General features: G+C 34.2%; 2 protein-coding genes across 3 annotated transcripts; one reads left to right on the top strand and one right to left on the bottom strand.

Moving 5' to 3' along the window:
* Positions 1-23695: 23695 nt before the first annotated feature.
* LOC107630895 (uncharacterized) lies at positions 23696-25238 on the top strand. The gene is made up of 3 exons (XM_016334176.3): positions 23696-24069; positions 24164-24293; positions 24376-25238. The coding sequence occupies exons 1-3, from the start codon at positions 23937-23939 to the stop codon at positions 25016-25018; spliced, it is 906 nt and encodes a 301-aa protein (XP_016189662.1). The 5' UTR covers positions 23696-23936; the 3' UTR covers positions 25019-25238.
* A 3118-nt stretch (positions 25239-28356) lies between these two features.
* LOC107630894 (RING/U-box superfamily protein) lies at positions 28357-33961 on the bottom strand. 2 transcript variants are annotated; one of them, XM_016334174.3, is made up of 11 exons: positions 33612-33961; positions 32053-32579; positions 31844-31930; positions 31498-31597; positions 31219-31326; positions 30880-30980; positions 29420-29485; positions 29237-29324; positions 29001-29061; positions 28805-28868; positions 28357-28674 (listed from the first exon to the last, which is right to left on the bottom strand). In XM_016334174.3, exons 1-11 carry the CDS (start codon positions 33670-33672, stop codon positions 28543-28545), a joined length of 1395 nt encoding a protein of 464 aa, XP_016189660.1. In that variant the 5' UTR covers positions 33673-33961; the 3' UTR covers positions 28357-28542. The 2 variants fall into 2 exon arrangements, with proteins under 2 accessions (XP_016189660.1, XP_088363649.1); XM_088507523.1 differs by lacking the exon at positions 29001-29061 and having other exon boundaries at positions 33612-33931.
* Between the last annotated feature and the right edge of the window lie 21265 nt (positions 33962-55226).

Below are 55226 nucleotides of genomic sequence, written 5' to 3'. Positions count from 1 at the left end.
TATTGGTTATGAAGATTGTAGATTGGGGTTTTGAAGATGAGGAACAAGTAATTTAAATGGCAAGTGAAATAAATAAATAACTGTAAAATAAACTTTGGCAAGGTATGGGAAATTAGAAGTCCTATCCTAGTTATCCTTATCAATGATGATGAAGATTGAATCTTAATTCCACTTAGTTAGCCTTTACTTAAAGTAAAGAAAGGTCAAGTGACTAATTAGTTTGATCTTCAAATCCTAGTTAATCCCTAAGGAAAGATTGGAATTATTGAAGTTCAATTCAATTAGCAGAGATAACAATTATCAATCATGTTGAGTTTGATAACTCCTGAGTTACTGATTTCTTAACCAAGACCAAAAGGGAAAAAGTAAATCTACTTGAATAAAAATGTCTTCAGATTGGAAGCAACAGTAATATAAATAAAAGAAAGCAATCATAAACTGAAATACCTCAAATAACATTAATTCAAAGAATAATCTGTAATATAGAAGAATTCATAAATTAAATTGAGAAAATAAGTAAAAAGGAATATTGAACCTGATAAAAAGAGATAATCCTGAAAGCAAAAGAAATCCTAATTCTAAATCCTAAAAGAGAGAGGAGAGAACCTCTCCCTAAAAACTACATCTAAATCATGAAAAGTAACTAATTAGAGACTCCCCATGAATGGATGCATTCCTCCACTTCATAACCTCTTATCTGTGCCTTCTGGACTTGGATTTGGGCCAAAAAGGGCTTCAGAAATCACTGGGAGCATTTTCTGTAATTTCTGGTGCGTGGCCTTTGTCACGCGTCCACGTGGGTCACGCAGTCGCGTCATCTGGAGTTTTCCTTATCACGCGGTCGCTTCAGTCATGTGTCCGCGTCATATGCGTTTCGCTTAAGGCGCGCGATCGCGTCAATCACGCGGTCGCATCACTGCCAGTTTCTCCAAAAACTCCGTTTTATGCTTTCCTTCCATTTTTGTATGTTTCCTTTCCATCCTTTAAGTCATTCCTGCCTTAGAAGATCTGAAACTACTCAACACACGAATCACGGCATCGAATGGAAATAAAGGGTAATTAAAATAATTACTTTTAAAGCATAGGAAACATGTTTTTCACATACATCACATAATAAGGAAGGGAAAGTAAAACCATGCAATTAACATGAATAAGTGAGTGAAGGATTGAATAAATCACTTAAATTAGGCACAAAATATATCATAAAATATGGGTTTATCAACCTCCCCACACTTAAACAATAGCATGTCCTCATGCTAAATCCAAGATAAAGAGTAAGGTAAGGTTGAAGTGGTGGAATCTCATGCAATGCAATCTATTCTAAATGCAACTACCTAAATGAATCATGCAATTCTAAATTTTATTCACTTGTATATAAAGCTTACATGTAGTTAAATTAATTTACATTCTCAAGGAATCATATATGCATAGCCAAACCTTAGATAATGATAAAGCACTTTTACAATTGAGATGGGAAAGAAAAATATTTTACAAACTTGCAAGACAATTAGCAATTTAAGCAGAGATATATGTTGATGAGCTATTGAACCCTCACTGGATTTTGTGTTTACTCTCTAGTCACTCAGTGTTTATTGGGTTAATCACTCTATTCTTATTTTTATCCTTACTTTCCATGACTTTGTTCTTCATCTAACCAATCAACAATTATAGAATATAGGCATACAAAAATCATGAGGTCTTTAATTAAGGTTGTAATGGGGCCAAGGTAAAGGTAAGGGTATATGTATAAGGTTAAGTGAGCTAATAAGTGAATCCTTGATTAGTCTAAGATCTTACCTAACATACATACTTTGTAAAGCAAGAATTTCTTTACCTATTCACCCAAATTTTCCCACTTTTGATGTTACATGCTCATGCATTAGTTTTAATTTTGTCCCATGTGCATTGCTTATTTTGCATTTGGGGAATTCTTTTGTATCCCCTTTATTCAAAAATTTTTTTTTAATGCTCATGGTAATTCAATTATTTTGATTTCACATGAGCATGCTTCCCAAAATTTTTATTTTGAATTATTTTATTCTTTTTAACTTTCTACCCTTTGTTTTTATTATCCATGTTCCCAATAGGTTTCCCACACTTAAACAATACACACTTTCTATCTTAAGCTAACCAAGGATTCAACTTGGAATTTTTATTTTATTTTTCTGCTTAAGGCTAGTATTGTGATTTATAGAATAAGAGGGGATTTAAAGGCTCAAAGGGGCTAACAAGAGTGATGTAAAAGGTAGGTTAATTTAGGATAAGTGAGCTAGAATCAAACAATGGCCTCAATCACTTTCTTGGTATGTATCTATATTCTATAATCGGACATATAGATTAAAACAAAGTAAAGAACACCAGAATAAAAAAGAAGGGCGGAACACACAGGAATAAAAATTATGGTTTGAATGTAACCATACAATTAAGCTCAAAACTCACAGGCTGTGTGTTCTCCAACTCAAAAATCATATATTAGTTATATATGTCATGCAAGTAAAAATTAAGAATTCCCATTATTCTCAATGTAAATCTTAAGGTGGCTTTAAAGTTTTAGTGTTTCTCCTTGAGGAAATGTTGTTAACTAACTAACATGTAATGCTATATACAAGGTGTGTGGATTATTTTTATTATGTTAAAGTCTCTAGTTTACTTCCTTTTTATATTTTCAATTTAAACTAAGCTATCTTATGCTAAAAAGGGTAAACTATACTAATTAATCCATATTTTCTATAACTAATAAGTTAGAATTGCAACTAAACTAAATGGCTAAAATATGAACTAAAGTGCAACATGCAGAAATATAGTAAAAATACATGAAAATAGCAATGTATAAATACTGAGAAAATAAAAGATAAAAAGAAAAATACAGAAAAGTAGCAAAATAAAGTAAAAGAGTCTGTAGTGGTTCACCAAAAAAAATACGCCAGAGATGGCGACCTCCCCACACTTAAAATGAAGCATCGTCCCTGATGCTCACTCAAGCAGGGTGTGAAGGGGTGTCACCACTGGAAGGATGGGCAGCCGGAGTCTGTGTGGTGGTGGTCTGAGGATCTGCCTGCTGCAGAGGAGGTGCTGACTGAATAGGGATCTCTGGGTCTACAGCCTGAATCTGAGGCGGGGCCTCCTACTGTGATGCAGCCTGCTCCGTGCCTGCCTGCGCAGCCTCTCTCTGTGGATGGGTCTCCGCCTCGTGATCATCCGCCTCTTCCTCAAATGGCTCTGATGGCGTGTCGGGCTCGGAGGGAATGTCGCCGTCAGATCGTATCATCAGCTTCAGGTGCTCATAGCGTCGCTTGCTGCAACACTCAGATCTCTCATATCGGCGCCGGTTGCGGCGCTCCATCTGGTCTAGCTGATGGAACAGGTGGTGTACTAAGTGATAAACTGGTTTTGAGGCAGGTGGAGGTGCAGTGGTGGTAGCAGGGGTAGCTGGGGTAGCTGTAAAGGAAGATGGGCCAGCAGACGGTGTGGCTGTCTCACCAGGAGCTGTGAGGAATGGAGGTCTGTAGCCCAAAGCCAGAAAGTTTCTACTGTGAGGGATAATCTTCTTGCATTCTGCAGCAGGTGGCCTCTCATTAGCATCCTCCCAAGGCACGTCAGCTCGACGGCCTAGCTGTGTAATCAGATATGGAAAGGGGAGAGTGCCTCGGACGTGGACCCTGGCCATGTAGTACCGGATGAAGCGTGGCAGGTACAGGTCCTTACCCTCCATCACACACCATAGGAGGGTGATCATAGCGGCAGGTAGCTCCGTCTCATGGGTACTCGGCATAACAAAGTTGCTCAAGATCTGATGCCATAGCCGAGCCTCATCATTTAAGTAAATCCGCTTGATTCCCTTAGGCATGGTGGTGTTCTGACCCATGACCCATGGAACAGTCGGGTCAAGGGCTATCCTTGTCTTGACGGCATCCCAGTCAAACTTCATGAAGCGCATGTCCTCCTCAGCCTTTTGATAACCATCTGGCTGATCAGATTAAGGCAGAAGCTTCAGAATATCCTCAATGGCCTCTTCAGTGACCAGTATATGCTTTCCTCTTAGGTTCACTGCATCTAGGGAAGTTTTGAAGTAATTACAGTAAAACTCTCTTACCCAAGATGCATTGACCTCAGTCAGGTTTCTCTCCAGGAAGAACCAGCCTCTTTGTTTGATCTGATCAGAGGTGTATTGCTGGAGTTCTTCCGGAATTTTCAGAGTTCGCTCCAGGTACAGGTTCCTGGAGGTTGCAAACACCGGATACTTTAATTCACAGTATTTGTTTGCAAACTTGATGGGATCAGTAGCAGGGAGTAGCTGGTCAGCCTTCTCCTGCGGGGTGAAGTGTTTCTCCCTCCAGGAGCAATCATGCATGATGTCCAGGATGGACATAGAGGATTCTCCTCTTTTTCATTTGCCAGTTGTTGCCTTTCCTTTTCCTTTTCTTTGGGTGTCAGACATTCTGAAAAACAGAAATCAAGGATATAATAAAAACAGAAAAACAAGTAGGCAAATAACAAAAGAAGCACATAATGGCAAAGGAGCAGTAGAATGATGAAAATGAGTTAAGTAAATGTGCATTAAGGATTGTATAGGAGTTAAAAGTCCGAGAAGAAAAATTCACAATCCAAAATGTATTAGAATTCATGTTAATTAGGAAAAATTATTATCATGCCTTGGTCAGAAGGTTAAAGAGAATAGTGAAAAACCAGAAGAGATGTTTTGAAAAGTAAGTAGGTTAGGAATGAAAAAGAGGTAAGGAAGTTTGAAATCAGTGAGGTAGGAAAAAGAAAGTCAGAGTAAGTGGCATGATGATTATTTTCTAAGTAACAAGCATTCACAATTAGAAGCTACAGTTAACTTATATCCAAACAAGGAAATCAGGTTGATGATGATTCAGATAGATATAGAAATAGCAAAAATTAGAATCTAAACATCAAAAATACAGATTATGAGCTAGGAAATCAAAAAGAATAAGAAAGCTTGCACTGGTATTCATGAATTGGTTTGGTAGAAGCAGAGAAAAGCAGAGTTCAAAGTGCCAAAACCAAGACATGAATGGAAACAAAACAGTTTACAGAAAATTGGGCAGCATTCCGGCTAAAATTGGATGTTCCCGGAAAATAAACAGCAACAGAATAGTTCATATAAAATAAAACAAACTGCAAATAGATATAAATAAAATGAACATGAAGGAACATTCGCAGTAGCATCATGCATAGTAAGAACAGCATATGAACAATACGTAGAGCACAGCAACAACAGAATTGTGAAAAGTATAAAGCAAGTAGCATGAACAGCGCAATTAATTAGGCCTAAATCCACTAACCACATCCTAGACTACCTAACCACCAAGAATCCACTACAACATGCATATCTAACTAGCCTAATTATGAATATAAACAGAAAAATATGTAATTAACTAGGAATTGAAAGAAGGGTGGCGTTCGGCGGAACCTGGTAGGCGTATGAATGAAGTGGGGCAGAAAGATGGCTGGGGGATGGTGGTGGTGGCGGCTGACGCGGCGGTTGAGGGTGGTTGGCACGGTGGTGGTTGTTCGGAGGCAGGGGGTGTTCGGGTAGGTTAATGGGGTACGGGTTAAAGGGGGGGAAAGGGAAGGGGGCGTGGGTGGTGGGTGGTGGGTGCGGCGGTGTGGTGGGGGTGGTGGTCGCGGAGGGGGGCAGTAGTGGTGGGGGGAGAAGAGCAGAGAAGAAGAAGAAAGAGAGAGAAAGGAAAAGGGGGGTGGCATTGCGGTGGTGTCTGGGTGGTGCGGTGGCGTAGGGTGGCGCGGGTGGTGGAGGAGCATCAAGGGTTGCAGAGAAGAGGAAGAAGAAAGGGTTAATCTTGTGCATAATTTATTGCTTTTATATCATTCACATTAGTATAACTCAAATTTGACTTTTTTTATTTATGGATAAATTTTTTTTTTCAAAGATAAGATTTTTATTCATTTCAACCAAGAGAAAATGGATACAAAGTTTATAGAAAAAGGGACTCCCAATGCTCATACATGTGAGCTATCAAATAAACTTTATTAAAAGGAAAAAGGAAAAATTAAAAGACAAAGGAACAAAAACCAATTCAAGGAAACCGAATCATTAACTAGGAATTTTAGGAGCGTAGTATGTTCGAATTTTTCACGCCCTAATTCCTAATCCATTTTGTTGCAACTACGTCAACTTCCATCGCTGTTCTATTTACTTGCTCGAAAATAAGTTCATTTTTGGCTCGCCATATACACCAGTAATAGATACTCAGTGCCACCATTTTCTTCGTATCTCCGACGTTCATGACTAGGTATGCACATTTTTCATTCCAGCACTGATAGAACTTCTCCTTATCTTTCCATATGGTGAAATCATTGAATGAACTTCTCAACCAGACTTGCTTTGCTTTTTCACAGGTGAAGAGGCAGTGAATAATGGATTCTGGGTGTTGGTTGTAGCATGGGCAAGTCTCTGATCTGTAGGAGATGCAACGGTGAAGCTGTTTTAGAATTGGGAGGCATTCCATTAGAGCACGCCAGAAGAAGAAATGGACTTTGGGCGGAAGCTTCAATTTCCAGAAAAGATTCCAGAGACTCCGACGAACAAGCATCTCAGGGTAGAACTCAATTGGAGGGTGGGTGAACTAGAAAGCAACTCGATATCTAGAAGAGACCTCGTATCTATCTGATTTATTTAGGCTCTAGGTAAGTTTATCCTCACCCCTCCAATTTTAATTGTTAGAATTTGTTGTCTGATATCATCTATGAAATTAGCTTGAATAATTTGCTGGTTCCATTCATTATCGATAGTAATAAGACCACTGACTTTATGTAGCATCTAGTTACTGTTTAGTGTATTTAGTTTGATAGGTGGTTGTGATGGTTGTTGAGGGGGGAATCCATGGGTCCTTGTATATACAGACATTAGCACCTGATCCTACCTGCCACATCAATCCTTTCTCAATAACTTTACACCCCTTAAAGATGCTCCTCAAGTCCCAAGATGGTGAATTATCTATCTTCGCATCGAAAATATCACTATAATGAAAATATTTATCCTTCACTATTCTAGCTAATAGAGTATTTGGCTGCGTGATGATCCTCTAAAACAAATTTTCTAGGAGAGCCAAGTTTTGGACCTTAAGGTCCTTGAACCCCAAGCCCCATTCTTTCGTGGGTCTTAACATCCTATCCCAACTTACCCAAGCAATTTTCCTTTTATCTCTCCACTGATCCCACCAGAACTTGGATAGAATACTGTGGATTTTGTGAATAAGAGTGTCAGGGAGCTTGAAGCATGATAGCGTATAGATCGGGATTGCTTCGCCAACTGCCTTGATTTGTACATGTCTTCCACCCGAAGAGAGGAGCTTTCTCTTCCAACCTTCTACCCTTTTCTGAATTTTGTCCTTGATGGTGCCAAAAGTAAATTTCTTTGATTTCTAAACAATAGCGGGCAACCCGAGCTATTTTCCTTGAGCACCTATATGGCTGATATTTAAGATTCCGACCAGCTCCAGTCTAGTTTCTTGAGAGGTGTTATTACTGAAGAACACATCTGACTTGTTAAGGTTGACCTTCTACCTACTAAATCTTTTATAACATTCCAATAGATTTAGAATATTGGCACAACTAGTCTCAGAGACTTTGCAAAAGATATTTGAGTCATTTGCAAAGAGTAGATGATTGATCATTGAACATCTCCTATTAATTTAAATACATTTGATCTGCCTGTTTTGCTCTTCTTGGTGTAGCAAGAAGGAGAGACCTTACACGCAAAATAGAAAGACATATGGAGGGAGAGGATCACTCTGACGAATGCCTCTCGATGGTTTGAAAAAATCATATGGTTGACCTTCGACCACCACAGAGTAAGAAATAGTGGTAACCATCTCACGTATCCAATCTACCCATCTAGCATCAAACCCAATCTTTTCTAGCATAAACCACAAAAATTCTCATTCTACCTTGTCATAAGCTTTTCTCATATCAAGTTTAAGGGCCATTTCAACCTCCAAACATGTCTTTCTAGTCTTCAAGTAGTGCATACACTCATGGACTACTAGGACATTATCTGAAATTAGTCTTCCTTTCAGAAAGGCACTCTGAGTATGGCTAATGAGCTTATTCATAATTTCTTGAAGTCTGTGAACTAGTACTTTGGAGATAATCTTACAAACCACAAAGAACATGCTAATTGATCTCACTTGAGTCATATCTCTGGCATTTGGGATTTTTGGGATTAAGCATAATTGGGTGAAGCTCCTAGGCATTCTGCCTCCCATAAAGTAACTCTTTCTACGTTATAGACATCTCCCCTCACTATGTTCTAATAAAAATAAAAAAACTTAGCAGTGAAACCGTCATCCCCAGGCGCACACTGTAAGTGCACACTAAATATGACTCTCTTCACCTCTTCTAAGAAAATAGGCCTGGTCAGTTTTTTACTCATGACTGGGGTAACTTTTACTTCAAATTTGTCAAACTCCATACTCAGGTTAGCGATAGAGGAAGCCGAGAAGATTCCTTGGAAATAAGATTCAGCTACATTAGCAATTCCTTCATTAGTGTAGGCAATAGTACCATCATCCGCAACCAGGTTCCATATATTGTTTCTCCTACATCGGACTCAGGCAAACTGATGGAAGATTTAATATTACGGTCCCCCGCCTGAAGCCACTTGATTTTGGATTTATCTCTCCAGTATCTCTCCTCTTGATTGTAGGCATTTCAAGTTTCTTCTCTAATTCAGTTACCTCATCGCTTCCTTGTACCCCCGTTTCTCTGAGATCTTCTAGTTTCCTTTGGAATTCTTCAATGATTTTTTTAGAATTATTTCGGGTTGTTTGCTGCCACTGAACAATAACATGTCTACATCTTTTCAATTTATGTGCAAGGATAAACATAGCCGAGCCCTCAATGTCTGAACTCCATACATTTTCTTCTATTCTTTTCATCTCTTCAACTCCATACCATCTCTGTTAGAACTTGAACCTTCTTTTAGATCTCTCCCTGGGGGGAGGGGGAGGGGGAGGGAGGTTAGTGTCCAATAGATCAGAGCATGGTCTGAGCCCTCTTCATTTAGTCTAAAGATTGCTGCAAAGGGGTAAATACTAGACTACTCTGCTGCTGCCATCATACAGTCGAGGTGCTCCTGGATCAGCTCTTGACTTCTTCTTCTATTAGACCATGTAAACGGCCTACCCACTATCCCAGATCTAACAAATTGTTGCTATCAATAAATCCATTAAATTCTGCCATAGAAGAACCCGAGCTAATAGTGCCTCCTACCTTTTCTTGTGAACTTGCAATCGCATTGAAATCCCTTAAAATAAGGCTTTTACCTTGAAATTGTTGTATAATCTGTGTTACTTCTTTGAACTGTTTAGCCCTTATTTGCTCCAAACAACTGTGATGTGTAACACTCTTACTACCAGAATATCACGCTTCTGGCTGCACCACTCTGATAGTGAGGAGTGTTACGACGACCTCCATATACTTAATAATAAAATAGGAGCATTTATAAAACTCGAAACTGGAAAAACTATTCTTTTTAAAATCGAAAATATTTTTGTTTGAAAACACATATACATACATATAAATCAATCACAACCACTTAAATATATTTACACACAATAACTAAGTTTTTTATACAATAACTTACAAACATAATCATCACGACTCCTAATCCTCTTTGCAAGATACAATATTAATGGCAAGGGAAAAATAAATAATAACTAAATTAATATAACAATATCGCATAAACAAAATGCAATTAAACTCTTTATAAACTTCTTCATTTGATTCCTGAAAAGATAAAACTATAGGGGGTGAGAACCTAACCATATGGTCTCACCATGAATTTTTAGAATTGTCATAAGGAGATATTTAAAAAGAAAACTGTTTTCAAGCACAGTGATCATCGCTTATCTTACGAATCTTTTAAAAAAAAACAATGGTTTAACATAAAAAAAAATCCAAAACCTTTTTAATCAAAATCAATTAATTATCTAAAATCCAAAACCTTTCTTTTCTTATAAGAAGATCTTAAAAGTTTCCTAGACTGTATGAATGACCAACCTGCTCCAAGCATAGGTTCATTAAGTCTATCCTGAACCAGCTTGATTTTTCATACTTAACTAAACCTCAATCAAAAACCAATCACGGCCTCCCGCCCATCACACAATCAATCAACATTATCATCAACTCATCACCAATGCTCAATCTCAAAAGTACCACACCAGAATAACCCTCAGTGCCTCCTTCACCCGCCAGAGGGATCTCTCAGAAACAAACACAGGCAAAACAGACAAGAAAAACACATGTATAGATAGCAGTTACAGCAAATAGCTCAGATAGTAATTAATAACAGTTAATTAATTAAGCAAACCAAAAAAAATTCAAAATCAAACAAAGTATACAAATGCATATGATGCATGTCTGCCCTATGGCTGATCATATCATCTGTCAGTTATACAGCCAAACCCAACATATCCGGTAGCTAATCTTGGATAGAAACACCAAACACAGAACAAGTGGGACCAAACCGCAACCCCTACATCTTTTTCGCGTTCCCAGAGCAAGGGGGACAACCTCACCCCTTGCCTCTTACCCAGGCGGTGTTAGAATTCTCAACCTGGAGCAAGAGTGACAAAACTCAACCCTTGCCTCTTATTCGGTGTCTCGAACTTTTATCCGGAGCAAGTGGACAATGCCACTGCATCTTACTCGGGTCTCATATCTCAATCAAATTCAACTTCATTTTCAAATCCATTCTCAATATCATTCAATTCATTTAAAAATAATACTTTAAAATCAATCATCGTCATCCTTCATTCAAAATCAATCATCATCATTCCTCATTATCACACTCCTTCTCATCACACCTCCCATTCCGTTCATCAATAATCCAAACTGAAAACATAATTTATTCTTTTCTAAATAAATCAAACTCAAAATGTAATCATTTTCTTGATAACTCAAAAGTAAAACATATAACCCTTAAATCCAAATCTTTCTAAATAACCACTTCAAACGAGACCTCTAATTATTATAAAAATTTTGGCAACATTCCTCTAAAACTCGGACTTTGCCACCCTTATTTTCCAAACCATTCTCAACCATTTTCAATATCAAACAATTATCAAATATCAAATCCTTTCCATTTTTTAAACCAATTCTGATATTAAATTAGGCTCAATATCAAACCACTTTCAATTTAAACTATTTTCAATATAAATTTATTTTTTAATATCAATTCAACTCCAAAACCAAGAAAACTAATTTTCATCATACTCAATCGAATAAACTTTTCAAATTTATTTTTATCAACAATCACACACCACTTAAGCAACCAATAATTCCATCAAGCAAACAATCACATTCATAAAACTCACATAATCACAGAAATATGTTTTTTTACATCAAATCTATTTATAACAATTATGTAATAGAAAATAAGTTTTAAGAAAACTGCTACCTCGAATAGTTGAAACCCAAAAGTTATAAAACGTGTAAAACACCTTCTTACCGGCCCACAACAGCAGCAGAGAGCTCTGGCGGTAACGCAGCAACTTGGTGTCGCATGCAACAACCATTAAACTCAGCATGCAAGACCTGGAACTCTACCCTACGTTACTGACGAACGGATTTTTGCTAGTAAAGAATTTTCAATAAATTCTCGTTGCTAGTATAGTTTCTAAACCAACAAAGAATCCTTTCATACAAAAATTTGGTTGTCACTAAAATAAACCCAATAAAAATAATAACCGAAGTATTCAAATATCGGGTCGTCTCTCAAAGGAATTGCAGGGAGGTGTAATTATTATTGGTTATGGGATTTTATCTTTTTGGGTTTTTTTGAAATAAGGAACAAGAAAAGTAAATTGCAAGAATTAAATCAATAACTAGGAAAGCTCTTGGCAAGGTATGAGAACTGGATGTCCTATCCTAGTTATCCTTATCAATTGTAATGAGAATTGTTCATTGCTCCCACTTAGTTAACCTCTAACTATGAAGGAAAGTCAAGTGGACAAATCATTTGATTCCTCAAGTCCTAGTCAACTCCTAAGGAAAGACTAGCTTTAGAAGGATCCAAATCAACCAGCAACTTTCAATTATCAATCAACAAAGGAGTTTGATAACTCAAGAGTCTCCAATTACTCTACCAAAACCAAGAATATAAAAATCTAACTTAGCACCCTCCCAAGTATTTTATCAAACACTTGGAAGGCATAACATAAAGACATAGGAAACTAGCAAGAAATATTAAATCTAAACAACTAATTTACAAGCATCAATGATAACAAATAAAGGAAGAAGCAATAAACCTGAAATACCTCAAATTGCATTAAATATAAAATTAAATCTAACATGAAAGGTTCATAAACCAAATTGGGAAAATAAATAAACCAATAAGAGAAATAGATAAACTAAAGTGCTAGAACTAATAAGAGTAGAAGAGAAACTAATTAAAGCAAAGTATAAATCTAAGATGGACAATAACTAAACCTAAGAATCCTAAAACCTAGAGAGAGGAGAGAGCCTCTCTCTCTAAGAAAACTACATCTAAAACCTAAAATTGTGGATGAATGATTGAATGAATCAATGATTCTCCCATTCTGTAGCCTCTATTCTGTGTTCCCGGGCTTAGAATTGGGCCAAAAAGGAGCCCAGAAATCGCTCCGAGCGCTTTCTGCAATTTCTTCACATGGCGCATGTCATGCGTGCGCATCGTTTGGCGATATTCCTTGTCACGCGTATGCGTCAGTCATGCATACGCGTCGCTTGTCTTCTGCACTAGGCACGCGTACGCGTCGCCCATGCGTGCGCGTCGCTGCCAGCTTCTCAAAACTTCATTTTCTTGTGTTCCTTCCAATTTTGCATGTTTCCTTTCCATTCTCTAAGCCATTCCTGCCCTATAAAGCCTGAAAATACTCAACACACAGATCACAACATCGAATGGTAATAAAGAATAATTAAAATTGACAGTTTAAGGGCCCAGGAAACATGTTTTTAACTATATCATAGAATTGGGAAGGAATTATAAAATCATGCAAATTATATGAATAAGTGAGCAAAGAAGTGATAAAAACCACTCAAATAAGCACAAGATAAACCATAAAATAGTGGTTTATCAGTTACCAATATCTTAGAACATTTAATAACTTATAACAGAATACCGATTACAATGGTTTCGGAAAGGAAAAATGCTTACCAAGACAGGGACTCCAGCGGCAATTTCCGACGGCCACAGCCACGGCGGCGCAGCCCAAAACGGCGACGGTGCATGGCGAACGGCATTCTTCTCCTCCATCGCGTTCTTCTCCTCCATCGCGTCCTTCTCTTATCTTCTCTCTCTCTCTCTCTCTCTCTCTCTCTCTCTCTGGTGCTCAAGGACGACGGCGAGGATGGCTTCAATGGCAGTGATCTCAACTGCGATGGTTGCGGCTTGCAGCGGCAGGGACGCTTCCTTGCGACGGCAATGACAGCACTGGTGTAGACTCCACGAATGGCAAGATTGCAACTGATGCGACAGATCTGACACTGACTTTGGCTGGTGGTATGCGAAATTGCTACTCTGGTTGTGAATTGTTGTTCGAAATTGATTCCCTGGCAATGGCACCAAAAACGGATGCGCAGGACCATGGTCTAAACATATCTTCACAACTTCGCATAACTAACCAGCAAGTGCACTGGGTCGTCCAAGTAATACCTTACGTGAGTAAGGGTCGAATCCCACGGAGATTGTCGGTATGAAGCAAGCTATGGTCACCTTGTAAATCTCAGTCAGGTGGATATAAAACAGTAATGGAGCTTTCGAAAAATGAATAATAGAATAGGGATAGAGGTACTTATGTAAATCATTGGTAGGAATTTCAGATAAGCGAATGGAGATGCTTTTCGTTCCTCTGAACCTCTGCTTTCCTGCTATCGTCATCCGATCAGTCTTACTCCTTTCCATGGCTGGCTTTATGTGATACATCACCACTGTCAATGGCTACTTTCGGTCATCTCTCGGGAAAATGATCCAATGCCCTGTCACGGCACGGCTAATCGTCTGGAGGCATCACCCTTGTCAATGGCTTCATCTTATCCTCTCAGTGAAAATGGTCAACGCACCCTGTCACGGCACGGCTATTCATCTGTCGGTTCTCGATCATGCTGGAATAGGATTTACTATCCTTTTGTGTCTGTCACTAACGCCCTGCAATCGCGAGTTAGGAGCTCGTCACAGTCATTCATTCATTGAATCCTACTCGGAATACCACAGACAAGGTTTAGACTTTCCGGATTCTCTTGAATGCCACCATCATTCTAGCTTACACCACGAAGATTCTGGTTAGGAGATCTAAGAGATACTCATTCAGTCGAAGGTAGAACGGAAGTGGTTGTCAGGCACGCGTTCATAGGGAATGATGATGATTGTCACGTTCATCACATTCAGATTGAAGTACGAATGAATATCTTGGAAGTGAAACAAGATGAATTGAATAGAAAACAGTAGTACTTTGCATTAATCTTTGAGGAACAGCAGAGCTCCACACCTTAATCTATGGAGTGTAGAAATTCTACCGTTAAAAATACATAAGTGAAAGTCCAGGCATGGCCGAGAGGCCAGCCCTCAAACGTGATCTAAGATAGCATACAACTGATCAAAGATGGTCAAAAAGACGTCTAATACACTAGTAAAAGGTCCTATTTATAATAAACTAGTCACTAGGGTTTACATGAGTAAGTAATTGATGCATAAATTCACTTCTGGGGCCCACTTGGTGTATGCTTGGGCTGAGCTTGAGTGTTGCACGTGTAGAGGTCCTCCTTGGAGTTGAACGCCAGCTTTTGTGCCAGTTTGGGCGTTCAACTCTGGTTTTGGCTCCTTTTCTGGCGCTGGACGCCAGATTTGGGCAGAAAACTGGTGTTGAACGCCAGTTTACGTCATCTATTCTTGGCCAAAGTATAGACTATTACATATTGCTGGAAAGCCCTGGATGTCTACTTTCCAACGCAATTGGAAGCGCGCCATTTAGAGTTCTGTAGCTCCAGAAAATCCACTTTGAGTGCAGAGAGGTCAGAATCCAACAGCATCAGCAGTCCTTCTTCAACCTCTGAATCTGCTTTTTGCTCAAGTCCCTCAATTTCAGTCAGAAAATACCTAAAATCACAGAAAAACACACAAACTCATAGTAAAGTCCAGAAATGTAAATTTAACATAAAAACTAATGAAAACATCCCTAAAAGTAACTAGATCCTACTAAAAACATACTAAAAACAATGTCAAAAAGCGTATAAATTATCCGCTCATCAGCTGGCTCTAACAACGACGACAGTTTGCAATGAGGACGATAACGGCGGCAAGGCACAGTGGTGGCGATGAAGATCCCTCCAGCAACGGTGACTGCTCCTCCTCGCACACAGCGTCACTCTCTCTCTGATTCGACAACGATGACGGCGATGCCGGCACCAGCCCCATCGGTGCCGTCACCTCCCGCTCTTATTCTCCCCTTCCCATGCTCCCTCACTTGAACTCTCGCTCTCTTCTTTCTTTCTTCTGTTCTCTGCTGCTGCTGTGTATTGTGTTTTGTGTGTTAGTTTAGGAAGAAAGGGAAAGGGGGTGGCAGTTAAGTTCAGGGAAAATATTAGGGTTTGGGTTTTATGTAGTTTAGGTAATTTTTAATGAAAATTAAAGGATAGAGTAATAATTTAAAACCAAATTTAACCTAATATAATTTTTCTTTGAAAATACTAATTATTCTTCAACTTATAAATTATTTTCAATTGAGTACTCTAATTTAAAAATTAGAGATAATCAAATTAACTTTCCTTTATTCTTAAAATAAGGTTCAAAATCAATATATTCAAATTGAAGCATATACAATTCTCATTATTTTTTAATTACTAAAGCTTTAAATTATAAATAAGAAGGTACCCAGTTAATATAAAAATATCTGAAAATATAATCTTAAATAAATATAATAAATCATAAATAACTTATTATTAAATTTCTAAAAATCCAGAGACTTACAAGATGCACCCCTATCAACCCCCATTTCTCCTACTTGTTTAGATCTCTAACCCTCGCTGCACAAAGTAGTCACCTGAATTAATAACCCTCAAGTCAATACCCTCTTTCCAAGCCAAAGCAATACCTCTTGCAATATCAACTAGATTAAAAGAAACCAATCATGAAAATCACACTGTCTCAGCTTTGTTTTCACCCGGCGAGGCTAGTTTTTGGTTTCACATAAAAAACCAACCTCGAAGGAGTGGGATTGGCAGATCTCTTTGAGGTTATGGACTGTTAGAGATCTTCCCAAATTTTGACAGTTCCACGCTGATACTTTCATGGCTCTGTGGGTGCCATTTGCCAGTTGGTGCCCTCTACTTCAGTTTTCTCTACTTGATCTTTATGCTGACAGATTTTCTTTTACTTTTCCAAGCTCTCCTTGTCATCATTATTTCTTTTCACTCCATAGACAACCTTGTAGTCATTTGCCTTTCGACGCACTAGTTGCTTGAGGTTAGCCATTTCTCCATTTGGATCACTAGTTTTACCTCCCTTTAGGCCTTTGTCCATGTTCACAGCAACAATCGAATCCTCCCCCACCCTCCTATTGTTGGCATTAATCCCTGGTTCACAATGTTTCTCTGAGTCTCCTGTTGTTTCTTTTAGTGCAGATTGCTTTGATTTAGTTCTTAACTCTTCTAAATCTATTTTATTCTCTGTGAGTGATAGACTTGAAAAGCTATTAAGTAGCCAAACTGGGATTGGTTTCTTCATGGATTTATTCCTCTGCTGCTATTGTTCAGAATGATTACCCGAGTTGCCGTTTTTCTCAGTCTCCACTCTTTTGCCTATCTAATCTGCCTAAGCCAATCACCAATCTTATTCTATCTCACCCTATTCTCTGCAGTGTTTTTCATTAGTATATTGCAAACTCTCGGTTGATGTCCCAAATGAGCACAATATGTGTAGAATTTGCCACATCTTTCATACCGTATGCCTATTTCCATGATTTTTCATTTTGGAATAACAAGCCTCACTATATCCTTAACCCTTTAATCCGCCTTGATTTTAACTTTTGCCTTGACAATTCTAGATTCCACACCCCTGATTTCAAAAAAGCCTACATCCAACACCTCACCTATATTGCATCCAAATTTTCTTGCAACCTCCAGTGTCTTGAAGCTCTCCAGAACTCCCCAAAGTTGAATTCAAGTTGGGAAGGATTAGATTTTGTTCTTGTTCTCCTAGTCAGCCTCACACCATCTTCTTACATAAAGGACATAGTCCTTGAAGAGTCATGGGAACTGTTTTCCACCCTCATTATGTCCGTTTCAGAATTGAAGAAAAATTAGAATTGGTTCTTTAGTCTTTCCACCACTCGAAATTCATCGGGATTCTCCCAGATCGCTTTCATGGCACTTTCCATTGTACCAACTAAAAATTTTCTCTCTGAAGATATTCTACCAACAAGACTGTTAGTACAGACTTCCTTTCCTTTCTTAATGTCCTCTTTCTCCAAAAGAACAACGCTATCAATTTCTTCATCACTATCATCATCCTCTTCCCTTACGTTATCTTCCTGATCCTTCATCAGCCTACCACCAACAGCTCCAAAAATAGAGATATGACTAAAGGTTATGAGAGCAAAATTCATAGAAGCGATAGGTGAAACATAGGAAGGGTTGTATGGAGAGAAGAAACAATATTGAAAGGTTTGATAGGGTAAATGTTGATTTAGACGACACAAAAATTCTATTATAAAAAAATCCTAGCAGAACAATTTTGACCTAATGGCAAGCGCCTTCACTTCCTAATTGCTATAATTTATGGATAAATTCTTATTAGAATTTGGAAGTCATAATTCATGGAATCATTTATAATAAGGTATTTTTTTTAAAGATAAGCAAACCTGCGACCTTTTAAGTGAGTATGGAAAAACTATGTCATTTGAATTATAACTCATTGGCTTTAATAAGGTATTTTATTATGCCAAAATTGGAGGCATGAATCATGATGCTCTATTTATACTCTTGAAATAGGACGATTCATCATATATATAGTCGACGTGGTACTCCATCACACACACATATTTAAAAATATGAGATAAAGTATATTATTAGATTATTAAATTAAAAAATTAAATTAATAACTAAATGATGATAAAAAAAAATAATAAATTCTGGTAGTTCTTAATATTTTTCATATATATATATATATTGAACTTGATACTAGTCTAACGAAAAAGTACAAACTTGGTTAGTTTATTGCTAACATCGAACTAATAATAACGAGACGCAACACGAGTTTCTTTGCACATAACAATTACTGTACAATACAGTTAAGTGGATGTAATTCAACCTTAAAAATTTTCAGAGGACTATATCAAGATTTACAACGACATGTGAAATTTGAATACATCACACACCCTTAAAATTTGATGGATTCCTAAATATATATCGGATGGTCCTACTACAGTCATAAAGTATACTTTTGATATATATCAAAGTTGAATAGACCTTAATTTTTAAAAAAATATAGTTCATATAAAAGGTTATCTAGGGCTTACAAATATGATTGAAACTAGTTTTAGAGCTATGTTTTTATTTAGATCAGTTAAGAAGTTACAATTTTTTTCTGATCAAGTTCATAGTTAGCATTATTACTAGCCACTTAAGCCTTTCCGAAATTAAATTTGTTAGAGAACGATGGGCCTTGGAGTTATTTAATTTCAATCCATTGGTGTGGGAAGTGGAGAACACAGTTGAAGCCCAGATCAAGGCTCATTAATTGCCGTTGGATCCAGTGCAGTGTGTGGGTGTTTGTTTGTCCCAATTCCAAACCCTAAAGAGCTGAATGCCACCAATTCTATGCCGCTACATGAATGCATGTCACCGAAAAAAAAAAAAAAATCCCTGCAAATGTCACATCTTGTTTTTATTTAAAAAAAAAAGACTTAAGCGAACGGCAATTTTATTAGGATAGATTTTGACAGTTTTTACTCTTGTAATTTCAATTAATGGAGCTTAGCGGTTGAGCCTAATTTGTTAGAGCATTGCAATTCTTTGGAATTATTTGAATTTTGAGTAAAAATTGTTGGTAATGTATGGGGAAAAAAAGGTATTTATCATTGGTTTATGTGACCGGTCCAATAGGTGATGACTATTCAAACTAAAGGCATTTTTATTTTATATAAAATTCATAGTTAAAGATTATTAGATAATTTAATATATTTAGTTAAATTATTTGACTATTTTAGTATAAAATTAAAAAGATGATGTGAGTAACTAACCACCTATAAAAGAAAGGAGAGAAAGAAAAGTTATACTGATATACATTTCTGATAAAATAATATGAAAAAAAAAAGAGTTGACACAAATTCATTTCTTTGAAGAGAGGAGGGTTGAAGGGTTTGAACTTTGAATGAATGGACTAGACGACTAGTCTACTTGCGCTTGTAAGAAGGAGCTAAGGACCGTGTAGTTAATGTAAATTATTGGCCTCTTGATATGAGACGACCGCACACCTTTTTCTTTTCTTTTTCTTGTCTTATATAATTAAACTTCAAGGACAGATATATGTAGGCAAGGACCAAGTGAATTTTAGGGCAGGTAATTGTATAGCCTTGAAATTTTGAGACATCACCATCACTTACACGTAAGCCTCTATCTTCCAGATTGGATACAATTATATACACTATCCACAAATTAAATATACGAGTTTCCTTCTCCTTTTTTTCCTTGGTTCACGTATACAGATCACGGCACATGATAAATTGAATTCGACCGAACTTGATCTAATCTGTTTCAACAAAATGGAATCCGATTCTGCGTGTTGGGTAAAAAAGTAAAATGCATAGCTATACATGCAGTTACAAGAGTAGTGAAATGGAAGGTTCGAATTAGAGGCACTTGATTATTCATTCAGAGATGACAAAACAAAAAACCGAGAACACACTCTTGGATTTGTTTGTCAACGTGGATGAATGAGTCAAACAAGATAGGATGCCTCAGCTATTAATATAATGATTTTGGTAATTATATGGAATATATGCCACATGGCGTTGAACAACTGCATAATTATATATTGGTCCTCCACTTTTTCGGGTCCATCTTAATCTAATCTTCTCACATGGTCCCATCCCAGAAAAAATCCATACGTGGTCATGAATTATTAGACTAATGCCAATAATCAATTTTATAAGTAAATGTGATGATTTGGTGTAAGATACAAAGATGAATTGAATTTGGTGAACTTTGTGGTATTTTATAAGTATATTCAATTACATGTTAGTAAAAATAATTATTTTTTAATTTTAATTGTATAAATAATTATTTAAAAAAATAAATATAATTAAATAATTATGTAAAATATTTTATACTATTAGTATATTAGAATTAGATTTCAAGCTGATAAGAATAATTAAAATAAAAGATGAAAAAGGAAAGGAGAAATTGTTTTGAGGGAAGAGTATATATGAATGAATAAGGTGAGGAAGTTGAAAAGCATGGGATAGATAGATTGGAGCTAGCTAGGAGCAGAGTAGTAATGAATGAAGGGGCCACTTTGAGTGGAAATACATGAGGTGGGAAATCCATGGAGGCAAGGAGGTGGGTCACCAACCACACAGATTCTTTTCCCTTAATTTAATGCAATCTTGCTACCCAGTGCTTCTAGAACCAACAAAAAACTAAGGTTGGAGGGTGAGGCTTACCAACCCTGTTTGTAGGAATTGACATGGCCGGCTCTAAATGACATAACTGTGTTGGATGTGGTTGAACTTTGAAAGTGACAAATACTATTTCTCAAACAACTTGTTTTATCTACACATTCATTATGTGTCAAAAAAATTTGGTAAAATTTACACATCATTTAATAGCAGATAAAAATGTTAGATTACTTTATATTTTTTTTACAATTTTGAGAAGATACAATAATCATAATGTAGCGACATACAATATATATTATTGTTGTAATATAAATATATAAATAATATAGTATCATGTGATGCGATGTTGCAATGGACTCATACTACTATTACTGCTGCCATAAACGATTTTGGTTTCAACTTTCAAGTAACGGTGGAAATAAGTCAAGTGGCCGTAATCTAGTCTGGCCAATCATAAAATAATTTCAGACTTATTTAAAAATTTAATTTTGTTAATAGGCTATACTCAGCTCATAAAATAACCTAATAGATTTGTCAGGTTTATTTGAATTTGTTAAAATATATTTTATAATAAAAAAATTATTAAATTTATTATATTTTATTATAAATTATTTTCTTATATTTTAAATACTTTAAAAATTTAAATATTATTATAAAGATTAAATTTAGTATATTACATATAAATAATTAAAAAAAAGTCATTTTTAATATTTTTATTTTTTATTTTAATAAAAAATTATATATATTATGTCTTTTATCAGACTTTAAATAAGATCAAACTCAATAACAAGTTAAATTTAATACTAATCAATTAAATATATTATAAATTTAGTCTATTAAAGATAAAATCTGATATGATCTAACCTGTTTCCATCTCAACAAACATCCACTGGAAGAACATAACACGACGCATGAATATAATGAAGATTGTATATATGTTGGGACCACCCCCATAAAGGCGAATCAATTTAATTTCTTGATTCTTTTGTGCCATAGTACTGTTTAATTTACTCCTTTTTTCTTTAGTCATGCAATATTATTATTCTTAACTACTATTAATAAATATTCGACCAATTAATTAGAATTATTAATATTAGGGCTCCATGGCTATAATAAGAATCGTTAAATAAAATAAAAAGTAGAAATTGCAAAATAACATAGTATAAAGACATAGATTGGTTAGGCACTTAATTAGCGAAGCAATTGACCTATGAGCCAAATTGAACAATGCTGTGCTTGTTGAATTTGGTTATTCTTTATTATTCGGTGAAAGAATCGAAAGAAAAGGTGAGCAGTATTAATCCCTCAATCATGGATGGTAGGGGAAGTTAGTTACTCAAATCAAACCCGAATTGACAAGAGTAAGTGGAGTAAGTTGAGGAATGCATCTAGAAGCAATCTTTAATTTATTAAGAGAAATAAAAATACAAAAACATAACAAGTAGTTAGAAAGAAAGTGGAAAGGTGGAAGACCATAAACATAAAAAGTTGTGAAAAAGAATCATCAAATATAAAAGCGATTTATTTGGAAGTGTACCCGAAAAAAAGAAAATGCTTGGTACGCATAGCCAATTTGATACTTCTAAATCAATGTGCAATGTAGGCAAACATGCTTTTGCTATGGTAGGTCTTCACAGCCTTTTATTTTCTTCTCAGACATTATTATTTATTTATATATATATATATATTCTCTCTCTCTTTAATTTCAAGCTTTGCAATATAGATCGTTTATTCGAAGGCGGTGTGATATTTTATGCTGAGATCATGTCCAACTAAACTAATTGCATGAGTGAAGCTGCTTTAACAAATTAGTAACAATAGTCAAACCACAATAATGCATTTTTTGGCTAATTGGCCTAACAGGAAAATAAGAATACTTGTGAGGAGGGTGGAGAAACGAAGAGAGGAAGAGGGTGAGAGAAAGAGAGAAGAGGGGGAGGGTTGTTATGCAATTTTATTAATGTTTAGGGATGGCTGATAGCTAAATTGTAACCTTAATTAGGGTTTATTTTTATCATCACATAAGTAGTAAATAAAGTCAATAAGATCAAATATATAGTTTCAAATTTCTTTGTTAAGGAAGAAGTTAAAAAGAAAAAAATATATGCAATTTATTGAAATTAATTACTACTTATACTTGGATAATTTTGAACACAAAAAATATTAGGAGGCCAATAAATTTTATGATTTGTAGTTATTATTTAGTTATAAATAATATTATTAATGGTGTGAGATTAAAAATTACTTATTTTTTTTTATAGTTAAATATTGGTCAAATTTTAATAAAAGTACGGACTTTTAAACTTTCTCTTTTGAACACCTATGGAGAGTAATTATGACTTGAAACATAATCAACATTCCATCGCTAGCTCGGCTTGTATCACCATTCTTTATTTGTACTAATTTGTATAAGATAAGATGGTGTCAAATTTTATATAATTTGATATATATGTTTTTGTTATTATGAAAGAAAATACTTATTTTTTATATGTTCAACGTATTATTTATAAATTAATTATGTTTACTGATATAATAATATTATTACCTAGAAATTTGTTTACAGTAATAGTGAATAAATTAAAAAATTAATTATATAAAATCGGGGAAGGCCTATATTATTGGTTGCACTGCTTTAATTGAAAAATATTTCTTATAAACAACTAAGTAACGAATAATACATTAGTTGATACGGAATGCATATATATATTCAGCGTGAAAATTCTATTAACAGTAGTAACTAACTTATATAGAAATGAAAAAGAGGAGCAACCGTTATAAGTTATAGATCCATTTAACAGATATTGTGTCTCTAATAAGAGTAATTGGAAGCCGAGACACGACTGTTGACAACCGTTGTGACGTAGGCAAAAAATGATTAGGAAGAGAAGGACACAATGAAATGAAGAAGAAAGAAGAGGGGTAGAAGTGCAAATATGGGAAAAAGAGGGGGTGTGGGGGACGGAGATGAAAAAGAAGGAGAGAAGTTGAGAGACATGAAAAGTAGAGCTACCTACCCAATTGAAGCACAAACTTAATTGTAACCACTCGTCTTTCTCACCAACTCGGTCAAATACTCTCTCTCTTTGAGAAAGAGAAAAAGAAGGTACCCGAGTCAATTGCACCCCCTCTCTCTCCACCACCTCCCATTTATATTCCCTTCCTACCCTCTTTTGTCCCCAATCACTTTCTTCCTCTTCTCTCTCTCTCTTTCTCTCAACAAGTTTCAGGTTCCATTCCCCACACACACACATTCTGAAACACACACACACACACACACTCTCTCTCTCTAGCAATATACACATGGGTAGATCTCCTTGTTGTGAGAAAGAGCACACAAACAAAGGAGCTTGGACGAAAGAGGAAGATGAGCGCCTCATCAACTACATCAAGCTTCATGGCGAAGGCTGTTGGAGATCCCTTCCCAAAGCTGCAGGTACGTGTTATTCTTTAATTTGCCATATCTATCCTCACATAAAATACATGACGATATATATGGATTAAATAATATATATTGTGTTTGTATTCAGGGTTGCTTAGGTGTGGGAAGAGTTGCAGGCTGAGATGGATAAATTACCTAAGGCCTGATCTCAAGAGAGGCAACTTCACTGACGAAGAAGACGAGCTCATCATCAACCTCCACAGCTTACTCGGTAACAAGTAAGTTCCTTCATCATATATAGATAGAGAATCAAAGATGGATGATGTTAATTGATACGTGATTTCTTGAATTGTTTGTCAGATGGTCTCTAATAGCAGCGAGGTTACCGGGAAGAACCGATAATGAGATAAAGAACTACTGGAACACCCACATAAAGCGTAAACTTTATAGCCGTGGAATTGACCCTCAAACCCATCAACCACTCAACGCTGCACCCGCACCTTCCACCAAAACAATAACCCCACCACCAACAACAACAGCAGTTCCACCTACGGCCACAAACAACAACGAAAACAAGAAGAGAACATACAACAGCAGCGACAACAGCATCAATTTTCGTCTATTTGGTGTTGCTTGTGCCAAGAATAATAATACTGATGGAACAGACTACTACTCATCAGGAGGGGGTGATGAAGATTCAAACAGCAGCAGTGGCGTCACAACGGAGTTAGAAGCATATCCTAAACTCAACTTGGACCTCTCCTTAGGCCTTCCCTCTCCTCTTTCTTCCATAATCCACACACAAAACCCAAAACGACACCGTCAACAACTACAAGCTGCTTATTCCTTTTGTGTGTGTCAAACTCTAGGGTTTCAAAAAAGTAATAACCAACCTTGTGCCTGCAAACCCAAGCCTGGTGCTGCTACTGCAAGTGCTGGTGGTGCTTCGAATAATAGTAGTAATGATAATAATGTGTATAACAGATTTCAATTTACAAGCTAATTAATTAGTCCATGAAATGGATATATAAATATATAGAGAGAAACATTTCTTTTTGGGGAGGGGGAGTTAGAGAGTTTAATATATGGAATGGAGTTGAAGTGGTTTATTCCATGTGATATGTTGTTGCGACAGTTATTGACAGTCAGCAAGGACGACCAGTAGTTGTAGATTTCGAAACCCTCTTCTTTGAGAAATTTTCACATGATTTTTGTTGAGGCTATTTAGTATATATTATTTATTTTATCTTTATTCTTTGGTTTATTAAGCTTTAAAAAATTTTCATTTTATTCTCAATTATAAGCAAATGTAAAGTTTCCATGGTAAAAATAACTAATTTTTTTACAAACATCTAATTTTACATTATATTATTATTAGAAAAAAATAGAATTAAAAATATAAAAATGTTAGAGGATCGATATAATTTATTATTTTTGTCAATAATTAATTAATAATATTTAAAAATATAAATTAAAAATATATTATTAAATTAATAAATTAGAAAAATTAGATTGATAATTAAAATTATTAACAAAAAAATAATAAATTTTATTGGTCTTTAAATTTTTCTCTTGAAAACAAATAAAAACATTTGAAATATTCAACTTTATTATTGATGATAAATAAAAAAGAATTATATGAGTTAAAGTAATTTAACTTTTTCTTTTTTTAATGTAACCATCTTAAAATAAGTTTGGTTAATGTTAGGGTTTTTCTTATTACCTAGAAGGAAGGAATTACTCAACCTTCATCATTAACCTACTCCTCTATTGACTAGATTGTTAACCCGCTTGCGTCCCCTTCTGATAGCACATATTCGGGTGGTTGCTGCTTAACTTTTTCATTGTTTACCATATGCGATGTATTTATACCTTGGTTAAACTATGGTAAATGCTAAATAGTACTATCGATCCATGCATTTTTATGTAGCTTACTTTATTCAGAATTTTGAATATTTTCAAATATTGCTATATTGATCGGTGAAAGTGGTCAATTGGTCACCTATACGCTGAAGTCCTTGACCAGACTTGGTCTATGATAAATTGAATTCTTTTTTTTTAATATCTTTGTAGTTCAACAAATTGTAGAATAACCAAAACAACTCATATCTCAGATATTTAATTCAAAAATTATAAAACTAATTAATTGATTAGTAATTAGACCATTTATCCTTCCTATACATATAAAGATTAATTTCGAGCTTGGAACTTCAGAGTGAAGACGTCCTGATCTTAATTTTGGCATATAATTTTATATTTCTAGTCACTGTGCCTTTTGTATAGATAGAATCCTATTAAACTCTTATCTTAACTAAATGTTAGTATTTCGTTATGTTTACACGTAGAATAGAGCTATCCATTATTTAACAAAAATACTAATATTTATATTTTATTTTAATAATATAAATGAAGGTAGAAAAGTGACTCTGGTCATGTGGTTGGGCAGAATGTTAGTCACCACCCAAATTTTGAGAGAGAGAGAAGACAAAAAAATAAGATTGATTGAAGAAGGGGGGTGTGTGATTTATTGAAGAGGAAAGAGAGTGTTTGGTGAGGAGTGGGGCCACGTATGTTCTGCCCTTAGCCCCCTTAATTACCTTACCTTTATGCCTATGGGAGTATGGGTCATGAATGAGACTATGAGAGAGAAAACATAACGGAACATATATGATAAATTGATTGATAATTGCACCGTAGGAAAATTAAAATATGAAATTCAAATTAAGAGACATAGTAAAAACATCAAACATGCATATGAAAATGAATGAGACATCTACATTGAACACTGAGCAGGTTAGGTACGTGTGTAGATGGAGCTCACGTCACCAATTTCACCTACCCCTCTGTCTTTTCTCATAAATTCTCACTCCCTTCCACATTTTCCTCCAATCTTAATGTATAACAAGTATATAAAAATTACTTTGTTTAATTAATATTGAAAGGTAGCTGTCACCTATATCATGCATCTAACCATTATGATCCTAAAGTATGATACATTAATCTATAAGTTTATCTATGTGGACACTTCTGAATTACTATATTACCTTATACTAATCATAGGGACGTGTCAGAATTTGAGTTTCCCAGATATATATTATTGTATTGCGAGGACTAATATAAAGAGGCAATTAGGCAAATACATAATAATATAATATATGTAGGTGTTCTAGAAGGTTTAGGAGCTAAGTCGCATGTTACTCGCATCACCCACCTAATTCTTTCGTTTTCGTATCCACGTGAGCCTTCCACGATTGGAAGGAACTCTCTCTCTCCACGATTATTGTGGTTTGGTCTAAATCTCAATTCTCAACCCTGTTATGGTTTGTCATCTTCAGAAGAGGTAGGGCTCAACACTGCACCATACGTCGTTGTTGTTGTTAGTTAATGTTCAAATGCAATAATAACTGTATGGATGGATTATGCAAATTAAAGGAGTCAATTAAGCTCAAATCCTACGCGGTTGAGCTTCGTTCAATGTTCCGTAACACTAATGGCGAAAATATTCGAGCTAAGTTAACAAATTATAGTTGGAAAGTAGTTGATTTATAGATTAATAATTTGGGGGGAATAAAACGTAGATCTTTCAAAAGCTAACGTCTTGTTTTCAGTCGCTCTCATGTTATATTAATGCATGGTTTATTTTTAAGACTGCAAATTTGACCAAGTTTTGTTCAAACATCTTCGATTGCTTTCCACCATATCCTATTCCGTTTGTAAGGGACTCTTTTCCTTACTTTAAATGCATATACGCAAGACGATTTTATGAAAGTTGGTAGGCAGAACCAGTAGCCTACTGCTAATCCACGTAAATCCTTCATCAATGTTTCGGATGAAGTTCAACAACGTTCTTTTACCACACTACCTATTTATTAAGTACAGTAAAAACCCATTTTTTATGTGAAGTTAATGTCTAAAAATAAAGGCATGCTCGGTAGACAAGGTCATAAAAGATAACTAGAATTAAGGTAGTAGCCACATCGCACATATTTAAATCAATTTAAACGGAGAGGATAATTCAAACCTCACTCACTATCGCCTTTATAAAAAATCTTGCAATCATCTGATCATCACCCAACCAAAAAAAAGGAAGAGTAGGTAGTGTTTGCCGCTACGAATTTTGCGGGTCACTATTAAAAGATTATTATAAAGCAATCCACATGCTAGTATGCTACACACACAGTCTTATTCCATTTTGTGACGAGAGAGAAACGCATTCGTTTTAAAGAATGTCAAATGATTGATGATATCTTATTTTAATGTCATTAACTCAACTATTTTCATCATGTCACACTTTCTTTTAACAGTTTCTTAAAACACACAACACCTCACCATTAGAAATAATTTCTTTTTTCTTTCAAGAAATGGGCGTTTTTTTTTTTTCGTTTTGTATTTATTCTGAACTAATTGAACCCAACAAGTCATGTCAGTCAATACTCAACAAAGTTATTTTCTAAAATATTACCAAAAGAAAAGTTATTTTCTAAAAGATTAAAACTAAAAATGAATGTACATGAGAGAAATGGAGAATTAGGAGGCATTGCCTCTAGTTGGACGGCACACATGGTTCCTTTTACGAGCATGGTCTTCACTGTGGTGTTGTGTCCTACACGCATATCCATACCAACAATCTTGCCTTGCTAACGCTGCTTCCGAATAATACTTTTTGCAATAATACATTAAAGAAAAAAAAAGGGTCAACTTAGTAAGCAGACTGTAAGTTCAAAATGTTTTTTTTTTTTTTTCACCTAACAAACAAATGAGCAGAAATGCTGTTCTTGAAGGGACTTACATTTCTGGGACAGGATATTCGAAACCAGTACAAGAGAAAAGACACCAACTTCTCATAACAATCACTGCATCAATGAATATAAAAGAATGCATTATGGAGATGCCAAGATTGTTTTAAGTGACACCGTTACAACATAAGAAAGTATCATGATTCAGAATCCAATCTACCCCCCTGAAAAATTGAGGACCAAGCTTACCAACATACGATAGTCCTAGCAGTAATCATCTCGGCATTATTTAGCGTTAATCTAGTTCTATCTGACAAGGATAAAAGTAGAAGAGGTTGAGATAATGCTATATGATCTGTATAGCAATAGTATGAATCTCATGATGAACGAGTATGTAGACTGAAATTTTGAAATCTAAGTCAAGATTGTTAACATAATTGTGTGCATCAGATCAACGGTTAGAACAGGGAAGACAAGTTTATTACCAATAAGTCTGTTGTCCAGATTCACTATCCATTCTGATATAACATCCTGCAATGTCCTCCCCATTTGTCGAATGCAATTTTCAGTGATCTAGAACACCAAACACAATTATCAAAGTTAATAAAAAAAGAATAGAAAATAGCTACGACTGGACAAAATAAAATACAGGGATAAAAAACCAGTACAATATGCTCATGCAGATTCTTTTCATGTGCTATCAAAGGGATTCTAGAGATGGTGTGTTCTGAGATCTGCAAAAGCAAAGCACAAGTAGAGCATCATGACTAAGTGAGAATTATATCATATCTATGACCTTTAACAGTGTAATGACCAATATATTCACCCAGTAATGGCATCAATATTACAAAGTTCACACTTTTCAGGATAACTTCCACTATAGCTAGCAATTGTTTTAAAAGAAGGGTAAAGTATACACTTTTTGTCTTTGGTGTTTTCGAAAAATTTCAAAAATGCTCTTAATGTTTAATTTGTTTCGATTTTGTCTATAATGTTTTTGATAAGCCTGAACTCTACCTTTACTGTTAATTTTTTGATAGTTAGTCAACATTTTCTCCCCAATTTTACCCTTTTCCCTGTACCTATATCATCATTGTCACCATCATCACACTCTTCTCTCTCGCCCCTTCTAACTCTATACCCTCAACTCCAACTTATTCCCATCTCCCATCCAACAGCATCACCCTTAACCTCCACCCTTACTGTGCCGCAGCCCCCAACCCTAACTGCCACCATTACGATTCATGCATATAGATACAAATGGTTCAATGGGAGCAAAAATTTCCAGGAACCTTTAGAACTTCCCAGTTCTGAAAAGAATAGCCTTATCCCTCATTCTATTAGTGAACTGCCTCTCTAGAAATTGTGAAAGATGTCCCACTAGAAATACTCTTGTTAAGTTGTTATTGCTTCTACTCATATTCCCCCAAAATGTGGATCCCACTCTAATAGCTCCGAATAAATTAGGTACATGCATTAAGATACGAAGGCTTCTTATTCTACACAAAAGCACTTTTTCACTCTTTCATATGCTATGGGATTTCACTTGGAAAAGAGAATGTTCCACACTAATGGACTTGGGCCACGACCTTCTCCCTTCTCACCCCAACCCCCGGCCCTACAACCCCAACTTCCCACTGTCACCAACACTTTCTCCCTCAACATCCTAACCCCAGCCCCACAATCCCAACCTCCACCATCACCAACACCTCCCTCAACAACAACATTCAGGTTGAGAGAGAGAGAAAGAGGCGGGGGAGGAGAAGGTTAAATCACTGTGAGAAGGATTGCATAGCGAGGGGTGGTGGAGAGGAGGCACATGGCATGCAAGTGCAGTGCCAGCGATGGAGGTGTGGCATAGGCGGCTTGAAGGTGATGACAGTGATGGTGTCGATGTCCTGGCAGAGGAGGAGGAAGGCATGGCGCAAAGCGCAGAGAGAGAGAAGAAAAGGGGGTTTGGATATGAAGATGGCGATGAATGTGTTTTTGAAGGGTGAAGTTGGAAAAAATGTTAACTACATGTTGACCGCCAAATTTAACAGTATGGATGGAATTTGAACTTATCGAAAACTTTAGGTACAAAAAGTATAAGTTTACCCTTAAAAGAAAGAAAACACGTGTTCCATACAGGTTTCAAAGTATCCTGGGAGCAAATGGGATAAGAACCACTCCTGGCTACCCCTAAAGTATGCCAGTAAGCTCCACAAAATGGTCTATCACATCCTGAACCTACAAGAAAAATATTCATTGACAGACATTATAAATGAACTATTAAAAGTTAAAACTAACCATAAAGAAAATGGAGAATATATAAAATAGTTTGATTTATCATATAACTTTCAATGACCTTTATCATGCTACAAGATAGCGTGAAAGCATCTTGACCCTTGAGTGATGCACATTTCAAAGGAAAACAAAATTCTAGATGGAGTTGTGCAGTAAGCAAAATCACAGGTGATGAACTTACAATGTTGAGGAATGCCTAAATCAGTACGGGAGGGCATCATTCCTCCACATGCTTGACATTGGAGATGATCAGTGCTATGATTGCAACGAAACCCAGCAACTTCGGTAACTGAAAATTACAAGTAGCAAACTCAGTGAGTATGAAACATGGAAATCAAGGTAGAAATCTGAATTAGATTTTCATTTCCTATATTAGTTCCAGCCAAGTCTTGCAAATTGCAAGAAGCAAAATTGCATAGGACCATATTCCATATCCGATATTTAATCGCAATGATATTACCACACTGTGGGCATCGAAGGTCTGAGCCATCATCACTATGATCATTAGGTGGTGTGGATGTCAAAGCCCTTTTTCGGCGATTGTTTCCAGACCTAAGGACCTTATGGTAAAAAAAGAAGTTAGTAACAGGTACATCTCATAGAAAATGTCGGACAATAAAAGCGTGATACAAAATCATAAATCCAACCAACATGGTGTCAATCACTGTTCTTAGGTTGAATTAAAGGACATGATATTTTACGCTACCTAGGCACTGAAGAAACTTATAAATAGTTTGAAGGTTGGACCAAAAAAACACAATTTTACAGTGATAAATTAGCTCTGGTTGAAGAATCATATTACTCACAAGGTTTGATCGTATTGATGAATACGAATCTAATAGTGCAATATCTTCATCCGCACGTCTTAGAGAAGAATCAGCTTTTACCATATCCTGATTTTTGAAAAGTAAGATTAAACAAAATGCAGAAGATGAGAAGTAAATCAAACATGCTTATCTATTTCTGATATAAAATTCAACTCAATTTCAACAGAATGCTTCAGCACAAAACTTACATCTGCAATGGCACGTAGGAAGTGATTTTTTCCAACAAATTGAACAACTGCTCTGCATTGAGGACAAAGTACTGCAGAACGTCTTTGCTCTGACCTCCTTAACCACTCTGATAAACAACCGTTGCAAAAGTTATGAAGGCATGGGGCAACAGTAACAACATCATGCCATAAGTTCAAGCAAATGCTACACTTTGCATGCTCAACATCTATGCATATCTTTAGCTGCCTCTGGCATGTTTCTGGGCTTGACATTATATTAAATCTGTAGTTAACAAACCCTTCTCCATCAGGACCTGGAACAATTTCACTTCCATCCTTGATAACTACGGTATCTTCATTACATAACTTGGCCCCATCAACAAGAATTGTATTTGATCTCTTGTTTTTTATTGTGGCAGAACATAGATCAGAATTCCTTACGATCTTGCACCAGCTATGTTTGTCACTAGAAGTAGATGATATCTCCGAACATATAACTATTTCATCTGACCTTATTTCTACATCTGAATATCTTGAGTCTGATGAAACTGCAAGAAAGAAGGAATTTGACCAAATAAGAAATTGAGAACCTTAAAAGAGATACAAATTCTACAGTAAATGTATGCCTTGGCAAGCTCATAAAAAAGAGTCCATTTAGAATCCTCTACAAACTGAAGACAAAAAAAATGGAATAAGAAGCACCGAGGCCCGTCACCATCCTTTTTACCATTGGATTGGAAGCTTTCATACTTCATAACCATAAACTGTTTTATCTTTTGGTATGATGGTTAAAATGAGAGTGAGTAACCATCGCTGGATCATTCATACAAGGTCGAGCATGAACAGACCCTATGGAACGCCCGCTGAGGCACTGATCTTAACTGTTAACAGCATTGAAATTCCAACCATTACACTTACTCAAGAAACACCATAGACCATCACTTGTATAAGACCATTTAAAGAAAAATTGAGCGATGTAACTGCTCTAATTTCCAGAACTGCCACTACTCACCGGCATCTGCATACTATCAGATCACATACCCAGCCCGGAAAATAAAGGCACTCTTCCTAGTACTTTTCTACCCATTGCCCTTCTGCCAAATACACTGCAGAGCTACATAGATATTGTGTGTGTTAAAATACTCTCATTTTTTTTTTTTCAAATTAATCAGACACCAGAAGATGGCATCCACAACAGCCCATTATTCTAGGTAGTTACTAACCAATGGAACACAGAGGGAACAGAGAACGAAGCATGAATTTCTGGGTGCAGCATATAATGCAACAATATAATGACTATACAACCAAACAGTAAAAATGGAAGCTTTAATAACTGTGCCGTTGTTGGGTTCTAAAACAAGAAAGATCGAGTCTTTTCACACACCCAATGTTCTAATTTCATTCAATATTAGAATAATTACAGCGAAATCCAGTGAAAGGGGAGTGGTAAAAGAAAAAGGGAAAACAAAGGAAGAATGGCCCAGGTTTAAAACCCTGAATTGGTATAATACAGTAGTATGCCAGATTGTTGCTGCGCACAAAAAAAAAAAAAAAAAAAAAAAAGAGAGTGTAATCCTCACCAAGCTTAGCCCATATTTCATCACGGGGTTTGGCTCCGGAGCTTTCTGCCATTTCTTCCATTGTTTGATCAGAAAAGAAATGCCTTTTCTTTCTTGGAAAATGAATGAGGGTTTTATACAAAGATTTAGTCTTTTTGTGAATGTAAGAGGTTTATACAAAGATTGAAAAGGAAGGAAAAGCGTGCAAGGGAAGAATTACATTTTGAGAATCAAAGAGGGACGTTTGTTTGAACAAAGAAAACTAGAAAAGTGTTAACTATTGTGTCGCAGTCAGAACTGGGAACGTTGTTGAAGTTGCCGGTTTTTTGTATTTTCAGAATAGATAAACACCCATGTCTTTTTTTTTTTATATCTTCTCAGAAGACTGTGTTGGGGCCTTTTTTGGGGGGGGGGGGGGGGGGGGGGAGAGTGCCAATGTTTATATCGCATTTTAATATTGAGCTTAGATCTTTTGAATCCATAACTTCATAGGTCTTCTTATTGTTGGGAAAAAATCATAAGTCCAACCCACCAAAAATGACTCTCAGTCCCCCAAAAAACGTTCCTAACTCCTTCATGCACTTTCACATTTTTGTGATGGTAAACTAGCGTGATGACCTGTGCAACTGCACTGAATCGATGTATTTTCAAAACTTTTAAATAAAAAATATTAAAATATAACTAATATATGTTGAATCAAAATATATATGTTGTATTAATATTTTAATAACAAAAAATTTCTCTATTTAAAATAGAATAATAGAATATAATAATCATTCAGTATGTTAATTAATATTGTAACATAAAACTTAAGACACTTGATAAGTATGGGACAAAACACTAAAATAAGTTAGGGGAGAAAATTTTTACGCAAATCTGACAAATTAAAATCTGGTTCATGAATCATGCATGTTTATATGTAGTTTGAATAGATTCAAACTCGATCTACACATAATTCGAATCATGTTGCTTCGAATTATACACAAAACTCACACACATACTAATTCGAATCAACCTTATTCGAATTACACATACAATAATTCGAATCAGGTTGATTCGAATTACACCCTGATTTATTAAAAAATAATAATTTAAAATTAAAAAAATATATTTTTTATTTCATACATTAAAAAAAGCTAACAAAATATTTAGACTTCTTTAAAATATTAATGAGCTATCAATTCGAATTTCATACAATACACTTTTGTCCATTTTTAATAGCTCATGAATATTTTTTAATAAATTTTTTAAATTATATGGTGTATGGTGATATATTACATGATTCGAATTACGCATGAGAAGTTCAATCACTCTGATTCGAATTATATGGTGAGCAATTCAAATTCTATACAATACTCTTCTGCCCATTTTTGATAGCTCATGAATATTTTTTAATAAATTTATTTTAATTTATTTTTTAATTATTCTTTTATAGTACTCATAACATTTTTTTAAGCCATTTTTTTAAAATTATTTTGTGTAGAATAAAATATATTTTTTAATTGTTTTGGATGGAATCAAATAGTTTCTTTAATTTCTAAATTATTATTGACTATGTAGAGTATTTTATTTAAAATTTGTATATATGCATGTATTTATCTAAGTTATTAGAACATTACAAATTTTTATGGTACTCCTAACATTTTTTAATCAATTTTTTAAATTATTTTTTATAGAATAAAATATTTTTTTTGTGGTATAGTTAAAATAAATTTATTAAAAAATATTTATGAGCTATCAAGAATGGACAGAAAAGTATTGTATAGAATTCGAATTGCTAACCATATAATTCGAATCAGAGTCATGCATAATTCGAATTATGTAATATCTCACCATATAATTTAAAAAAATTTATTAAAAAATACTCATGATCTATTAAAAATGGACAAAAGAGTATTGTATGGAATTCAAATTGATAGCTCATTAATATTTTAAAGAAGTCTTGTAATTAAATATTTTGTTAGCTTTTTTTTAATACATGAAATAAAATATATATTTTTTAATTTTAAATTATTATTTTTTTAATAAATTATTAATTTTTAATAAATCAGGGTGTAATTCGAATCACCCTGATTCGAATTATTGTATGTGTGTAATTCGAATCAGGTTGATTCGAATTAGTGGGTGCGTGAGTTTTGTTTATAATTCGAAGCAACATGATTCGAATTATGTGTAAATCGAGTTCGAATCTAGTTGATTCGAACTACATATAATTATGCATTAGTTGATTCATGAACCAGATTTTGGTTTGGCGGATTTACGTAAAAATTTCCTCCCCTTGGCTTATTTTAGTGTTTTGCCCATAAGTTTATTATCAACAATAATTTTTAAATATTTTTATTTAATGAATAGAAAAAAATATATGATTTTTTTATATTTATACTTAAATTTATTGCAATTTGTAAACATAATATAGTGTCGAAAAAAACATATTAACTAAACTCATTTCTTAATTATTTTTAGATAGCGCTTAATACAATTGAACAAGAATGAAAGATTTAACTTTAATAATTATATCATACTATTGTTGTTGAATTAATTACAAGAAAAAATCACATTAGTTAAAAGGCAATAGATCCTCGAAGCCAATAAGAATAATAGATGATGATATCATGATTTATCTAAAAGCCAAATAAATCCTCGAAACCCTTAATAAAATAAAGTAAAATAAATGGAAATTAAAAATATGATTGGTTTAAAGAAGAATGGTAAAAAACTTTTGCAAATGCACCAATCCTCATCACCTTGGCAAGAAAAAGAATATCAGTTATAAATGATTCTCATATTTCTTCTCTCACTGCTTGCAATGGGATAAACATATATACTTTAGGAAACGTTTCACGTGCTCCACGGTACGGGACTGGAGTTTCAGAACTCCAACCTCTAAATGCGTTCAGATTTAACATAAAAAATTTCATTGACTAAGATGAGGCGAAGTTTTGATACTCTGGACTCAAGTTAGGTGGGATGCAGCATGGAAATTCGACTGGTGGTGAAAGTGAGCTGTTAACCCAATGTTAAAGGTTAGATTTGGCCAAAATTTGGTTGAGTGAACTGACGGGACTTGTAACCCACGCTAACAGCCGCATGGCTTAGGCTTCTGGGCATGGCATTGAGGTCCGATTAATCATGGGCCCTTTAATGACATATTGAGGTAAAAGTAAAACTCAAAAAATAAAAAGAAAAAAAATTAATTAAGTTGGATTGGTCTAGTAGTTATTCATTGATTTATGGGATAGAATTTATTTTTAAGAAATGGGATATTTTGATAACTCAATATGATTTTTTTTTTATCAAAAATAGAAAGATTCGGACCCACAACTTCTAAATGAGTATGGAAAGATTATACTATTTGAACTATAATTCATTCACAAAGTATTCTTTTTATATGGCTAAAAAAATAAATAAATTTATAAAATCAGAATTGAGACAGAAAAAATATTGCAAAAAATAATTAAAAAAAATAACACTTCAACGAAAAAATATTAAACACAATTTTTTTTACTTAGTTTTTGTTATATATATCAAAATTAATGATTCCGAAAAATCAATTTTGTTTTTGAAGGTTTAGGGATAGGAAACAACTCAGATAAAGAAGTTTAAAACGTCTTTATTTAAAGTTGTTTTTTAATAATTAAAATTCAATACATATAATTAATTAAATCATGTTATTTTTGTCAAAATGAGATCAGATAAATTGATTTGGCCAAAAAATTGGTGAATTATATCTTGAACAGATCTAAATTAATATTTTTTTTATAAAAATGACTACAAAATCTCTATTATAAAAAATGACTAAAATACTTTTATTATTATTATTATTATTATTATTATTATTATTTTGAGAATCCTAAATTCTAACCATTTTCTTCTCTCTGTGTCGTTATAGAGTTAGGATTTAGGATTCTCAAAATTTCAAAAAATATATATAATAGCAGTATCTTAGTCATTTTCTATATAAAAAAATAATTTAGACTGGTTTAAGATTTATTTAGTTTATCGATTTTTAGATCAAATTAATTTATCTAATCTAATTTTGACAAAAATAACATAATTTAATCAATTATATACATTAAATTTTAATTATTAAAAAACATCTTTAAAAAAATATGTTTTAAACGTCTTTATTTAACTGGCTCCGTTAAGGATATTATAAATTTGTTATTAAATTATTTTTGCTATATAATTCAGTTTTGATACATAACAAGAATAAAATTAATGTAAGTAAATAAAAAGGATTGTTTTTAGTTTAATTTTTAATGTAATTAATTTATTGACATATCTTATTGTGATGTTTATAAATTGTATCGCAAACTTTTTCTGGTTTAACTTATTTTTCATTTTATAAATTTAATGGAAGTAAAAGCTAAGTTAAATTAAAGTGGATAGGTTGTTATTTTTTATATTGGGAATGCTAGCAAAAGTACACTTCATCTCATACAGAAAAGCATATATGTTAAAAATAGACATGGACTAAATTAATTTGTTGTTGTTCTTATTAAGAAGAAAATGAGATTGAAACAAGGACAAACACTAGAGAATTCGATTCCAATAAGCATGGATAACAGTATTCTAAATGTAACAATACGCAATTTTTGTTAATTAGCGTTGAAAGCGTGATTCAACCACGGAGTACCTTCGAGACTCACCGTGCGCCGATCAGCTCCCCGCATTTTCTCTCAAAGCTACAAGCTGCCCAACGTAGTCTTTTCCATTTTAGATGTGGAGTGAATTGGTAATTCAACAAATTGCTAAAAAACAAAATTTTACATGCAACTTGATCGTACATGGAGTTCTGAAACTCTAGTACCGTACCATGGCACACGTGAAATACTTCCTATACTTTAATTTACACAAGTCAAATATCATACCAGTAGTATATCTGACATCAGTTGATATACCATTTCCATTCAAATAAAAAATTTACATTACCCCTCAGAAATAAAGCCAGTTTAAAGAATTTACCATACACCAGTTAATGGTTTGCATTTTGCGCATAAATTTAGATGTGAACAGAGTTATTTACACCTTTGCAAATTATTTGATACAATTGTACACGATAGTTGATGTTTAAATCCTACCATTCACAACCTAATGTTTTTATACGAAGAATTCATACAAAAGCAATTTGTTTCCTTCAATAATTGTTTCATTTGGAAGCAATTAGAAGCAAAAAGGACACAAGTAATGCACTACCTTATTATAATGGATATGTTTATATAACAAAATATAATGGATATTCATAGACAAAAAAAATGTCCAATATAGATGTAGATTGCTATTATGTATAATATTCAAAACATCGATTGTTACATAGGTATATATAAAAAAACAAAATATCTGCAACACAATCTAATATATAGTCCAAAACATGTATATAGCTTAGTGCACTGTTTCTAATGCAGTCATGACAGTCGACCAGCCGCTTTCCGTTTTTTTTTTGGAAGGGGGAAGGGGGGAGGGTGTCTGATTTTGTTAAGGATAGAAAAGAATTAACAAAATGTTAAAATGATTTAGAGATTAATTTTTTTATACGTGCCTTGTGAATAATTTTTCAAATATAACAACAATAACATAAACTTGATATATATATATATATTATTTTTTTTAATAGTTCTTCAAATATACTAACGAACAAAAAAATAGATTAACAGTTATAAAATAAAATTTTATATTTATCAAATTAAAATCACTCTTGAAAAGTCAAAATATCTTTTTTTTTTTCAAACATTATTTTATCAAAAAATTGAATTTTTTGAAAATCAAAATGTCGCAGTTATAATTAATTCAATACCATATTAGATTCTTATGATTCTTGACCTAAATACCAGTGAAATATTTTAAGGAGTATAATTGGACCATACAAAAAATATTAAACCACTGGACCATTGAATTTTATCATTTTGTACTACTTGAGTCACATTTTTTTTTATGTTTTTGGCCGAGCACTCCAAATTATATGTACCTACTCATTTATAAATGCTTGTAATTAGTTATAAAAAAAATATTTGTAATTGATAACATCCACTAAAGTTGATTTTTTTTCCAAAATTACACCTATCAAATGTCATAAAAAAGAAGAAGATAAAGCTGAAATGAAGCACTTCTCGAATAACGTGAAAAGCATCTATCATAATGTCAGAGATAGAAACCACCATAATGAGTAGTTTTGAGTCTAGCACACAGTTTTACAAAAAACAAGACAATAAATATTTGTATTTATACCAATAACCTTTCCAACCATTCCATTCACCCAAAACCTAATAAAAAATAGCAGAGTTTTCAATCCTTGATAAATTTGCCAAAGGATAACAATCATTGCCTGCATGAAGTTAACATATTTTCTAATCAGGTACAAACAATCAAATAGAAGACACCTTAAGCACTCTAGTTTGTATATATTTTTATTTTTTATTTTTTCATGTAATATATAGTCTTTCATGTTGAATTCAGCAGCCACAATGACAGTTTAAATCTACTGATAGTATGGGCAAAAAACACATAACAGAGAGCAAAGTAAATGTAGCCAAGCTTGCAACTGTGTTTCCTTTTATAAAGTCACCAGTAAGAGCTCAAACTAATATTTAGTTCTATAAAAAATCTGGAAAATTTGAATAATGAATAATATTTCAATTTATATCTATTTTTTTTATTTCAAATACTTGTATTTTGAATTTCTTAGTAAAATATCTCTTTAAATTTACGTTTATTTCTTCTTCATGCATAATAGTTATAGCATGTCATATATGAATAATTTAATTATGTAACATATATATTATATTTTTTAGATGCTTTAAAAGAATTTTGCGAAAAAAGATTGGGAAAAGAACTCATCTCTTATAGTGATGAAGCTACCAAACAATAGGAAACAAGAAGTATGTTGAAGTTAAAGGAAAAAAAAGATGAAGTTTGGTTGCAAAATGGTTGAAAAAAGTTGTGAAGTTATGTCACTTAGAGTATGAGTTTTTATTAACATTTGAGTAGAAAAAAAGAGAAGATCTAAAATCAATGATTGAAGAATGAGTTTTTATTAACATTTGAGTAGAAAAAAGGAGTAAATTGTAGAATCAAAGGATATTATAAGGGTGTTTTAGAAATAAATTACGATTTTGATTGTGATGCTAATGAAAAAATTAACAAAGGATTTTTTTATGATATAGACTTCATAGTTCTGTTCTTCCCTGTAATTAATAAAATTTTCCTTTGCTTCAAAATTCTGAATCAATCCGTAACTTGATTTGTCAAATGTCAAAAATATACCCATTTACAATTAATAAAATAATTTTGCCAAAGATAAAATTATAAAAGAAGAAAACTTGATTCATATAAAAGTCATTCCAAACAAAAGAATTGAATTTCATTATATTACCATATTAAAGTTATTCCAAACAATGGAATTGAGTTTTAAATAGAAATGAATTATTTCTTGAAAAGAATAGAATTATTTTCTCATATTAAATGGTTTTCAAACAAGCTTCAGGTATAACTAACAGTTAATTCAAGATGCAAAGGATTATGAAACATAATGACATCATACAAAGTCAATATATACAATGTAGATTTCAACTGCAAATAATAAGAAAAAAATTTCTTTTTTATCTTACCACAAGAAGCCATCTCTATGTTAGCACGTGGATGACTTTCGAAAAAGATTCTGCATGTAAGCTGGCCAGATAAGAAGATGGATTAAAATGGAATACAAATGAAACTGGAGCAACGAAAGAATATAAAACACAATTAGATTTATTGACCAACTGTGAATCCCAAACAATTCATGTCTCACCTCTATAACATCAGCATGCCCAAATGATTGGTTTACCCACCTAGAGATATAAGAATACACCAAAGAGCTATGCAGCGATCCAGTGTAAATACACGGGCAAAAACACAGCTGGAAAATGAAAATGATAAAAGGTGAGAAGTAGAAAAGATGAAGCCACAGATACTGTGCAGCAAATAATATGCATGGTCTGCAGCATAATAAGAACCTTAATTGCTGATAAATATTATACCATGACCTATCTAAAAGCCAAATAAATCCTCAAATCCCTTTTAAAAAAATAAAATAAAATAAATAGAAAGTGAATATATGATTGGTTAAAAAAAAAGGTAAAAAGTTTTTGTAAATGTATCAATCCTCATCACTTTGGCAAGAAAAAGCATATCAACTATAAATGACTTGATTATACTCATGCAATAGTTATTTTGAAGTGGAAAAGACTAAGTCTTTTTTGCTCTTTTTTACTCTTTTTTACTTCCAAAAGCTTCTTCCACTCTCTCAATCACTTCTTCCATCACCTTATAATATGGCTCTCTATCTTCTTTTGTTTCAATAGTTATAGTGCTCTTCATGGAAGAAAACTACTACCCCCATTTGGACAGAAAGGAAAAAACTATTAAGAATCAATTGATCTACAGTTGATATATAATTTTTCAGTAGAGACAAAGTCACATATAGTAAGAGAAAGCTAACTAATTAGAGTAATTAATATAACCTACCAACTAATTTTTTAACTTGTTAACTAACAACATGTAACAAACTTCCATCTGAAATCCATGTAAGTTATTTTATTGAAATAATAGTATACTCAATATAATTAATAGAACTAATCTAATAATAGTGAGTTGGTTGTAAAGTTGTTAATAAAGAATAAAATTATTGATACTTTTTAAACAATTACAAATGTCTCAAAACTCACCAACATAAACTTTTAAGATCTTCTACTCAATAACAATTGAAATAATCCAACTTCAATGAAACAATGAGAAAAAAACAGTGAAAATAGCAAAAACCCAGATAGAAAAAAAATAGAAAGGAATCACCTTTTCATTTATATAAGTGGCCAAAAAGCGAGGAATTGCTCTGTCATAAGGATTGAAGGGAAGTTATTAGTGGACCAAGCCTGATCAATGTATTCAACTACGATGAGAGACTAAGAGATGGGTTTGGCATGGTGGATTAGAACAGGGACCCTGGAAAATAACAGAGGATTAGACTTGCGAAGAAGATCACTCTTGGGATTCAAGGTCTCTTCAAAGTCTTCATGTTCAATGGACTTGATTCTGAGGGCAATCTTCACCCTCATCAACCCTAGCACATTAAGGCCAAGTAACTACTAAACTTATCAAACCATTTGTAGTTGCACCGTGGATCAACTGCTTGGTTTCGTTAGTTAGGAGGTTCAGCACGTACAACTCCCAATCTTTTACGTAAATAAGCATCGATCCATTTGGGGACAAATGTGGATCAATAATAGGTGAATCTAATGTACTTGGAAGCTTGACCTTTGATGTTGAAATAGAAATATGATGAACATAAATCTGTTCATATGTAAAAGGCAAAATCACTAGAAACTTGATAAAAAAAAAAGAGTATATTTCACTACACAGTTTCTAAACAAGATACATACATGCATACTTAAACTATTGGGGTAATAGGTACCTATGCATGCATAAATAAAAATTATCAACCATGAGAGCTCCTATTAGATGACAGATTCTATCTAATTTCAGTAGGAAGTACCTTCAAGGCAACCAGTACGGCACACAGTAACACTGATAATAGTTCCTGCAAATAAATGTGAGAAATGCAAGAATTAAGCAATTTGTAAAGAAGCAAATGATAGAGAGAGAAAGAGAGAGAGAGAAAAAGACAAAGGGGTGAAGACTTGAACAACAGAGTTACGAACAACCAGATAGGAGAAGAAACATAAGAAATGAAATAGCTAGTACAGTTCTAAAGCCATCTTATTCAGTCACTGGTACATATTACAACTGCTTTCCTTTCGCATCCAAGCTTGAGTATAGATCAACCTTACTATGTGGTTTTTGTATCTCTGAATACACTGCAATGCATTGAAATCTTAGGAATAAAATTGGGGATGAGAAGAAGAATTTCCTTGTGCATAATTTGGACCTTTGACTTGAAAACCTCACCTTGTCTGGGACAATGAACATGGATGGACTCGCAGCTACAAATTAATTAAATAATCACAAATAATGTACAAATTAAAGCAGTTGATCTACGATAATTTATCAATTGCTCTGTCCAAAAATTAGAAGAAAAAATGAACACAAGTAATTTACTACCTTATTATAATGGATATGCTTAGATAACAAAATATAATGAATATGATTAGATAACAAAAAAACAAAATAAAAATAATTTCCAATACAGCTATAGGATGCTATTATTTATCATATTTAAAACATAAATTGTCAGATACTCATAAATAACAAAACAAAAACATACCCAATACAATCCAAGATATAAACCAAAACATCTGTTTTCATAGAGTAATAGATAAGCGGCCATTTTTCATAGGATTTAAAATTTTTCAATCACCAACTCTATGTGTTGGTTCGGTATGGAGGCTAGTTTCAGGATAATGTTGTCCCTTCTCGTTAACTTATATAATTTACAGCATTTCTTCCATTCAACCCAAACTTCCACTCTGAAATTCTTCCTCTACTCCTCAGTAAGTGGAAAAAAAATATATTATTGCCTATGATGGAAGGTAGACCAATGATCTTCTAGACTGAACCATTCCTATATGGTTTAAGATATGCAGCAAAATTAGAGGACAAGTACTGCAGTGAATGAATCATAGTTAGGGTTTAAAAAAATGAATGAGTTCATTAGGATCAACTTGCCAATCTAGCACTCAGGTCTGAACGTGTCATGGCCTTCCTATAGTAAGCATATGGAGTGTAACTAGTATAGGATACTTAAACATGTCAGTCACCATAGTAAAATATACCTCTATGTACCATGATATTAAAACCCAACCCGGAAAAGAAAAAATTTTACATAACATTACCCGTTGTTATGAAACCCAAGTAAGTTTGTCCAATTTGAGGAACTTTATACTAATGCTCAGTAATTTACCTGTTGGAATCTTTTCTATCTGCATGCATCGCCATTCAGCTGTTTGATATTTCTAATGTAAGATCCAGAACTTTTGAAAAATCCTATTGTGAACTAATTTCAAATCATATATTTAATTATCGTTTTAATTTCAGCAATTATTTTATTAAAAATAATTAAAGGCAATTTTGATTAATTGGATTTGAAAGAAATTAAGGATTTTATCCAAACTCTATAATTATGGATTATTTTTCTATTTACAATTTAAAGTTTTAGAAATTTAAAAATAACAAGGTTTGGCTTTTTAAATTAGAATTTTATCTAATTTTACAATTATTGAATTATTTTCTATATTTAAATTATAAAGTTGGTAATTATGAAATAATAAAAATTTTATATGATACGATTTAAATAATTGATATTTTTATAAATTAATACTTTAAGTTTTAGGAATAAAGAAAATTTATTATATTACCATGTATTTTCAATTAGAGTAATTGATTGAGAATCAATTAGTATTTTTGTACCACAAATAATATTTTAAAGTAATTTTAGAGATCAAATTAGTTTTTCAAATTAATACTCTATGCTCAAATTTTATCAAAATTACCCTACTCAAATTAAACCTAAAAATTTCTAAATCAAAACCCCAATTTTATACACAAACCCTAATTCTATTGACACACACATTTTTCCCTTTCCCTAATTGAAACCCTAGCCGACACCCCCCATTCCCAAAACTCAAACACACACACCAAATACACACACACGCAGAAAGGGAGGAGCAGAGGGAAGAAGGGAGAGCGTGAAGGAAGGAGAGAGGAGGAGGGAGGAAGAGCGTCGCCGCCGTGCCACCACGCCTCACCGCTGTGCCACCACACCTCGCTGTCGAGCCCGTCCCGCCGTTGCCACCAACGTTGATGAAGAGAGAGAGATCGGGCAGAGGGAGAGAGAGAGAGCTTGTGAGGGAGCCACCGCTGGAGGGAGGCCACCACCGCGTCCTGTTGCTTGCGCCGCTGCCGTTTGTCCTCCCTGCTACTAGACGCCGCCGCCGTTTATGCCTGCTGCTTCTGCCGTTGGAGTCGCGAACAGAGGACGCGCGAGAGGGAACCATCGCAGAGCTGCCGTCATTGCCGCGTTGCTGGGCTTACCCTGTGTCGTTTGGTAAACCCTACTTCAGCTTCTTTATCTATTAAGTTCGTTGTTACCATGAGAGTTGTTGTTGAGGTTGTTTGTGCTAAGAGTCTATTTATCACGAGTTGCTGCCGTCGGAGCTACCATTGGAGCTACTGCCGTTCAGTTCAGCTGTTCTTCCTTGTTACAATAGGTATCTCTGTTTTGAAACCCTCATCGCTAGTGTATAAGAGTTTTCTGTTATGTTTGATTATAAACTTTGAAGTTTCAGTAATATAGGGTCGTGTTCTGAGTGTTGCATGTCACTCTTGAGTTGTTGTGGTTACTGCGAAAGTGAGTTGCTGTTATTATTGCAAAAGTGATTAGGGCCGAGGTTTCGGCTGCTGTTGGTTTCGGGTCAAAAGGAAAGGAATTCTTTGGTGCGTTTAGGTTATGGGTTCGGTTTATCAAGGTAGGGGCGTTTTATAAAAACTAATTTATTTAAATTGGAATTGTTATAACTTGATATGATGAGTGAAATGCTTTTTTGTTGATTATGTAAGTCTTATGAACTGTCTAATCTGTCTTGGATGAATATGGTTGTCTGTTTGATTTGGAATATTGTCTGGTGTTGTTAATTGGATATTTCTGGACTGGTTGATTTGAAATGATTTTGATAGTCTGAAAGTCTGGATTTTGTTTTATTGGAAACTGATTTGGTCTTGAACCTGTTGAAAAGAGTTGAGGATTGTTTTGGTTGGGACCCGAAAAGGGTGGCAAAGTCCAAGTTTTAAGGGAGATGCTGCCAAAATTTCTATGAAATCCAAGACTTTGTTTGAAATATTTTTTAAAAATAATGAATTATTCTTTGAATTGAATTATTGATAAATGAATTATGTTTGAACTTACTTTATTAATAAAATTATTATATTTTGAATGTAATTTATTTAAGAAAAGAATTTTGTTTAAAGTCGATTTAAAGTAAACAAATTTGGAGGAGTTTTAGTGGATTTAAAAGAAACTTGAATTTTGATTAACTAATTTCACTTGACGCCGTTTTTGGAAAAGTTGAAGTATTCTCTAAAACTTTGATTTAGCAAAACTAAAACAATTTCCGAGCCTTTGGAAACAGATTTAAGAATGAGATTGAAATTAGTTTTGGATTAAATGATTTGGTGTTGGTTTAAGTAAGTGGGCTTTGAAATTAGTTCAGAATATTTGGCTACATGACTTAGTTTTGTTTTAAATTCTATTTTATCCATGCGGATCAAAAAGCTAAGATTTTAGAGGTTTCAAATGAATTTAAGAAAATGAATTAAGTTATTCTCCCCTAAAGTCTTGAGACTCTGCTAAGAAATTTTATGACCAAATTTTGATTTAGAATGAATATTTTTTGATGACTTTTGGAAGAGAATCACAATTGACATGATTTTGAAATGTTTGAAATTTTTGAAAAATGTTACCAAAGAAATGAGTTTTGATTTTGAAGGAAATTGATTTGAGAAATTTGGAATTGATGATAAGTTTTGGAACTTGGAGATGAATGAGAGACAGTTGGTTATTGAAAGAGTGTGCAGGACACTATATCCTTGGCATGGCAGATTTTTTGCTGCAAGAGTGTGCCTAGCACTATATCCGTGGGTGAGTGTGCAGGGCGCTATATCCCTGGCGTGGCAGATATTTTGCTGCAAGAGTATGCTCAGCATTATATCTGTGGGTTATGTGAGGACTGAGGCAGATAGTCCCGCTCACATCCTTTCGGATCACAAAAGTGTGCTCGGCACTATATCCGTGGGGGGATCCCATTTTTATATTCGTGACCGAAAGGCGACATTCCCATGGGAATGTGTCGGGTTTGTAATTGAACCGACAATGTGATATCACAGCCAGTAGGATAGACATTCATCATTTGCATCTATGTGACATTGTTTGAGTGTGCATATTGTAATTGGTTTGCCTATGTGAATACTTATGTTAACTGCTAACTGTTATACTTGTTGTAATTGCTCTTGATTGTGCTTGAACTACATTAATTGTGATTGTGTTTGATTGGTTGGTTTGCGATGAATTGGTTGATGATTGAGTTGTTAGGCCGGGGGCCGTGTTGGATTGGATGGGCTTGAGGCCGTGGTTGGTATGTTTGAGGTCTAGTTCTGTATAAAGTATCTGACTGGTTCAGCATAGACTTAATGAATCTATGCTTGGAACAGGACGGATGATCATTTATACCGCATAAGTAACTGCTTTTATGTTTGTGGTCTAGTAAAGTATGAAAAATCAAACTCTTACAGCATAGACTTACTTGAACCTATGCTTGGGACATGTTGGTCATTCATACTGTCTAGGAAAACTTTTAAGATTTTACAAGAAAGGAAAAAGGTCTTTGATTTTGAGGAAGTAACCAAGCTCTCTTTAAAAAGGATGTTTGGATTTCGAATGTGAACCCATGCTTTTTGGAAAGACTCATAAGACGAGCAACGATCACTGTACTTTAAAAATAGTTTTATTTACGTATCTTATTGTAGCAATTATGTAACCCTATAGTGAGAACCAGCGAGGACGATGTTCTCATTCCCCTATATGTTTTTCCTTTTTAGGATATGGGTGGTGAAGTTTTAGAAGAGTTTATTTCATTTTCTGTCTTTTTGATATCTTTGTATTATCTTAGTTATTATTATTTTTCCCTCGCCTTTATCTTTATCAATTTTGTAAGAGGGACAAGAATTTCTTATATGTATGTTTGTAAGTTATTGTTATGTGTATATATATATATATATATATATATATATATATATATATATATATATATATATATATATATATATATATATATATAAAGTATTGTATCTAGTCTGTATGTATATATATGTATATATTTCAACGGAAAAGTATTTTTGAAAGGTTATGCGATTTTGAAAAGTTTTAAACAGACCCCTATTTTAGTATTAAATATGTTTAGATTCGTAATACCTAAGTTATCAGAGTGGTGTAGCTAGAAGCGTGACATTTCGATAGTGAGAGTGTTACATCTAATCTCCTTATCAACACTGTAGAAGAAACCTAATATTTAATTAGAATGATTAAGTAAACCATAGTAGAAAATCTTAAAACCAAGAACAAATAGTCAAATTCAAACAAAAAATAGAATGAAGTAATTAGAAGTTGGAAATAAACAAAAACCCTGGAGAATGACAGCGATTGCAAAATGTTGGAGAATACAAGCTATGACTTCGATGCGAGAGTGCGAGGTGACGGGCGATGAAGAAAAACGCTGCCATTGTGAGGAAGGGGAAGCGTAAGACAAGGACTGCAAATATGGAGAGACTGACCGGCAGTAAGGAGTAGAGCGGAGAAGGACTGAGGCCAAGTGATGGTTGAAGGAGAGAATGACACCTGATATAAGGATTAGCATTCATTTAATGGTGACTTTTGGATTTTGGCTTCAACTTAACCCATGAACTCCCCCTTAGTTACGTTTTAAATTTTTGCATATAATTATCATAAGGTATATTTTATTTTTTATTATAGAAAAATACATATGTTATCAAGAGAAGTGTATATATTAAAATTATAAGAGAAAGAAAAAATGTTAACTTTAAATAATAAATATAAAAGTGTATATATTAAAATCCTCTAAGTATCAGAAAATACAAACTAAAATTAATCATTAGATAAAAAAGTTTAAACTTTTTTCAAATAATAATAATAATAATAATAATAATAATAATAATAATAATAATAATAATAATAACTAAAAACTTTACCAATTCTTTATCTTATACTAAATGTTAATTATATGTCTCCATTTCCTCTATATCTTCCAAAACTGTGTAATTATATGTTATGAATGCAAAATGAATAACAATAAATATCGTAATAATAACAAGGTCATATATTATTTATATTAAATTGGGTATACTTTATTTTTAGATTACATAATGGTATATTAAATTATTTGAAATTGAATTTAAAATAGTTCATCCAAAAAGTAATTTTCTACTTTCTGATAAAGATGCTAAATCCATAATAATTTTACATTTCTACCATTTTAACACTATAACTATTATTTTCCATTGTAAAACTATTATTATCATTTTAATATTATAGGTATTGATGAACGGATTTTTTCTAGTAAAGAATTCACAAAATAAAATCTCGTTGCTAGTATAGTTTCTAAACTAACAAAGAATCATTTCATACAAAAACTTGTTTGTTACTAAAGCAAACCCAATAAAAATAAACCGAAGTATTTAAACCTCGGGTCGTCTCTCAAGGACTTGCAGGGAGGTGTAGTTATGGAAAAGTATCTTTTTGGGTTTTTGAAATAAGGAACAAGGAAATAAATGATAAGAAAGTAAACTAATAGCTAAGAAAGCTCTTGGCAAGGTACGAGAATTAGAAGTCCTATCCTAGTTATCCTTATCAATTGTGACATCAATTGTCCATTGCTCCCACTTGGTTAACCTCTAACTATGAAGGTAAGTCAAATGGATAAATCAATATGAATCCTCAAGTCCTAGTCAACTCCCAAGGAAAGACTAGAGTTAGTGGAATTCAAGTCAATTAGTAACTTTCAATTATCAATCAACAAAGGAGTTTGATAACTCAAGAGTTTCTAATTACTCAACCAAAGCTAAGAGGAGAAAAATCTAACTTAAAACCCAACCAAGCATTTTATCAAACATTTGAAAGACACAACATAAAAACATAGAAATTAATAAGAGACAATAAAATCCAAACAACCAATTGTAAGCATCAATAACACAAATAGAAGAAAACAATCATAAATATGAAATACTTCAAATTGCATTAAATAGGAAATCAAATCTAACATAAGAATTCATAAACCAAATTGGGAAAATAAATAAACCAACAAGAGAAATAGATAACTAAAGTGCTAGAACTAATAAGAGTAGAAGAGAAAACTAAACTAAACTAAGATAGAAATCTAAGTTGAAAATAGCTAAACCTAAGAATCCTAAAACCTAGAGAGAGGAGAGAGCCTCTCTCTCTAGAAAACTACATCTAAAACCTAAAATTATATGAATAAAAGTTGTATGATTGAATTGATGATTCCCCCACTTTGTAGCCTCTAATATGTGTTTTCTGGGCCAAAAACTGGGTCCAAACTCAGCCCAAAATTGCCCCCAGTGTTTTCTGCGCTTTCTGCACGTGGCGCATGTCACACTGGTACGTGGCAGAAGTTATCCAATTTAGAGATTCAATTAAGAGACAGCGTTGCACGTATAGCTCTTAACCGGCTAAGATTTGCCTCACCAATTTAGAAAAGGGTTGTCACAAATTTTAGAAATAAAATACTGGGAGTATGAGTCCCAGGTCGTCTCCCAACGAGTTGCAAGAAAGAGTGCTAATTTATTAATCAGAAAATTTCCAGAAAGTTGAGTTTGATAATGAGCAATTAAAATAATTTTGAATTAAGGCAATAAAAATAAACTACGAATAATTATTGATGCTCTGAATAAAAAATCCTTGACTGGGGGAATAATTAAGCAGAACTTCTATCCTTGTTGGGATCTTCTCAAGTGTGGTGTAAAAAGGTTGTTGTTCTCACTCGATTTTCTCTTACTAAATAAGGAAAGGTATGGTGATTGAGCTAACTCTTACCCTCAGATCCTAGCCCTCTCCCTTGGGGAGGTCTAGTGTTAGTAGGTATGGAATTAGCCAACAACGTCCAGTTTAACCAAACATTTGAGCATTCCAACTCAAGTATCTGCTCTTAATTAACCCCCATGTCAAGTGGAGGATCTACTCCATTGACATGAAATTAATAATCATAAAAATATGCGAAGACATAATTAATTAAAATAAAATAGAGAATTAAAATTAATTAAAATAAAAATAATTCTATGTATTAATAAATTCAAAACGCAACATAATCATCTGAACATAACCAATAATTAAAAATAAGGGAATGAGGAAACAAACTAAAGTAATGTCTTCAACAGAGGTGATGAATCTTCAACATCCACTCTCAAAAGCAAAAGCATAAACTAACAATGTAATGTAACTCTAAAACTCAGATCTAAAACTAAGAGTAATCCTAATGTTGTGAATCTGAATGTGTGTGGATGCCTGTTTGAGTTTCTGCATGTTCCCTAGGTTTAGTCTGTATTTCTGGGCTAAAAACTAGGTCAAAAAGCGGCTCGAAATCGCCCCCAGCATATTCTGTTATTTTTGCAGATCGCGCAGGTCACACGTACGCATCGTCCACGCGTTCGCGTCATTCAGCTTTTTCCTTGCCATGCGTTCGCGTCAGGCACACATCCGCGTCAGGCGTACAAACTCCAATCCACGCATTTTCGTCAGGCACGCATCCGCGTCACTGCGATTTCTTCACTTCGCGCGTTCGCGTGGGCAATGCGCTTGCGTCATTGCTCGCTGGTCATCTCCTTAGTTTCTTGTGTTCTTTCCATTTTTGCAAGCTTCCTCTCCAATTTCCAAGTTATTCATGCCCTATGAAGCCTGAAACACTTAACACACGAATCACGGCATCGAATGGGATAAAGGAGAGTAATTAAAAGTCTTTAGGAAGCAAGTTTTCAATCATGAATAATTTTGGGAAGGAATTGTAAATACATACTAATTATATGAATAAGTGGGTAAAGATTTGATAAAACTACACAATTAAACACAATATAAATCATAAAATAATGGTTTATCAATCTCCCCACACTTGAACAATAGCATGTCCTCATGCTTAGTTGAAGGAGATAGAGTAAATGAATAGGGAAATGCAAAACTCATGAAATGCAATGCAACCTATATATATATATATATATATATATATATATATATATATATATATATATATATGAATGCAACTATATGCTTCTTGTCTACTTGGTTAAAAGTAAATAAGCTATCCAAGACAAATATAAATTAAATTTTTCACTAACTTAATTCATATAGTAAATACAGGTAACATTGTAAGAAGATAGCTCATGAAAGCAGGGAACATAGAAGTAAGCACTGAACCCTCACTGATGGTGTATATGCACTCTAATCTCTCAAGTGTATAGGGTAATCACTCTACTCTTCTCTAGTCATGCTTTCTAAAATTTTGTTCTTCACCTAACCAATCAACAATATTTAATATACCAATGCAAACATCATGAGGTCTTTTCAAGGTTGTAACAGGGCTAAGGTAGGGGTAAGGATATATGTATGGCCAAGTGAGCTATAATATGAATCTTTAATTAACCTAAGCTCTCGCCTAACATACACTCTATATACTTTTAAATTCATGCCTAACTACCCAAAAATTTCCCACTTTTGCATTACATACTCATGTATCAACTTTTCTTTAATTCTATCACATATGCATTGAAATTCATTAACTTAGCATTGGGGTAATTCTGTCCCCTTATTTATTTACTTAATTACTATTAATATTTTTAAAAAAATAAACACAACTTATCAATGCACATGGATTTTAAATTTTCATAGTTTCACATGAGTAGGTACCCAAATTCTCATTATTTTATCATGACACATTCCCTTATTAACCCTTGTTCCCACAATTTTCCCATACTTAATTAACACATAATTTCTATCTTAAGCTAACCAAAGATTCAATTGGGATATTTAATTATTTTTCCGCTTAAGGCTAATAATGTGGTAAAATATAGAACAAATGGGATAAAAATGCTCAAAGTGGCTGACAAAGGTAATTTAAAGGGTAGGTTTATTTGGGATAAGTGAGCTAAACAAATAATGGCCTCAATCATACGCATGCATATAATATATTAAATACTGGACATATAGGAGGAAACAAAATAAGATTACAATCATAGAGAAGCAAACACACAAGAATAAAATAATTATGGTTAAATAATGTAACCATGTAATTAAGCTCAAATCTCACAGGTTGTGTGTTTTTAGCTTTTTAAACTATGTTCCAAATACAACTTCAAACAAGTTTTCACACAAAAGTTTTGCTTTAAGTTAGTGAAATTTTTTAAAAATAAGGTTTTAGAAGAAACTTATTATTTTCAATCAAGTAGAACATGCATGTGAATAACCTATTTCTATGTAATCTATTATATCTAGATAAAAGAAAAATTAACTAAATATCCTATTTTATTGGTGTTTTAAGGGAAAGAAATTACCTCCGGAAGTCAGGTACTGACCGACCTCCCCACACTTAAGGCTTTGCACCGTCCTCGGTGCCATTTGTCAGGAATAAAGGGGGGCTGGTAGCAGCATCTCCACCATCGGGACCGTCATGGCTCCCTGTGCTGGTAAATGAAGTGGACTCCGAGGTGTCTGGGTCTTTGTAGTTTCCCATAAGTAGCTCCTTGAGGTATGTGAATCGGCACTTGTTACAGCGCTCTCTTATCTTTGCTTTGTGTTCCTGCCGATCCAACCTTTCAAATATTTGATGGAGCAGTTGGTTTGTTATAGGTGCTTGTGGTGCTGAAGGAGGAATGTCTGCAGCCGGTTCTGTAGGCTGGCTTGTAGTGGCTGCTGGTGGTCTGATATATTTTCCATTAGGGACATACTGATCATCTCGTGGGAGTATGGCTTTGGTGTCCTCAGTTCTGTAGGAGACTCCGGCTGCTGAGACGAGATCTGAAACCAAGGCGGGAAAAGGTAAGTTGCCCGCAATTTGTACGTATCTCATTGCATTCCGGATGTGTCTTGGTAAGTTTAGGTGCTGGTCTGTAAGGATACACCAGAGTAAAACATCCATGTCTGCAGTGAAGGAGGACTCGTGAGTGCTCGGAAATACATAATGGGACATGATCTGTGCCCATACTCTAGCCTCCAAGGTAAGTGCTGAAGCCGATATTCCCTTAGGTCAGGAACGATGGTATCCGTAGATCCATAAGCTGTCAGGTTGTGCTATAACTCTGAGAACGGTGTCCCAATCAAATTGGTATGTCTGGCGCTTGAGTGAGGCTTCTTGGAATGCGTCTAATCCTTCCGGAGCAGGGGGAAGATCTAAAGCTTGTTGAATAGCCTCTTCAGCTATGGGGACTTGCTTCTGACGGATATAAACAGACTGCATGGTTGGCATGTGAAAGTTAGAGTAGAATTCTACTACCCATGAAAGATTAACCTGCCGTGGCTGTCTTCGTAGGAATCCCCATTGTCTTCATTCGATTTGCGGCTCAACAAATTCAGCAATGCGCGTTGGGAGGATGAGAAGGTATTCATTGTTGTAATTCCTCACTGCCAGGATGGGGAACATCTGCTCACAGTAGCGGTTAGGAAACCGCGCAGTGTCCTTTGCTGGAAAAGCTTTTTCTTTTTCATCGATCTTGATGATCCTCTTGATTCTTTTTGTTGAGGGCTTTACTGCTGTTGAAGATGGCTTTGCCACTAATGCTCTTTTTGTTCCTCTCCTTGCTGGTGGTTTGGGAGTGGCTTTCTCCTTTCCTTTCTTGGTGGCCATCTTGAAAAAGGGAAGAGAAAGTGATGTGTAAAGTGAAGGGTTCGAGCAAGGGGGCGAATATTAAAGATGGTAATCAATGCACGGTAAATAAGGATGTCGTTAACACATGGTCACGAATCCATGTGAAAAGTTCATCAAAGGTAATATAGTAGATGCATGTGATGGCAATTAAATGCAAGATGTTTATTGGCATGCTGGCAAAGGCATGAGTAGCATAGATCAAGCATTCAATGTCCAA

The sequence above is a fragment of the Arachis ipaensis genome, chromosome B3 (genome assembly GCF_059453495.1).
Source record: "Arachis ipaensis isolate K30076 ecotype BB chromosome B3, ASM5945349v1, whole genome shotgun sequence".
Lineage (NCBI taxonomy): Eukaryota > Viridiplantae > Streptophyta > Magnoliopsida > Fabales > Fabaceae > Arachis > Arachis ipaensis.
Note: the sequence above shows the minus strand (reverse complement) of the source record. Positions and strands in the feature narration are given on the sequence as shown.

Bases quoted from the DNA above. Each gene is read 5' to 3' on its own strand.
- LOC107630895 (XM_016334176.3), top strand. From the start codon at position 23,937: ATGGGTAGATCTCCTTGTTGTGAGAAAGAGCACACAAACAAAGGAGCT. The intron at 24,070-24,163 runs GTACGTGTTATT...GTTTGTATTCAG, and splicing joins ATCCCTTCCCAAAGCTGCAG to GGTTGCTTAGGTGTGGGAAG. The intron at 24,294-24,375 runs GTAAGTTCCTTC...ATTGTTTGTCAG, and splicing joins CACAGCTTACTCGGTAACAA to ATGGTCTCTAATAGCAGCGA.
- LOC107630894 (XM_016334174.3), bottom strand. From the start codon at position 33,672: ATGGAAGAAATGGCAGAAAGCTCCGGAGCCAAACCCCGTGATGAAATA. The intron at 32,580-33,611 runs GTGAGGATTACA...TCTTTCTTGCAG, and splicing joins TGAAATATGGGCTAAGCTTG to TTTCATCAGACTCAAGATAT. The intron at 29,325-29,419 runs GTACTGGTTTTT...TTGGTGTTCTAG, and splicing joins AGAATCTGCATGAGCATATT to ATCACTGAAAATTGCATTCG.